Source organism: Podarcis raffonei, chromosome 17 (assembly GCF_027172205.1).
Source record: "Podarcis raffonei isolate rPodRaf1 chromosome 17, rPodRaf1.pri, whole genome shotgun sequence".
Lineage (NCBI taxonomy): Eukaryota > Metazoa > Chordata > Lepidosauria > Squamata > Lacertidae > Podarcis > Podarcis raffonei.
The window spans coordinates 12,556,156-12,628,244 of NC_070618.1; the positions used below are offsets into that span (position 1 = coordinate 12,556,156).

General features: G+C 44.2%; 1 protein-coding gene and 1 long non-coding RNA gene across 3 annotated transcripts; one reads left to right on the forward strand and one right to left on the reverse strand.

Moving 5' to 3' along the window:
• The first annotated feature begins 15,039 nt into the window (after positions 1 to 15,039).
• TMEM38B (transmembrane protein 38B) lies at positions 15,040 to 41,885 on the forward strand. Of its 2 annotated transcripts, XM_053370664.1 has the most exons (6): positions 15,042 to 15,395; positions 21,859 to 22,015; positions 28,310 to 28,494; positions 30,106 to 30,193; positions 36,879 to 36,996; positions 39,437 to 41,885. In XM_053370664.1, exons 1-6 carry the CDS (start codon positions 15,284 to 15,286, stop codon positions 39,650 to 39,652), a joined length of 876 nt encoding a protein of 291 aa, XP_053226639.1. In that variant the 5' UTR covers positions 15,042 to 15,283; the 3' UTR covers positions 39,653 to 41,885. The 2 variants fall into 2 exon arrangements, with proteins under 2 accessions (XP_053226640.1, XP_053226639.1); XM_053370665.1 differs by lacking the exon at positions 21,859 to 22,015 and having other exon boundaries at positions 15,040 to 15,395.
• LOC128404766 (uncharacterized) lies at positions 27,280 to 39,488 on the reverse strand. Its single transcript, XR_008328172.1, has 3 exons — positions 39,386 to 39,488; positions 34,378 to 34,460; positions 27,280 to 27,361 (listed from the first exon to the last, which is right to left on the reverse strand). It is a non-coding gene; the product is annotated as an uncharacterized LOC128404766 (long non-coding RNA).
• Positions 41,886 to 72,089: the final 30,204 nt, after the last annotated feature.

The window sequence follows — 72,089 nt, forward strand, 5'->3', positions numbered from 1 at the left end:
ATTTATTTATCTATTATCCAGGTTTATTTTTTATTGTGTTTTTTTTTTTAAACTGTTCATCTTAGGAAGATGCTCACCTTCTTAACAAACATTTGTAAAGTTTTAAAGCTTATTAGGGGAAAATAAATATTCATTCATTTGTTTCCAGTATTCATACACAGCATTTCAAGAGCAAAGCTCTCCTGAGGCGGCTTACAGAAACATTCGAAATCATAAAACTTAAAGCCCTTTCATTACAAAACTTTAAAGAAAAAGAAAAGCAGTTTAAAAACAGGATAACGGCTCAGCATGGCAATTCAGATCAGATTAGAATCAAAAACAGAAACAGTTTAAATGTAATGAAAGACTTTATATAATTAAAGACCAGTCTAATTGCTACGTGTTCCAAACACTTGCCCCTCAACAGGCAATTGCATTCTCTGTGTTGAAGTTTCCAAACCATTTCGAAAGACAGCCTCATATAGAATGCATTACAGTGGGCTGAATGATGGGAGTGGAGACGCTCCTTCGGGTATACTGGGCCAAGGCCATTTCGGGCTTTGAAGGTCAGCACTAACACTTTGAATTGTGCTCGGAAACATACTGAGAGCCAATGTAGGTCTTTCAGGACTGGTGTTATATGGTCTTGATAGGTGGAAAAGAAGGGCAGAGCTGGGTGGCATCTGCAAACCAGTGGCACTGTGGCCCAAAACCTCTACACGGCTTCTCCCAGCAAATGTTTCATGCAAATGTTAAAAAGCATGGGAGACAAGATGGAGTCCTGAGGTCATTGCTTTCCATTTGCCTGGGTTAAACGGCACTTGAAGTCTCTTGACTGAAATTCTGCTTTCTAAGTGAGCTTCAAGGAGCAGACCAATAAATATTGTACTTTGCTGCAACTGCAAAGTGGCGAAGCTGCTGCGCTTTGGACATCAAAGCCCCCATTTCGGCTCAGCCATTAAGTCATATTTGGCTTCCAGCAAAGGGCTCGTTTTAACCGATATCACAGGACTGCTGTGAGATTAAATTAAATGATAGCGCTGTGGTAATTATACTGCTTTAGGTCTGCCTCTTCCCCACTAGCTCCAAACGTTTTTAAATGGTACGTTTTAAATAATTGCAGGTGGGAATAAAATTATTAGAATTCAATAATTCAACAGTAGCAGTTACTTAAAAAAACAACCCCACACTTCTAGGGATCTGGACTGACAGAATTCTTTCATTGCATAATGACCACACAGTGGAAAGACTACAGACTAGGACATCTTAAGAAGCACTCGGCCACTCAGTTCTTGCAAGACCTTAGATAAGCTATGACATGATTCTGACTTGCCTGGGAACCAATTGATTGGCCCCTTTAAACAACGTACATATTTACGTGGAAGTAAGTCCCACTGGGCTTAGTGTTCCGGCTGCAGTATTCTGGCTGTGTCTGGGAAATTCCAGGCACCTGGCAACCCTAGCTTAGTGAGACACTAAGGCTGAAATCCTAACCATGTCTAGAAGTAAATTCAGTGGGACTTATTTCTGGGAAACGGGTGGTGAGAAATTCTGCTTAAGACCTTAATAACTGCTTAGGAACTAAGGGCTCAATCTTTGGGGATTGAAATGAGCCTGAAACATCTTTTGCATTATGGTAGAAAACAGTTGTGTACAATCTGCCGTAGCTTTTTAAGTATGAAGACTTTATGTATGAAAACGTACTATTATATTTGATAGTCTCGTTCTTTTTCAGGAAAGCCACTTAAAATGTGAAGAAGTGATGGAGTAGTTCTGATGCTACCTCATGATAAATCTACCCACATTCACGGCTTAAAATGATTTTTAATTAGATACCAAACTAACAATCTATGTTTTGTGCTGGGACTGTTCATTTTGGCAATTATTCCTAGCATGTATAAGCTTTCCCAAATACCCCAAACAAATGAAGATTTATTCATTTCTTGAGTAGAACATTGTGCTGATACAAAAGAAAAAGGCAGGCATTTAATTTTAGGGTGGTGAAAGTTTTCATGTAGTAATATTTCTAAAATGTCCTGCCTAATTTTATAGTAAAGGGGGAAAATAGTATCTACTATTGATGTACAATTTGCGTTTTTAACTAGACTTACCTACCAAAGATTTATTTTGTCAGCACTTTTTATGTTTTGTGATTTCCTTCTGTATAGCTATGAACAAATATGGTGTAACTGATACCTTTTCCTGTATACTATACTATTTAATGGCTAATATATTAAGAAATAAATTATTTACAAAAGTGGTCACTTTGTTTCTTCTATTAAAAATGAAATTGTTCCAACTAGAAATTTTTTGCCATTGTTTACATGAGGAAGTCACTGGTCTTACCGCTTCTCTTAGCAGTAGGAAGAAGCAGGTACAGCTCCATAGGCTCAGTTACTTTGCGAAGAAAGTGTACTGGAGATCACAGTAACTTTTGTAATAAATGATTCACAAATGTACAGGTTGAACAGATGGGGCATAGGAAGGGGGGCGGTGGGGTCGGAGCTCCCTGGGTGCCCTCACTGAGGGGTTGACATTTTGCGCGCCGCCTGCCCGCAACTCCCAAGCCTACCCCAAGCTGTTGGGATAAGGGGGGGAGCTGCGCCGCTTTGCTGGCAGCATTCCCCCCTTCCCCCTTCGTTTTGACAGCTTGGGGAAGGCTTGGGAGTCGCGGGCGGGCAGCACGCTGAAGGTCCGCTATGGACTGCGTGCTACGCCCCTGTGGGCGGCTCGCTCTGTCCCGGCTGCAGGGTGAGCGCGCCGCTCTGGGTACCCGAGAGACTATCCCACGCCTGGGAGGGCACCCTCCGTGCCTCCCTCGGGAGTGTGCCCGCCCTGGGCATATGCTCTGCCGCTTCACACAGCTAGTGCTGACCCGTGGGCAATCAGTCTTGTACCCAAATTTCCTAGGAATTGCTTCTGCCCACCAAAAACCTATAGCAACCTTTTCTCCAAACTCCAAAGTAGGTTTCCCAGAATACAGCCCAATTCAAGGCTCCAAAAAAAGAAGTCTGTTCACTTCCACCTAGGGAGGTGAGCATGCACTCAAAGTGAGTGGAAATAGCCACCAACCATCAAAATCCATTTGAGTGTCCACTCTGAGATCTCCGGGTATAGGGCGGTATATAAATTCAATAAACAACAACAACCACAACAACAACAGACCAGCTCTAGAGAGAGCCATTTTGCATAGTCAAAAAACGTGCTCATGACATATCTGGGTATCAGCACTAAAATTACTGTGTATAAAATATCGCTGTGCTTCCCAAGTTTGAGTAAAGCCATGGTCCACAGATAAAGATTTGGAGAACATTCGGGGATCTGAAATGCATGGGGAGCCTCCATTAATCTCAAAGGCTTTCTGCTGCAGAAGTTACCTTCCAGGTAGATAAAAAGAACAGTGACTGGGACTGTGAGATGAAGAGCACAATGATGTTAGGGCACAGGTAAGTTCTACCAGATCTAGGCATTATGGAAAGCAAGGTGGGTAGCTGTAATTTTCATTTAGTGTCCCATCTAGTCAACGTCTCTCATCTCGTCAAGTTTACAATGCCAAACCTGTTTAGATTAAGCATCCTGATTCCTTGGCCTGTTCTTTGAGCCAGTGATATGGGGTGTATAATCTAAGTTCTATTCTGAGCAGACTCACTGAAATTGATTAGCCTAATTAATGAGTTCATTAATCTCGGTGGGTGAGTATGACAAACATTGGATATAATCCTGTACACATCATTATATTTTACCGGATTAGAATTCTAAATCCTAGAAGGGGCCAAGCTAGAATTTAAACCAACAGTTCTAACCATGTGTGCACCTATATTACCTCTGATGGATTATGTCTGCTTCGGATGTTACTTTTAGCTACTTGCGCTTTGACAACGTGCAAAGAGAAAGTTCAGGAGAATACATTTCTTTGCTAATCAGCGCTATATTTCTAGAAAAAGAGGTGCCGGAACTTGCAATGAATGCTTCCCTTGTTCTTTTATGATGGCAATGGCACCCACCTGAGCTGAAAAAAGCTCTGATGTTAATAGTTAAGACTATCAGCTAAGATTTCCCTGCTGGCTTGGCCTTCTGTTATAACGCAATATTCAACACTACATGAGTCCCGAAAACACACGCCTTGCTGAGCACCCAAACAGATGCTATTGAAAAGCATTGGGTTTTTGAGGTAGCATTTATCTCAAGTTAGCATGTCATAGCAGTTTAGGCCTCAAGCCTTTGCTAGAGTTACAGGAAGAGGGAGGTATATGCATTGCATACATAATGTCTTCGGTTCACTTTCTGGCATTTCCGGATTAAAATGGGATCTCAGTTCAGAACCGATAAACACTTGGTGCCTCACAACATGAGATGTCACTGTCAGAGTATCTAGATAAACAAAGCATGTCTCTGAACATATGAAGCTGCCTTATATTTCCTATCAAAGTACATGTGAATCAGCTCCTGGTATTTCACTGTGCATGTATACCCTAAATATCCATAAAGAAAAGAGGGGTTGCATTGGAATTAACCATCTGTGGGGTTTTCTGCAATAGAAACCCAGCATTGTGAAATCGAGAGATCTATGCTAGTCAGTAATGTACCCAAGACTTGCTGTTCAAATACTGCAGTGGCATATCAACTCCACACACTTCACATTATTCTTTCACATTATTTTTATTTTACCCATAAGGGAATTGTCTGAGATGACCAAGTGAAGATACAGGGTAAACAGTTCACATCTGATGGGTTCTTTCATCCTTCAACCATAAAAGGAAAGTGAGAGAATGGCCAGCTTAACTGCTGACCTGTGAGGTCAGAGATCATCTAAAAGTCACATTGTTAAAACCAAAGGCCAGAGAGATAAAGTGATTTTAAATTCATCCTTTTTCCCCTTCCATAGCCATGATTGTACTTTTAAAACAGCAGGTGCCAAGAGGGAAACTAAAGGGACGGAGGAAGGTGAGTAAAAAAATAAAAGATTTAGGCTACAAACCTAACCCCACTTACCTGTGAGTAAGCCCTCTGAATTCCATATGGCTTACTTCTGGGTAGCTCTGTTGCTGTTGGACATGATCCTTTATTTCTGATGGAATGACCAAATGCAAAAGAGGATCCAGGGAAATGGATCTTTTTTCTCCGTTGCAGAAATACCTTCCATCCTGATTAAGGGTTCAAGAGCCCTGTTCTCCTTTTCATCTGGTCTCTCTCTCTCTCTCTCTCTCAGGTCCCTCTGCACAACTTGTGATTCAGCGCCACACTGCACAAAACCATGTAGCACAACCCACCAGAGAACTGATAAATCTGTTCTTGTTGTTGACCTGTGACTGCAAAACAAGGGGAGTTGTCTGGCAGCTCTTGATTCATGGCTTGTGGCCTCCATTCGTCATAGTGGGTCCCAAGTTGGGCAGATCTGTCCCAAATCTTGAGTAATAATAAGACCCTGACCAATGTACCACCGGTCCCTGCTAAAGGCCACTGCTATGCTTTAAGTCTGGCCTTGGGGAACTTCTGGCCCTTCAGGTGTCATTGGGCTCCAACTTTCACCAGCCCCAGACAGCATGGTCAACGGTCGAGAATTATGGGAGTTGTAGTCCATCAGCATCGGGCAGTCTATAGTACATTGGAACATAGGAAGCTGTCTTATAATGAATCAGACCAGCATATTGCCTACATGGACTGGCAGTGGCCCTCCAAGATGTCAGACAGGACCATTGGTTCATCTAGCTCAGGGTTTCCCAAACTTGGGTCTCCAGCTGTTGTTGGACTACAACTCCCATCATCCCTAGCTAGCCATCCCTGGTCGTGGTCAGGGATGATGGGGACTGTGGTCCAAAAACAGCTGGAGACCCAAGTTTGGGAAACCCTGATCTAGCTCCGTATTGTTTACTGTCAGCAACTCTCTGGGGTTTCCGAGTAGAATCTTTCCTAGCCCTGATTGGAGAGGCCAAGGATTGCACCAAATGTTCATAATATTTCAGTCTGTGTGGTTATTATTATTTGTGATGAATTTATGATGCATGCCTATTCATCGCAAGGCCTTCTGTCTTTATTTGCATCTGTCAACAACCTAATTTCCAAAGACAGGCTTTTGGCAGGAAGGACCTATAACAGATTGGGGCTTCAGCAACTCCCCAACCATACCAAGCTATTCTTGCCCCTCTCTCCAGCCCACATGATTAGCCTACTTCATCATATTGCAACAATCTGGAGTTCTTCTTCAGCACCTCTGCAGCTTTCCATGCCCAGTAAGCAAAACTGGCTTTTCATACAGAAATAGGTTGAGCTTGTCAGACTAGCCAATAAAGGATCTTGCAAAAGCTTGGCAGAAAATGTTTAAGGAACCCGAGCTTTTCCTCACAGAGGGCTGGTCTTAACATATTGTGTGCATCGCTCTGTAGAATCAACATGACAACAGCACCTTGTCCCAGTTGGACAGTGCTGGTAATCTTGGTGAGGAATTTCAGCACTAAGGCTTGTGAGAGCGCCTTCCCTCCCTCTCCCACTCTGTAACGGAACAAGAGGATGGGATTAATTAGCAACAAACCCCACTGCTAGTCATGCAAATCAGCTTTGCAGTAGCTAACGCTGGTAAATCTCAGCAGCAAATTAAACAAAGGCCTTAAATATACAGCCCCCAGCAAATGTTTTCTTATAAGGATTTGAATCCAAGGCAGTCATTTTACTATTTTATTTTATTTTATTTTATTAAGAGTAGTCCTTCCAAGCCACCATCTAACTAGTGATCTTCTTTAGAGGCAACCCACTTCACTTTGGGGCCTAAGGCTGAAAAACAAAATGAAGCATCCTGGGGAAAAAATATAAATATATCAAATTATTGGGAATGGTGCCTTTTTTCATGGTACCTTTAGGTTTCCTGCTTGAGGCAGACTGTGTCACCCTGCAGATTTGTCCTCCTCCTTTCCATCCTGTTTTTGTATTTTAAATTCACAAAAGAAAGAAGGACCGGGGAGGGGAGGGAGAGGCTACATATTTGGAAACGGAATAAATAATAAGAATAATGAAGAATTCCAGCAGGATTTGAAAGAAGAAGGGGAAAAGCAAAGCGCCAAACACAACTATAACCACCAATGTGGTTTTGGCATTTCTTATCACTCTCCTGCAGAGGCTCTAAAACTCTTATCTCGATAGACCAGATTACTTGGCTGATCTCTCCATGCTGAGTAGAAATCAAACGGCCTGTTTTACCACTGTCAGCAATTTGCACATTCCCTATCCCGATAAATCAATTAATGGGATGCAGGCTGATTCATTCCGTCCCTCTTTCATTCAGTGTGCCTTTCTTTCTCTGCCTTGCCCACCCTCTCTCCCTCCCACCCGTGTTTTAATACCATCTAAGAGTCCTTAGTTAGAAGAGGACTTGTTCGCATTGCAGGTGCAAAGCCTTCAGCTCCGCAGCCTAACACCAATAAACCCTTTCTGCCCTCCTCAGGGCTTCCCTTTGTCAAAATACTTTCTCCCTTTGTCATTTCCACCCCCTTCCCCTTGTCCTTTTCAGACGTACAGCACCATGCAGCTAATCTGATTATGCTAATTTGTACTTCATGATCCCAAACGCGGTAATGGGATCCAGGGAGGGTGCCCCACGCAGGGGCTGGTGGGACGACGGTGGCAGCAGCAGCAACAATGGAGGACAATGCGCCTGCGAGTCAGTTAACAATAAAACATCTTCTGTCTCGGAAGACAAAGCTCACTCTGGGAAGCCTGCGAAGCTCTTGAGAATTTAGAGTGGTCCAAGCAGGCCGCTGTTAAATTGGGTAGGAAAGGTGGAACCATCAGTTTGCAGTGTGGGGCACAGTGTTTGTTTCCTGTTGCAAGTTCTTTTTCTTACTTTAAACAATAATAGAAAAAGCAACTGTGCACAGCATTGCACAGCCAATAGCTGCTTCTACAGCAGACAGCATGTTATACTTCCCTAAGCATGTATCCAACACCATTCATTGGAAAAATGGGACCATCTTCTGACTGCTTATTTTCTTAATACAGTGCCTTCTCTCAGCATGTAACCCAAAGTGACTTACCTGTGGTTCCCAGGTAGTCACTCACCTGGAAAAGGCCCAGACCTGTTTAGGTTCTGCAATGTGGCATCCTCATGTGCCTGGGACTGTAAAATACACACATTGGGTTGTATCAATCGCTGTGTGTGAGTGGTCATGTTGTGCGGATGCCTGATTATCGTCTTCCAAAGCAACTACTCTACTCCGAACTTGAGAATGGTAAGCATAATGCTGGTAGTCAACAAAAGAGGTTCAAAGACTTTAAATCTTTAAAAATGCAGTATGAACACTGACAACTGGAAAACACTGGCCTGCGAGCGCTCCAATTGGAGAACAGCCTTTACCAAAAGTGTCATGGGCTTTGAAGACGCTCAAACTCAGGATGAAAGGGAGAAATGTGCTAAGAAGAAGGCACGCTTGGCAAACCCTCACCATGATCGACTCCTGCCCGGAAACATATGTCCCCAATGTGGAAGGATGTGTGGATCCAGAATTGGCCTCCACAGTCACTTATGGACTCACTTTTATGGAAGACAATCTTACTCGGCTATGAGTGATTGCCGATGAAGAAGAAGTGAGTGCACTACACTTGTGCAATGGGACTTCTTCTTCTTCCTAACCCCCCCAATTTTTTTTAGGATGTGCATGGGGGGGCTGCTGGAGAGAAGAAAGGGTTCCATTGCACAAGCAGAAGTCTGTTGCATGAACACAACGGCGGCATTGGATATATCCCACAAATTACAGGCAGGCAGCCAAAAGTGTGACCAGTTATTTCAAATGAAAAGGCAGACTTCAGCTTTCCTCCCTTTGCAGCTACATGGCCATTTGATGAATCTCTCTACATGTTACCAAAAAAAAAAGGGAGATAAAATGGAATTGGGAGTTCAAGATGAACAGTCAGACTGCATACCTTTAATAAGAAACAGGTGTTTTGAGCAAATGTAAGAGACAAAGGTTGTTACATAGATGATGTAACACAGATGATGAAGGGAGCGGGTGGCGTTGTGGTCTAAACCACTGAGCATCTTGGGCTTGCCGATCAGAAGGTTGGCCGTTCGAATCCCCACGACGGGGTGAGCTCCCGTTGCTCGGTCCCAGCTCTTGCCAACCTAGCAGTTCGAATGCACGCCAGTGCAAGTAGATAAATAGGTACCGCTGCGACAGGAAGGTAAACGGAGTTTCCATGTGCTCTGGCTTCCATCACAGTGTTCCGTTGTGCCAGAAGCAGTTTAGTCATGCTGGCCACATGACCCGGAAAGCTGTCTGTGGACAAATGCCAGCTCCCTCAGCCTGAAAGTGAGATGAGTGTTCACAACTCCATAGTCACCTTTGACTGGACTTAACCGTTCAGGGGTCATTTACCTTTACCTTTTACATAGATGATAGGGGATAGATGATGATTGATGAACTACAGGGCAGGTTAGTCAATTGGATGTGCACTACATGAATAAGAGTTATTTATTTATACGTTTGTATATATACACTCTGGTTGGACAGTGTTCTCAAAGCTACAAACATGAGCCTGACCAAACTGCGGGAGACAGTGGAAGACAGGAGTGCCTGGCGTGTTCTGGTCCATGGGGTCACGAAGAGTCGGACACGACTAAACGACTAAACAACAACAACAATATATACACTCACGTGCCTACAATCTAGGGGCTTTGGGATCCACCAACAGAAATCTCTTTTAACTATCACTAGAGGGAATGGTGCAGAACCTTGCAATCTGCTGTCAAGCGACAGCTCTGGAAAGGCTGTGATGTGCTTCCTAACTGGCTTGTCCCTCTGTACCATTGGAAATCTCCTTTTGATCATTTCTCTTTAACAATTTGTTTGAAAACAAAGCTGCACTTCCTCCACAATCCATTTCTCTCCAATCCTCTTTTAGACTGCAAGTCTGTGCTCTTCCACTGTGTCTTTTGTTATTAAAAACACGCACATACATACCCATAAGTAGATGACTGTAAGTACTATACAAAGAACAAACATGCCATAAATACACTTCTGCAAATCGGTTCAGCTCTCATTCCTGGGCTGGCTGCTTGCAATTCCATTGCCTTTGCTACAGAACTGCCTTTGTGCCTTTTCATATCTGCTCTGCTCAGCTTTTACTGACCTTGGCTCCTCACCATCCCTCCTCTATTGTCAGGCTACTGACAGTCTTTCTATCAGAAACCAGGTTCCCATTGAGCCGGCTTGACCATAATAATTGCTTTAAATATGTATCGATTGTAAAATGGGACACCCTAATCTGACCCAATCCAAACTTGGTATAGGGGTGTATTCTTTCCTGATGGGCTAAGCTTCTGGGACAATGTCAGCTTTGCCTTAAAAAAACAACAAAAAACAACAACAACCAATGTTTCTGAAATGTTTGCAAGGAAACATAAAGGCCCCTAAAGAAGGCATGTTTGGGCCTGAACAATCATGATGGATGTTGGCTAATATGGACCAAAAGTAATGAGAAGTTTGATGAGTTGTAGCTGAAACAGGAAGCAAGCTCATCAAAGAATGTAACTGTGAATATTCATATCAGCAAATAACAATTCAGATGTGTTTTCTAAATATGAAATGGGGGGCATGGAAACCACCCAAAAGAATTCCTGGGACCAGTTATTCTTTGTGGGTCAGGCATTGGTTCCAATTGCATCTCACATCCCTGAGCAGTAAATTGAGCTCACTGAACCATGCATACCTCTGGCACCTTCTATATGCCCAAGTATCTCATATCTGTCAGTTCTGACTCTGCTACTTTGGTTTGGTGCAAGGGGGAAAGGGATTTTTTCAGCTTTTATAAAATTAAAAATCCAAATGGGCCCCCTTCCAGCTGTGAAAAAAGTATGGGGGGAAAGATCCCATGTATAATTGAAGACAAAACATGGGACAAACTGTGGTCTAGCTACTTTGGGAAGACAGTTTCACCTAATATTGAAGAGACTGTCAGAAAAATCTTACATCGGTTGTACAGGATGCCAGTGCAATTGGCTTGCATGACTTCCACAATCAGTTTCACAAATCTGTGTCCAAGAAGAAAGCAACACCTGGAAACAGCTGGGATGAACAGCAATTTTACTTCTAAAAGACTGCAGCTAAGGAGAAAGTCACATTTATGAAAAAGGAGAATCTGGATAAGTTTGAAGACATCTTTGTAAGGCTTTTCCAACCTTCTTGGGGACTGAGAGAGTGTGCAGGAACATCTCTGATTACCTGGGGCAGCTGGAATCTCAGACAAAAAAAACCTCCTTCCTTTCTTCAGTTCTTCCTCCTGTCCATTCCATTCTTTTTACATATTTGTTAATTTAGTTAAGTGCTATGTGACTTGAGTATCTTGAGAAGGGTGGATAGACATCTGAAGAGTGTCTCAACTTTTATGAGAGTGTGTTGGATGGATTCGGAAAGGGAAAGGTTGTTATTTATATGGACCCATATTAATATTTCAAACACACAAACAACCTCCCCCCCTCCCTGTGAATTATCATAATACAAATCCCATTACTGTGGAAGCCAAAAAATATACTATTTGCAGCAGTGTATGTCTGCAGGTTTATGTTCTAGGAAACAGATATTTTCCATAGTTATTTTCCTTATGAGTAAAATTGTGAACAAACTGTTTACAGTAGCTTGAATCAACTTTGGTAGGATTAGCAAAGACCAGATATAATTTATTTGCCATCCAGACTGGGCCCTAGGTTGCCAGTGATCCACCTCCATCCTAAACTACCTGGTAACTCTTCCCTCTTCCCTGTACTTCCTCAATTTAGGAAATCAGGCAGAACTTTATTTATATTTCTTAGACATGAATGTGATGCCACTCAGTGGATAAAAAGCAGTATTGCAAAGAGTACAGTGATGTGCTTTCACGCTTCCCATATGAGTATGTCATATATTGTTATATATCTGACCTTGGTAAGCATTCTTAATATTAATTATGAATATTGTGGCACCATAAAGAGTAAATATAAATCATTGGAGCATAATAATTAGAATGGGCATTTCCCCTAAATTTTAGAACTCAGTTTCTATAGCTATTAACTATTGTAAAGATAAAGGTAAAGGACCCCTGGCAGTTAAATCCAGTCTTGAACGACTCTGGGGTTGCGGCGCTCATCTCGCTTTACTGGCTGAGGGAGCCGATGTTTGTCCACAGACAGTTTATCTGGGTCATGTGGCCAGCATGACTAAGGCGCTTCTGGCAAAACCAGAGCAGCGCACAGAAACACTGTTTACCTTCCTGCCGGAGCTGTACCTATTTATCTACTTGCACTTTGACGTGCTTTCGAACTGCTAGGTTGGCAGGAGCTGCATCTGAGCAACAGGAGCTCACCCTGTCACAGGGATTTGAACTGTCGACCTTCTGATCGGCAAGCCCTTAACCTTGATGGAAAACTCCAGTACTGGGGAGCAAGTCTGAAAATGCCTCCTGGGGTTACATGTAATAGTTCAGGTCTTCCATTTTTTCCTATCATTCTACAGGTATCTAGCTGGGTTCTCTCTCTCATTCTCTCTCCCCTGCCTTTTTGTCCTGTCAGGAGGGACATATTGCAGTGATGGGGGAAATTCTGTTTCTTCAACAAGTATTTACTACAGAAGGGGATGGGAAAGGGGCAATTCCTTGCGCTCCCTCCAATCTCCCACACAAATAAGGATGTGCGTATTTATCACCCCCAAAAGGTTTGCTGGGTCAAAGAAAGAAGTTTGTGGCCTACGAAATAGTCCTCTTCATGAAATCAATATTCATGTTAACATAATATGTGAGGAAGCATTATGGGGATGAGGGTGCCAACTTCCCTCCCCTCCTGTTCCACTCCAATTCCCCCTGAAAATCAGTTTTCTAAAAGGTACAGGAAGCCTCCATAAGTACAGGAAGCTCTCCACTTCAGAAGACCACCTTCCACCTGGTGGGAAAAGGCAGCAGTGATGGGTGGTGGTGTTTTTCACTACTCTTGTGTTAAGTTAAACACTAATGCTGAACACTTAAAGAGGGATAGTAATAGACTGATAGAAAAATGTAGCAAAGAGTGCAGTTCCAGAACAGCTACTGGAGGAACATAACCCCCATCTTGGACCTACCCCAAAGACTTTCAAGTTGCTCATCTTAATGTCAAGCTCCTCTTAAAGTCAAGCTGCTACTTGACAGCTCTGTAGCCTGCCAATTCCCCACACCCTATACTGTAAAAACCCAGCTTAATACTTGTAAACTTATCAACAAGTAGATGGCAAATGGTGATGTCACAATCATGTCAGTCAATTTTTTGGGAGGTAGGTGACTTAGTGTCTGCTGCCAGGAAACCTTTGAAGTACATTTTCTTGGAAACTATAATAGCTACAGCAACTATTCTTGTCCTTCTTCAATTGAGGATGTAATTATGGGACTGACAGTAATATCCCCATTCCATGAGAAATCCCCATGCATTGTTAAGATTGTGGTCTTTCAGGGCCAATTCACACAACTAGCTGGTTGGCGGAGTCTGTGAGCTGTATCAATCTAGGCTGAGTTCATATAGCAGCTGTGTAACCACTTCGCCACATGGACAATTTATAAAACATCCCCCATTTTCCATGCCACTGCAAACCTGCTGACCTTTGTGACAATGTGATAAATGTAATTTTAGGGGCATGCGTGTAGGTGAAGCTATTCCTTGATGTGAATCTAGACTTTTCTTTTTTGGAAGGAAGGTTCTTTAATTTATTTGCGAATACAAGAGTAAAAGATTTTCCTTGACTTTAGTGTGCATTCATATCACAGCACCCCAGAGAACTGTCTGATTTAACACCTGCTTTCAAGAACTATCCTATAGGACACTCAGTCAAGACTAGTTTACTAATATGAGCAAATCCTCAGTAAACCATGCTCATTGCCTTTGGTGCTCCTGATTAAACAACTTCCTTTAATACAATGCTTGCGACTTACGGCCATTGGAACTTAGAAATTTGCCGTTTGCATTAACCGTCAGTATGGCCTGATTTAAGATCCAAAGGTCAGATAAAATGCTAGAACATTCAGAAAACGGGAAGCCGCGGAAACCCCGTTGGACGTTCAGCTTCCAAAAGAATGTTCAAAAACCGGAACAACTTCTGGTTTTCGATCATTCGGGAGCTGGAACGTTCAACTCCCAAGGTGTTCAGGAGCCGAGGTACGGCTGCACAGGATTGTCCCATATTTCAATGTAAAATGCTACATCCTGTATTGATACAGTTTGTCCTGTATTTCAGGTCGTCTCTCCCCCCCAAGTTAGGGATCTTCTCCAAATGCGTGTGTTTAAAAGGGTCTGTGAAACATCATGTATTTAAGCTCTGGGTAGCCAAGCACAGACAGATTTACAAATTCTCATGTATGGACAAATTCCACAGGGGCCATCCTGTGAGGCTACAATAGATTGCAATAGAATGTTTTGAAGTTGCTTCATATATATATATATATATATATAAACATATATATATCACGTCTCTCTCTCATATATATATATATATATATATATATATATACACACAAGTAAATTTTGTTTTACAGTTTAAAGTACTCATTTTTACATCCTTAAAATATCAATGACTCCCCTTCTTCTCTTTCCATACATATAATAAATCCCTGCATATTTTACAAAAACTATACCGTTCAGTATTCCATCCATCAGAACTTATTTACACTTTTGAATTTATCTTACTGCTGCCAGTGTTTTCAGCTGTACACAGCTGTCACTTCAGCACCAGATGAAAAAAAAATATTTGCACCCAACGTCTTCATTATGTTCATTATGTCAGAACAAAGGTGGGAACCCTAGACTGAAGAGCTACATCAGGTACAGAGGGGGAGCAGAAATCAATAATTATCTGCATTAGGATTTGCCACCCCTGTTTCTTCTGCTGCCTGAGGCAGTTGCCTCACCATCCCCAATGGGGGGACCGGCCCTCACTGCCTCCCCCCCCCCCCCCGAGCGTCCCTGCCTGATCGCGCGGCCACCCTCCTGTCCCCGCCCACCGCGCGGCAGCCCGGCCAATCGCCTTTCATTCCAGCGCAACGTTAGTGGGGGGAGTGGGGGAGTGGGCGGGGCCAGCCTTTGCCCCGCCCCCGCGGCGCGAGCGCTCTTCCCGCCCGACGGCGGTTTGTACGGGACAAAAAACTATGCGCGGGATTCGACTGGGACCGTTCGCGCCCCTTTTTGGCCTGAGGCGATGAAGAGAGAGCGGGCGGAGGGGCCCTTCTAAGCCCCGCCCCTCGCTCGTTTGGCTCTTCTTGCCCTCCCCCGCCCCCCTCACGTTCCCTCTTTAAATCCGTCGCCGGCGCATGCGCGGCGGTGTCCGCCGCGATGGAGGAGCTCCTGGGGCAGGTGGCGCTTCGCTTCTCCCGCCTGCCCATGTTCCCTTTCTTCGACCTGGCGCATTACGCGGCCTCCGTCCTGTCGCTGAAGGAGCAGCCGGGTGAGTGAGGGGGAAGGCGGGCGGGCAGCGGGGATGGCGGCGCCGGAGGAGCCCGCCCTCACGGCTGGCCGTGCCTCCTGGGCATGTGCAGAGTGCCCTCCCTTGTGGACGAGCGCGATTAGCTACGAGGCGAGGGCTCGCTCAGCTCCACGCCGCTTTTCTCTCTTTTTTAAATTGTATGCTGCATGCCCGCACGTTTTCTAAAGAAACACAAACACCCCTTTTTTCAATTTTTTGGCGGAGAGGGAGAAAATTAAGCATTTTTTTTGGTTCATTTTTTTCTATATTATATTTTCTCTTTTACATTTTAGAATGTTCATTTAAATAATCTTAAAACATCAATGACTTCCCTTCTTCTCTTTCCATGGTTCATTTTGCATACCATAAATCCACACATATTTTACATAAACTAAACTATTCAGTATTCCATTATTACGCACATCAAAACTTGTTACTTTTGCCTGCTGCGTCGCTGTCCAGAGTGGCTGGGGAAACCCAGCCACATGGGCGAGGGATAAATAATAAAATTATTATTATTATTAGTTTATGAAATTTAAATCCATACGATTTGGTGACAGACGCATGCATGGTTCGTTGGATGGCTTTGACAGGTAGCCGGATTAGGTAAATTCATAGAGGCTATAAGTCTTATCATTGTATCCTGGAGTACTGCATCCAGTTCTGGGCACCACAGTTTAGAAGGGATGTTATGCAGAGGAAGGTGACTAAAGACATAGGAGCCGATTCCTAGGGGCAAAGAAGTCTTCAGTCCCCACATAAAATATTTGAGTTAATGGGCATTGCCATTCAAATGGTGTATGTGTGCAACACCATGTGATCAATTATCTGGGGTGGGGCTTACCTGGCTCACCCAATATTTCAATATTGGCACCCACTGGACCAAGATGATAGAGGGTCTGGAAACCAAGCCTTATGAGGAACGGTTCAGATAGCTGGGCATGTTTAGCCTGGTAAATAGGAGACATGATAGCCATCTCCAGATAAGCTAAAGGGCTGTCACATGGAGGATAGCGCAGGCTTGTATTCTCCAGCTCTGGAGGGTAAGACCTGAACCAATAGATTTAAGTGACAAGGAAGAAAATTCCGACTAAATATTAGGAAGAACTTTCTGACAGTAAGAGCTGTTTGACAGTGGAATAGTCTCCATTGGAAGTTGATGGACTTTCCTTCATTTGAGGTTTTTAAGCAGAGATTGGATGGCCATCTGTCTTGGATGCTTTAGCTGAAATTCCAGCACCACAGGGGGTTGGGCTAGATGACCCTTGGGTCCCTTCCAGCTCTACAATTCTATGATTCTGCCATTGACTTGTTTGTTGTATGGAAGTCCATACTCAAAGCTAATATACAACAATGCCACACAAAGAGCAACTGTTGCCTTCATCTCCTGCCTGTGCTCTTCCCATAGACGTCTGGTTGGACACTGTGAGAAAGAGGATGCTGGACCTGATAGGCCTTTGGTGTGATCCAGCAGGACATTTGTTCTAATTGGAAGTAACAACAGTGCTTCTGATCATGTGCAGAGTTGCTTTCCCCCCTTGCACCAAGGATGGAGAACCTGTGACAACTCCAGGTGTTGTTGGAAGTTGGGGCTCCCAGCTTCCGTCATCCGCAACTGTTGGTCATACCGGCTGGGGCTGATGGGAGTTGTAGTCAAAGCCCTGGAGGGCACCAGTTTGAGGAATGGTACCCTGCACTTTGAGACTAAAATCAGCTCATGTATCAAGAACAGCTGTTGCCAGAGGTTAAATTTGTGGCTAGGTTCAGACTGTCCTGAAAGCTTTTATTTATTCAGCATTAGCAGGTTCTCAGGGTGGCTTACAAAAGTTAAAAATAAAACCAATGGGAACAAGAACATTGAAATACCACAATTTAAAAGCAGCTGGCAGAATTAAAGCAAATGCCAAGCTGCACACACACACAAAAAACATTCGGGTTTTTTTTTAAAAGGCTGGCAAAAGCCTGTTGCTGAAATGACACAAATACGACTGGCTTGGTGCTTTGGCATAAAAGCAATATGCAGAGTGGATTTGGAGTGTGTATGGAGCAGATTTGACTAACATCACATATCAATGAATGGATTAAAGTGATGACTTATTTTGTTATGCTGTGCTTTCTTTAATGAAATTCCAGGTAGCACTTGTCGGGTGTCTGGTAATCTGTTCAGGTACTGACCTGTCCAGACCTGCTTGGCTTCAGCTAGGTTGTTGCTGCATCATGTGGCATTAGGGTCTGAACTGCTTCAGGGCACAAGTTGTGAAACTCTGTAGTGCAAGGATGGGGAATCTGTAGCTCTCCAGGTGCTGGGCTACAATTCCCACCATTTCTGGTTGGGGCTGATGGGAACTGGAGTCCCACAAGAACTGGAAGCCTGCAAGTTCTCCAACCATGCACTGTAGAGTCTCACAATGTCTGCCATGGACCATTTCAGAGCCTTTAAGAGGGTTTGAAATCTCTCTTCAGAAATTAAAAACTGGGTCTATACTGGGGATAGCTGAGCATGTCACCCCCCCCCCCGCAGTCTTCTCCTTGGCCCATAATAACCCTCATGATTATATACAATCATGGTTGTGTGCTTGTATACAAAAATATCCCTTTCTACGACACTCAGTGCTGTTTTCATCTTGGGCAACTGTTCACCATGGCCTTGACTCTCAACAAATACTATTGAGGCACCTCAGCCTCAAACAGGTGTGTTTAGGCAGACAAAAGGAAGTACTATGTGACTTTGCTTTGGTAGTGTTGAAAATGCACTGCATTTGCCTGCATTTTGCAGGAGTGGAGCTGCTATAGGCAAATTCTGAATGGGGGAAACAGTGAAAGGGATATTCTTCTACGGTATAGGCGCACTTACGTGCAGCTTCTCTGCTCAGAATCCTTCAGCTGCTTTCTCTCATTTTGAAAAAGACAGAGCTGTGTGTGACATGAAGTTGGCCCCTTAGCAACCTTATCTTCACCACTTGGCCGGAGCACACACTGCATGCCTTCATGGTGTCTCATCATTAGTGGGGTAAACCCAACTGACAAGACCATGTTCAGATGGATGATACAAAACACTAAATTTAGTTCATCGTTCTACCCACAATATAGCTATAAATGGCAACTTTAAATGGCAAGCCATTGAAGCAGCATAGCAGTATAGTAACAACATGCCCATGCTATAATCATTAACTTGAATTTTTGGACCCACAAATAATGTGCAGTGTTCCTTTCTTCTGAAGAAAAACAAATTGATGCCTTGGACTCCAGGGACATATTTGCAGCACAGTCTTACACTGGCTTTTACATGTTGCTGCTTCCTCAAAGAATCCTGGGGATCAAAGCTGGAGTGTAGGGCTGGCACCAGACTTCGGGGAGAGCTGGGAATGGTGCTAATGACATCCCTCCCCCCCCAAAAAAAAACACCGGGTCATGGCCCAGTCCTGCTTGTGGTGAAAATGGTATAGTGGCTTTTGCACCACCGCTGCTTTGGTGGCAGTGCTGCTCTCCACCGGGTGCCTGGACATGCTGCAGTGATGAATGGTGGTGGTGCTTTTGAATGGGAGCTAAGCTCAGTTCTCATCCATGGTGAACATCTGTCATCCTAAGTTACCCCAATGCAATGCTTGGCTCATAGATCTAGTTGGGCAAGGCTGGTATAAAGAAGGGACATACCATAAGAGGACACAGGTAGTGCCATGTGTTAAACCACAGAGCCTAGGACTTGCTGATCAGAAGGTTGGCAGTTCGAATCCCCGCGACGGGGTGAGCTCCCATTGCTTGGTCCCTGCTCCTGCCAACCTAGCAGTTCGAAAGCACATCAAAGTGCAAGTAGATAAATAGGTACCGCTCCGGCGGGAAGATAAACGGCGTTTCCGTGTGCTGCTCTGGTTCACCAGAAGCGGCTTAGTCTTGCTGGTCACATGACCCGGAAGCTGTACGCCGGCTCCCTTGGCTAATAAAGCGAGATGAGTGCCACAACTTCAGAGTCGGCCACGACTGGACCTAACTGTCAGGGGTCCCTTTACCTTTATCTACCATAAGAGGCATAGGGGGCCAGGGAGGAACACCAAAAGCTGAAGGGGAACGGAGACTCAGGCCAGCTCGGCAGGACTTCCCAGCTGAAAGTGGCAGACCAGAGGACCAGATGCAGAAGGAGCTGGAAGCACAGGTGGTGGTGGTTCTCGCTTGACCCCTTTGGAACAGGATAGCCTATGGCTTAATGATGCAGCAGCACCTCAACCATGAACTGAGTGTAGGAGGAGCAGCAGGGAAAAGTTATCATTCCTTGCACCTGTATAATTTTGGACATTAAGGCATTATTCTGGAAGTCTGAGTTTCCTGGTCTCTCTGGGAAGGTGAAGTCTTCACTTGTTGCTGTTCTTGCTTGGAGAGAAAACCTGCAACTAATCCACTAGCCCCTGTTCCTTTGAATCTGGAGCATCTTCCTGATATATTTCAAAACATCTTTCTCAATGCCTGATTTTATTTTATTTTTTGGGGGTAGTGGAAATTAGACTTATGGAATATGTGCCTGTCTTCTGACCTCACAAATCCTTGTAAATATATACTTGTGAATAGGGCATTTGGACTTAATATCTTGTGCTCCAGACTTGTAATTAAGTAAATCTGATAGTTCATCCAGATAATTATCTCCCTTGTCAAGCACACAATTAAGCTTAATTAACTGCAGCTTTAATGCTAGAAGGAATATTGATGGGTTCTCAGCACTAATATTCATTGCGACATGCAGTGCAGATATTAAAGCATGACAATTTATATTTGGATATTGCTGATACACACTATGTTTAATTCGGCTTAACAAAAGTAATTACAAAGAATTAAGTTGCATGTGCACCTACTAACTGGATCCTTAGTTTTTGGTATAAATTAAAGACAGTTTAAAGGAAAGGTCATTAGTGGCTACATCTAATTACTTGTGGATTACTGAAAGCAAATCACTTGATCATTTCTGTTTTCTCCCATTAAAATTTGCTTTTCCACATAATACCAGTTTCTTAACTTGCCTGCTTTCTTGTGCTCATACTATTGTAAAGAAAGCAAGTTTTTTTTAAATTGAAATAGTATTGCATTTGCAGTAGTAGAATGTTTTGTAGAGAGCTGGAGCTGGGTTGGTCCCCTTGAATGAAGCCTTGCACCTGTTCTGGTGCTATGATGGTTGCATTCAGTGCTGTTATTGCTTGGACCATTGTAAATGTATCTTCTTTTTTGACATTCACGTAGTAGCTGAATGTTGAGGAGTCTGTATGCTTTGCACAGTATTTCATCATGCTTGATAAGTACATATTGAATAGTTACAGGTAGGTAGCCATGTTGGTCTGCCGTAGTCAAAACAAAATAAAACAATTATTTAATATAAAAGAAGTGTGCATGCACACGAAAGCTCATACCAATAACAAACTTAGTTGGTCTCTAAGGTGCTACTGGAAGGATTTTTTTTATTTTACTTATTGAATGTGGACCATGCTTGGAACAACCTTGCAAACAAAGTTCATAACAGCTTTTTTTACTAGTTGACTGCAAAGACCCCCTGTATCGGTCATTTGTGGCCTAAAAGAAGGCAGGGGGTGGACAACCTTTTCTGCCTTGTGGTCTGCAGTTGGTCCTTGCCACAAACAAATCAAACAAAAGTCTTCTTATAAGGTTGGCTTAGAACCCAACAGGGAGGCCAGTTAAGGAGAAATCTTAAATGACATCAATGGGGTTGACAGTGCAATTTTAAGTATGTTTACTGAGAAGTAAGCTCTACGTTCAGTGGGATTTGCTCTCTCAAAGTGTTCTTGGGATTTTGACCATAGACAGTTTATTTTGTATGCTCTAGCTCTGGGTGGGCAATGGGTTTATTGGCTTGGGATCCAAAGGTGAATGGTCAGGCCCTTTTGCTTTTGCAAGGCATCCCCAACCAAATTCTTCTCATTTCCTTATCCTGTCCCAGAGACCCCTGTGTTCCAACTCTTGTTCTTTCAAGGAGTCACTTGATCCTTAGGGCCATCTTTAGGAAGTTTGGGGGGTGTTATATCAGGAAATACACAATGACGGGTCACACTCGTGATGCCATTTCAAATACTTTGGGCAGCACCCAACTTTATTCACTTTATTCAGTAATAAGAAACACACTGAACTAAATAAAAATCAATTTATTTCAATGGGTTTGCTCAGAGTATGGCTAACGTTGGAGATCATGCTTTATCAAGCATTATTTATGAAATATATATATTTCATAAATAATGCTTAAGCCTATTTTGGTATTTCCTGGGCGTGTGAAGCAAATTAATGAACTACATTGATAGGAACAGTGGTCCACAAACTTGCACCCCACTGGATGACCTGAAAATTGCTGAGGGTGGTGGTTGGTGCTGACCTGTGATCAGGTTTTTGCTCTTTCTGTAGAGATTAAAGGTGAGATGTTTGAACTACTTACACTTTGTCTTTTCTACTGTTCCAGGAGCAGTTGACGTATCATACCGCAGCCCAATTGCATGCTGGTTTAGCGCAATGCTTTACTGTTTTGGTGGCTCCATTTTATCTTCGCTGATGCTTGCAGAACCTCCAGTTGGATTTCTTGCCAACACCACAAATGTCTTACTTGCCTCGTCAGTCTGGTAAGCAGCTTTTATGATGAAGGATGTTGCCTAAAACTTAAATCTGTGCTCAAAGTCATGGAATGCAGCTTCAGAGTTTTAGAGCTGCCATCTGATTCAAAGAATCTAGGTCAGTTAATTGTGTGAGTTTTAATAGATCAAATCTGCATAGTTTTGCATATGAATGAATAAATAAAAATATTCAGGGCCCAAGAGAACTGGGTGTCTGCAATTGGCGGTTTTTAAGTATGCTTTTTAATGCAAGCTGTTGTCTGGGCACCTCGTTGAAAAAAGTTTTTATTCAATTTAATCAATTAGTTAACACAGTGTTGCACCTGTAATTAGAAACTGTTCAAATGCTAAAAACTGGGTGTTTATATAGACATGCATAAAAAGGGCACTTGCCACAATATGTACATATAGTTATTTTGGTTCATGGTGTAGCTTGGGGAAGGTGAATAATCTGCAGGTTTTCCTATAGGGTGTGCTGTTCACGGTCCTGACTGGCTGATCCCTATGAAGTCAAGAACCCTCTTCTCTTGTGTGTGTCCCCGCCCCCATACTGTTTTACATGGTTTTTATTTTTAACCAAAGAGCACTGGGTGTATGTTAGATTGACTAAAATAAAACGCTGCACTAAAGAAAAGAAAAAACTTTTAAAGGCAATAATACATCCTGTCTCAATTATGGGGTTAGACCTGTTACTTCAGAACACTGGCAGGTACGTCTGTCTTTCAAGTGAAAATGGGGCTTGCCCTTCTTAGAGTAAAAGCGAGCAGTTACTGTTTTCAGGTTCATTTTGAATGCCGTCATCGATGCCTTTCTCACAAAGGCTGCAGTCTTAGTTACTTACCTGAAACTTGGCGGGCCTCGGCTTCTAGTAAGTACAGTGGTACCTCAGGTTACATACGCTTCAGGTTACATACGCTCCAGGTTACAGACTCCGCTAACCCAGAAATAGTGCTTCAGGTTAAGAACTTTGTTTCAGGATGAGAACAGAAATTTTGTGGCAGCAGCGTGGCGGCAGCGGGAGGCCCCATTAGCTAAAGTGGTACCTTAGGTTAAGAACAGTTTCAGGTTAAGAATGGACCTCCGGAACGAATTAAGTACTTAACCCGAGGTACCACCGTATAGATCAGATTGGGCTGCTTACCTTGGTGTCTTGTGGCGTAAATGGAAGCCAGTCATTCAATTTACCGCATTAAGATTTGCATTTTCGTGACGATTAGAGCCACCTTTCCTCCAGGGAACTCAAGGTGACATATATGGTTCTCCCCCTGCTCCTTTTATCCTCGTGACGACCCTGTGAAGTAGTTTCAGCTGAGGATTTGAGCGCTGGTCTTTCAAGTCCTAGTCCAGTACTCTGAACACTACACTTCTAGTCTTTCCGAGCATTGGAGTTAGGAGAAAGACAGAAAATTGGTACGTGCAAATTAGTAATTACTGTGAGCTAGATTTGTCCTCCATGTGAATTTCCAACTAGCTGAGAGGCCCAGTAATAGGACTTAGCAGTGTTCATAACTGGCAGAGAACAATATCTTTTTATGTGTGCATAAAGTACATGTTGTTCCTTTTCGGACTTTTTCCTAATTAGTGAAGCTCATTAACAGTTTTGAGTTTGGGTTGAATTTATGAATCTCAGCCCTTCTTTAGCTGCCGTGACACGAGCTGTGGAATGGATGCAGCTCTCTTCCACTGTCTCTTAACCCACATTTGGGTGGGGTGGGGTGAATGCTTGTGGGGTCTTTTTTTTGGGGGGGGGAGTGTTTTTCCTTCACTATAGTAGTTTCTCAGTTTAAGCAGTACTAACATCATCTTATTAGAAGTTCATCGGTATGAGAATGTGCTTTGATTTAGGTCGCCATTAATCAGAATAATTGGGTCTCGTGGCCTGAAAAACAAAGCATGCATTTTCTGGCTCAGATCCTAACTTTTCTTCCATAAACAGAACAGAGTTTGTGTTCATAGAATGGGCTTTCGCTTCACTCTGCAGCCTGCTGCACCCTCCCCCCAAACCCCTGTCCCTATAAGTTGGGGGGTCCTGTTGATGAATCAGGTAGTTGGGTGACAAGGTAACCCCTCCTCAGGATTCAAGTCCATGTGTTTACCATCATCCTATACTCGTCCTAGAATCCAAAAATCTCATTATGAGATGCCGTTCTGAGCCGTATCCATTGCTTGACATGGAAAGAAGCTATAGGGAGGTACAGTCGAAGCTGGTTTTCAATATGCAGAGACTTAAATGGTGTCTTATTAAAATTAACTGATTGATTGATAAAACACTCCAGTTATTCAGGCAAATTAAGGCCAAGGAAAAAATAACTTCATTGCCTTGTTTCTTGCTATCATACTTAAAGGATGCCACCATCTTTAATAGGATAGCTTGAATGTATATTCATGCACCATCATCTCTACTTTAAGGTGCATCTATTAGGATAAGAATCAGTTTTCCTAAAGCGTTTAGGGAAGCTGGGTCGTTCCCCCCAGCAAAAAAACCCCTACCTGCCTTGCTGGTGTATTTGGGATGTACAACATACTGATTTTGTGCTATATACATCATGAGGAACTCCTGTTTTTTCTTACATATAGATTGTACCCATGCAGAAAAACAGTGGGGTTTGTGGCCCCCCAGCAGTTGTTTCTGGGGCCCCATCAGGACCCCAAGCTGAGTGCTAGCCACCTCTGGTGCAAGGGATTCTATATGACCTTGGTTAATAACACTGCTATCATTATTAAAAGTAAGCATGGCAAATGCACTATGAGGGTCCTGTTTTCTGCAGTTGAATCTTTTAATATATCTGAGAAGTAGGTATTTAAACCTTTCCCCTCTCATCCTCTGAAAATGCTGCACAAGGAATTGGATTGGAGAAGGTGCAGCCCCTTGATGTGTGAAGTGTGTGGATGCTTCCCTCGAAATAGAAGGAAAGTTCTGAAGATTGCTGTCAGATGCATCACAGAACAAACCAAGAACCCGTGACAAGTGTGAAATGCTTTGTTTTCACTCAAGCCTTGTTTACATTTACACCTTGAAATATGAGCCCTATCAACTTCAGCAGCTGACCATTTAGGAATGTTGTTATTGCATATAAAAAATACAGCCGACTTTGTGTAGAATGCTGCCTCTGTACTGCATAAAATCTGAAATGAAACTTTTCCCCTTCACTGGGAGAAAAAATTCCATCACTAAGAGAGTGGCAAATAAAATTTTGTGAATATATAGTTCTGGCAAGACTTACTGCAGCGATAAAGAGGACAATCAGATCAAAAACTGATAGAAGAGTGGGATTGTGTAAAGGAGTACATGAAAAAGCATTGTTCTGGCATAAACATATTAATATGCAATGAATGAAGTTTACAGGGTAAAGACAAGGAGAAGTTGGGTATAATAATAATAATAATAATAATAATAATAATAATAATAATAATTATTAATAATATTTATTTATACTCTTTACTTATATAAGAGGTATAAAGGCAAAATATTATTGATAACACAACAATTAAGATAAAAGAGAAAGAAGGAAGTCATACACAGGTGGAGGGAAGCCAAGATTTGTGTACTTTTGTTTGGGTTTTTTTTGTATTTTAGGCTGATAACATTTTTCGTTTGCTGTTTCTCTTATTTTTTATGTTACTTTGATGTTGCCTATTCTGTTTGTTCTGTGTTTTTTGTTATTGTAACTAGCAATAAAAAATAAAAATAAAAAACTTTTTCCCTTCACTGAACAAGCCAAGCTAATAGAGATTCTGTTATGGCTGTCAACTAGTGACATCTACTGGCATCTATTGGAAAGATCTCTCTGCATTCTACAAGAGCCATTCTTATTTATTATAAATGCCTGATTTGAATACTATATACTATTTCCTCCTCTGACTAGGACATAACGAGGAATCTGCTGTTCTTCTTATACAGCAGAGGCAATTATCCACATGCATTGCTATGACTTTGCATGAAAGGAATGTGCCTCTAGAGTTGTGAAGGCCCAGAAGAAAACTGGAAAAGCAAAAGCTGGCTGTTCCACTCCAATTCTTCTTCTTGTGTCCCCTCTACCTTGAAAAAAAAAGGGGGGATTTCACAGGTGTACGGTAATGAGCAAATATTGTGTAATACCACTTCTCTAACGAGATCAAAATCACCACTGAGCAGTCCCCTAATTTATTATAGATCCCTGGCCAGCGACTAGTTTTACAGGCAAATTTGAGAGAGGATGGAGAGCGGCAGTTCAGACTACCCTGTGTGGTTCGCCAGACTGTGTTGTCAAACAGACCCACAGAGAAACCACTTCTTCCACCTCCTGCTATCCGAGTTAAACACTCAGATATTTGAGCCTAGGTGCCAAATGGCTCCTTAAATGTCAAGTTGCCATTTTTCAATACAGCTTTTTGGTTCCTGAAATCCGTTCTGATTGTGCATTCTGATTGGACAAAATTCTGCAGGATGTGTTGCTTGTGTGTAGAAACAGGCAAGATCCAAGGATCTTCAGGCATGCACCTCCAGGTGGTGGAGACATCAGGCGCCATCCTGGCGCCCGGGCATCTTCACCTGGTTACAAATGGCTAATAGTCAGGTGCAAAGTGCAGAATTTCAAACAGTGGCTCCTATTGCTTCTAGGTGGGCAGCTGGATCCACTGGTGTTTCCTAGGTGGGTAGGTCTGGCATTGCAAATTCCTATTGAAGACTTTTGCACTAGGGTGCTAGGGAAAGATCTGCTTCATAAGCAAAGATAATTTGACATGTCTGAAAAAAATATCCATCTTGTGCAATGTTTCCAAATGTAAGTTTATTTTAAAAAAGATTTTCACCCAATGCACCTGCTGGAGGTTTGTTGTTGTTTAGTCGTGTCCGACTCTTCGTGACCCCATGGACCAGAGCACGCCAGGCACCTCTGTCCTCCACTACCTCCCGCAGTTTGGTCAAATTTGCTGGAGGTTAGGGAGATTCTATTGTGTTAAGACAACTCACATGCCAAATTGAAGCCCTGCGTATTATTATTATTAAATATAGATGTCAAGAAACGTATGCGGATTCTGAGAAGGGAAAAAGCAAGGTCCATATAGCGAAGTCACAACTGTTGGCTTGCAATAATAAAGCATATCTTTGCGGATTGAAGAAGGCAGAGATGCTTGGCCCTCTGAGCTTCCATTGGCACACGGGCAGGCATCTGAGGAAGGCTTATTCCTTTGGCACGCCGATGGAGAGAGATGGGAGAAGGCTGGTGAAACCTGATGAAGAGATCTCCTCTGATCCTGACAGTAAACCAGCAGCATCTCTGTTCACTCTGTGTCAGCCGACGTGCTTGATTTTCAATCAAATTTGGCAGTGGGAGGGAGATGGTAATGAAAATGATGTCTCTTTGTTAAATGAGCCTGTAGAGGCAGAGGCAAAAGGGGAGAGCAATAGATGATTAGGAGGAAGCGAGTAAAATGCTGCCTACCAGGCCTTTATTTATAATTGTTCAACCTTTGTGCTGGGGTGGAACAGTGAGGGAATATATATATCTTTCAATAAGTGAATGGGAAGGAAAGATTGTTCAGAGCTAGACAAAATGCTCATGTAATTGCCCCTGCTCCTATAGGTATGTGGAGAGAGTTACTCATGCAATTGCAGCATTGGTGAACGCATGTTTGGGGCTCCTAGCCTATTTTCCCCAAATTTGGGGGCTTTAGGAAAATGCTGTATTTGTACATTAGAAGTGTAATATTAAGGGGATACATGTGGACTAGACACAATGGATGTGACTTTTTTTAATGCTATATACTTCTTTAAAATGCCAGATCCTAATACAGTGGTACCTCGGGTTAAATACGCTTCAGGTTACAGACTCTGCTAACCCACAAATAGTTCTTCAGGTTAAGAACTTTGCTTCAGGATGAGAACAGAAATCGTGCTCCGGCAGCACGGCAGCAGCAGGAGGCCCCATTAGCTAAAGTGGTGCTTCAGGTTAAAAACAGTTTCAGGTTAAGTACGGACCTCTGGAACTAATTAAGTACTTAACCTGAGGTACCACTGTAAACCACAAAGAATGAGGTGTTGGGTTTTTTTTACAGCAATTGTGTGTGTTTGTTTTTAACCAAAGAGGAGGGAAGGGGCCACATGCCCACAATTTCAGCAGCCCGCTGCATGCTCACATTTAAACCACAGTTTAGTTTAACTATGGTTTAAAGTGACTGATAGCCGTAATACTACAGCGATGACTTCTTAACATCTAGCTTTTTTTAAAAAAGCCTTTATCAGTTTGTTTCATTTTGTCAGCATGCTTCCATTGCAAACATTGTGAAGTAGCTAAGGTTCAAACTTTTTCCCCAATTCTTTAGGTATCTTGTATTTTATTGTCCGCGTGATCTAGCCTACCGCTGTTTCTGTTTTCTACCTATACGACTGCTGCTTGCAGGGATGAAGGAAGTGACTAGAACGTGGAAAATAACTGGCGGGATTGCACATGCACATCAGCACTACAAAAATGTCTGGTTAATCATGATAGTAGTTGGCTGGGCCAGAGGTAATGTATAAAAAATAATATCTATATATATTAAAAAACATTTCAAATTTTAAGGGGGAATCTCAAGGACGGTGGTTGCTAATCTTTTGGGGAGCCATGGGCTGCACTGACACATAGTGAACCCTCTGTAAAAAAATCAGTATGGCCAATTATTATTTTTTTAAAGGACACTGGGGCAGCTCACAAAAAATCATGGGCATTTCGGGGGCACAAAAATGGGTGTGTGCGGACTGTACATGGCTTGTGTGGATTAGGCACCACTATGAAATGGTATTGCATCCGGGGCCACTCTTAGAAGAAAAACCAATTTAAATCCATCCTGTTAATGTGTTCTTCCCCCTCTCTCCCTCCCTGTCACCACTACCATCCCCTTCTTGGCTGCCCCTTAGAGCCATGAAGCTCAATCCTGCTCAAGTTTAGTTCCATCCTCCTGAGGAAAAGAACTTGTGCCTAAGGTTTCAGCCTTCGTCACATGTTGCTGTTTATGTGGCCTCTGAATAAGATGTCCCTAGTTTCAGTTTTACTGGCAAATGCTGTTCTTGGATGAGAGCCGCTTATAGGTGCTCTCATTTTATTACGGAATTCCACCTCTGCCAGGTATATCACTAGCAGGGGCATTTATATTTCTACGTCAGCTCTGACAGGTTTGTTTAAAGCTCAAATTATAAGACAGCAATCCATAGGTAGGAGATGGGGAGGTCAGCACAGTGGACGTGAGGGCAGGGGAGTGTTTTTGTGCTTTTGCATCCTTTTTAAAAAATGTAAACATTGGAATTGGTGGAAAGGGAATATACTACAGTAGCTCCAGTTTGGTTTAGTTGCATATAGCTAAACTGCTAGCTTTCACATCCTCTTCCATATGTGTGCTGCAAAAGGCTCATTTGGTGAGAGCTGACAAGTGATGGGTGTTTCAAAAAAGGTTCAAGAGTTGCAGTCATGGTGTTTAAAAACGGAACACTGGTTTGTCCCTCCTCTGCCAGGTCCCAGTAGGCTAGTCAAATGTTTTTTTGTAGACTAATAACTTTTGTGAGACTTTTATAGGGCTGGACTACTACTTCCATGAGTTTGGTGTCTTTCTGCTGGAGTAGTCACAGGGAAGAGTGGAAGTCATTCTATGAGCCCTTAATGGGTGCATAATCTCTGTCTTGCTATTGCTTTGTAAGCAAGAAGAGTTTTTGTGCTTAACTTCAGTAAAATATAGGAATCTCTCTCTCTTGAAGCTTTTTTTTACTAAATGGACAATCACAAATTCTAAGCTCCAGCGTACCAGGCAATGTTGGCTGCTGCCTCCATTATTATTATTATTATTATTTATTATTATTAAGCTTTGACAAAATTTAAGATCCTTGTTGAATTAATCCCCCCCTGAAATATTAGGTGCTTGCCCCTGACAATAGGATGTTTTCAAATGAGTCTCAAATTGAGGATCCAATTTCAAAAACTGTGAAGTAGGTCATTCCATTTGTGCCTATAACTTGAGGGCCATATCCTGCTCCTTTTAGAAAGGGACATGAGCAGCTTTGCAGTTGTCCTGGCTGGAAGCAGAATTGAGTGTCGTCAGATCTTCTGGAACCAATTTTATGCATGTAATAATTTCTTGTTGAATTGCAGGAGCTGGGGGCGGCCTAATATCTAACTTTGAGCAGTTAGTGAGAGGTGTGTGGAAGCCAGAAACTAATGAACTGCTGAAGATGTCCTAGTAAGTCAATGAAAAGCACGTAACAATTGGCACAGTCCTGGGAATGTTCTTTCTTTGTATTGAAAGTAGCACTGTATGAGTAGCTCTTCAGTAACATGACTCTTCTATAATAAATTAGTGTGCTTCAAACTTTCTGCCTGGAGGGAGAACTGTCCGTGCCAGTTTGCTGCTGAGGAACCCCGAAATATCTGCTACGAAACTGTCGCATGTTGTAGTATTGGTTTCTAGAAAACCTATTAGTTTTGCTCTATATGAATTGGGTAAAAAGATAAAGGTAAAGAGGACCGCTGACAGTTAAGTCCAGTCGCGAACGACTCTGGGGTTGCAGTGCTCATCTCGCTTTATTGGCTGAGGGAGCTGGCGTTTAGCTTCCGGGTCATGTGGCCAGCATGACTAAGCCGCTTCTGGCAAACCAGAGCAGCACACGGAAACGCTGTTTAGCTTCCCGCTGGAGCAGTACCTATTTATCTACTTGCACTTTGACGTGCTTTCGAGCTGCTAGGTTGGCAGGAGCTGGGACCGAACAACGTGAGCACACCCCGTTGCGGGGATTCAAACCGCCGACCTTCCAATCAGCAAGCCCTGGGCTCAGTGGTTTAGGCCACAGCGCCACCTGCGTCCCTGGGTAGGACTGGGCATATACAGAGTGCTAGAGGGCTCTGTATTCCTGTGGTTTATCACATGAGAAAGTGAGCAAAGCAGTGCACATATAACCACATAAAGATGATGAAGAGTCTATGGCTGCAAGCCACAGCTCCTCAGAAGTAAGTACTATTGACTTCCTATGGAGTTCATCTTAAATTACCTGTCTGCACTACTGCCCACAGGGAAGGGGAGCTGAGGAACAAGGCAGCAGAGAGCTTCATTGAAGAGCCCTATGGGGCCTCTCAAGTAAAGACGCTGGCAGCGACTTCCACTGGGGATCACTGTGGCTGTTGACTTGTCCTGCGATCTGCTGCGTTTTATGCCCCGTTCCTCTTAGCATTTAAAATGAAGCTGCTAAAAGCACTCATTCAGAGTTTGGAAGTATACTGACGACACCCAGCTGAGTCATATGATCATAGAATTGTAGAGCTGGAAGGGACCACGAGGGTCATTTTGTCCAATCCCCTGCAATGCAGGATTTTTTTTGCCCAACCCATGACCCTAAGATTAAGAATCTCATGCTCTACTGACTGAGCTATCCCAGACTTCTTTCCCCTTCTTCCATTCCCAGCGAGGTGATGAAACCCTTGAACGGTTGCCTGGAAGAGGTGATGGGTTGCATGCAGGCTAATAAATAGAAGCTCAACCTATTCTCTCCCTCCCCCCCAATTTATGGTTTCATATCCTGCTTAGTAAACTGAGATTGACAGCTCAGTCATAGCCTACTTGGGGAATGAAGTCAATATAACTTATTCCTAGGTGAGGAAGTATAGCATTGCAGCCTTAAACCACAGTTTCTGAATTCAGATGTACCTGGAAAACCAGGGTTGTAACAAACCATGACTGAAACTCCAAAGCTGCCATCTTGAGTGCAGGATGGGGGCAACAGCATGGGTCTAACTCTCATTCTGTGCTTTGAAAACCAAGACAGATGAAGCAAATATAGCTTCATCAGAACTGGTCCTTTCAGAACCAAACTGTAAAGAATATAGTGCAGGGTTTTCCAAACTTAGCTGTTTTTGGACTACAATTCCCATCATCCCTAGCTAGCAGGACCAGTGGTCAGGGATAATGGGTATTGTAGTCCAAAAACAGCTGGAGATCCCAATTTGGGAAACTCTGGTCTAGCGTTAGGCAGATCAAGTGGGGTATAAATAAAAAATAGTCTTTCTTTGACTTTCATTGGCAAGTGTGTTGGCAGCAGGAGTCTGGGGAATAGCTACAGTTGCAATCGAAATTATTCAGCTCCCATTGCAAATCAGGTTTATTATCAAACTTTACAGACATTCAGCTGTTTGCAACGAGGGGGGTTGAATAATAGTGAGACTGGAGAAGTGAGCATAAGTTGCAATTTCAGCTGAATTGGGGGAACTACTCGAAGCATCCGTTTGTGTTCAGCTATTTCAATTGCTTTTGTTTGATTTGCTCGTTGCAAACAGCTGAAAGTCTGTAAATTTATATTATAAACCTGATTTGCAATGGGGGGGGGGGTTTGAATCATTTTGATTGCAACTGTAAATCCTTTTCCTGTCCCACCTACTGATGCAAGGGATTACCGGGTGTGTGGGAATAGGGCAGGCAAACTGAACCTTAGCAGCAGGGATAACCTCGTGTGATTTGTTAGGTAAGGGAAATAGTATCAGCCACTCATCTGGTTGCAAAATAAAAGTTAAAACTCTGCTCTTAAGTACTAAACTCTGCCGAGAGCTAAACCTGTTTACCACCCCAATCCTGACACTGAATTGTCTACATCACGGGTAGGGAACATGTGACCCTTGTTGGACTTTAGTCTCCCACCAGCATCACTCAGCATGGCTGGGATGATGGGAGTCGTAGCTGTACACCACCCGGATTTGCGCATTCCTTATCCCTAGTCATGCGCAGGAGGGAAATCTTGCCAGGGGTCCTTGCAATGTGTGCCACCAGCCCTGCCTTTTGCTGAACGCATCCCCAAAGCACCCTGCCAGTCATAGTGACGGGCGCTTCACCAGTGTCTGACAAAACGTCAGCTTCAAAGCAGTAACTGAAATTAATCGGGAACGAAAAGTTCAGGTTTTGTGGGGATGCGAGAGCCTGCTCTGAAGGCGAGCCGCATTAGTATGCTGTTCAGAGCGTGCCTCTGGCGCACGGGGGAATACTGCTTGAGTTACAGCTTTCAGCTCAGGTTTGCAGAAGCTAAATTGGGAATGTTAAATCACTCCCAATTTAACTTCTGCCGTGGGAAGTACAAAAAGAGCTGGAGCAGGCTGTCAGGCCCCAGCCGCTCCTCCAGAGGGGGAAACGAGCTCATGGTGGGCATTTTAAAGTCCCCTTGCCCTTCCTCTCTGACTTCCTGGCAGGGTTTCCTTTGCGGAAGTGATTATTTTGAAAAGACTGCTGCCACTGCCAGTGTGATAAAAGCAGCAGGAGTGCCAAAGCACTTAGGCATCCTGCTTCCAGCCACTATCCTAGGTAATAAAGAATGACAGGAGAGAAACACAGCAACGCAAGCAGAGCTGTTGCCAAAAGTCGGCGTTCTCTCTTCTCCCTCTTGACCCCCCCCCCCCGCTTAGCTTTGTGTGTGTGTGTGTTTGTGGTATGAGCTGCCTTTTGTTGTTATTGGGCGTGTGTAGGTGATCTAAATGCTTCAGCTGTGAAGAGAAATGCAATTTTTGTCAGTTTAACATGCCACAGATGTATTTTTTCCTCTCTTAAAGCTATATGCTGGTCAATGCAAGGCAGAGCATTGCATGTTTTTAAGAGGGGAAACTTGAAGCTCATGAAAGGAGAAATGTTTCTCAGGAGCTCCTCTTGCGACAATATCACTGAGTTGAGAACTTTAGGATTTTAAAAGGGGCTATACATAGATTGATATTTTCTATTACTGCACAGTGCAATTTAGTTCTGGAGTATACATTGCTCCTAAGGTCCCAAACTACTGCCCACCTAGCAGTTCAAAAGCACGTCAAGTGCAAGTAGATAAATAGGTACTGCTCTGGTAGGAAGGTAAATGGCGTTTCCGTGCGCTGCTCTGGTTCGCCAGAAGCGGCTTAGTCATACTGGCCACATGACCCGGAAGCTGTTTGCGGACAAGCTCCGGCTTCCTTGGCCTTTAGAGAGAGATCAGCGCGCAACCCCAGAGTCGTCCGCGACTGGACCTAACGGTCAGGGGTACCTTTAAGGTTCCTAAGGTGGGGAACTTGTTTTTCAGCCAGAGGGTGGCATTCCTTCATGCGAAACCTCCCCGGCGGACTGCCTGCAAATGCTGAGCAGGGCCAGAGGCAAATATGGCTAGACTAGAGCAACAGATGTGCCTCTTTTGTATGTTTCGGCCACCCAAAAGCCAGAGGTTTGGCACACACCTCCCACTCCATCCAGGTGAGAAAGAGGCAGTGCCAAAGTTCAGAGACACCTTCCAGCTAGGTAAAGCACTTGAGGGCATGGAGGACAAGCAGTGCAGGGTGTGTCCTGGGAAGAAGAGGCCAGGGAGACCGTAGAAAGGACTAGATAAGATGGGTCGGGGGGATTTCTGCCCCACCCCCCGGCATGAGGTTACCCACCCCTGCTCTAAGCCACAGTTTTGGGAATTTTCGAAGTGCCTTTAACAAGGGGCCTGGTTCATAGGGTGCTGGCAGAGATCTCCCTGGTGAACCAAGGGGAAGACAAATGCATGTTAAACAATTACTGTATTTTTTGCTCCGTAAAACGCACCTGACCATAAGAGGCACCTAGTTTTTAGAGGAGGAAAGCAAGAAAAAAAATACTCTGCGCAGAGCATGTAAGCGGCTCTCGCTTTTCTTGCTTTAAACCCTTCCGTCCCTCCTCCCGCTTCGCTGAGAAGCCAGCAGAGCAAGAGCGATAGCTGTGCAGTGCCTCTTCTGCTGACTTCCCAGCAAAGCGGGTGGAGGGACAAAAGGGAGCCCTTACAAGGGAGCGCTGAGCAGAGCCTGTATGCATCCCAGACGTGAATGCAGGCAGGAGACTCTGCTCAGCGCTCCCTTTAAAGCTCTTGCTGGCTTTTCCCCGAGGAGGGAGAAGGGCAGCTCGTCAGTCCCTTCTCCCACCTTGTGGAAAAGACCCCACAAGCCACACACACACTCCACATGGCTCTTTAAAGGGAGCGCTGAGCAGAGCCTCCCACCTGCATTTGCTCCATAAGACGCACAGACATTTCCCCTTACTTTTTAGGAGGGAAAAAGTGCGCCTTATGGAGCGAAAAATATGATAGCCCCTTTTATGTTCAGCAGAGGGCAGGAGCTTTGTTCTTTTACAATCTCCAGCCATCAACTAACTGGTTGACTTGGGCAAGTTTTTATTCAGTAAGTTTGTCAACATGGCATGCCTGTCTGCAATGTTGCCATGCTACTTTACAGAGATGGTGTCAGGATTAGCGGGACGAATGTTTGTGAAGTGTTTTGAGCAAAGCGCTCTTAGAAAATGTCAAGTGGAAGTAGTGGTAAAGTTTTGAGAAAGACAGGTGCATCGTGGTAGAAAACGGAGGAATTCTCATTTCTGTTGTATAAAATCCAGATCTATTTCTTAGCAAGACTAGCAAACTGTTCCCAATGTTGTTGCAGCTCTTTCAACCGATTATGGATTTTTGGCTGGTTAATCATTTGCCCTTTTTCTGCTCAACAAGTCTCATTGAGCTGTGTTACATGTTAAATAAACCTGTGGGTGGAATCCAACATTGCATTATCTGCTTATAAAGACCTTTGAATTCTGGGTCTTGGGATTCTTATCAAGTGCTTCCTCCCATATGAAGCTCTCTGAGGCTTAAGAGCTGTTTTCAAGCCCTGATTTCAAATTCTTGCATGCTTTCAAGCCAGGCTTTCATAAGAAGCAGAAGCTGCCTTTCTGTTACTGCTCCAGAGGTTTGGATCACCTGCTTGCAGTCTATTCTAGAAACCAGGAAGCTTAGCTGGGTCAGAATTGAATGTACACTTCCAGAGTTAATGATAAATACATGACGGCTGGTAAATAAGCCACCATAGCCATTAGAGGGCCATGATAAATTGTGTTCTGGGCTTTTTAGACTCTTCTACCCATGTACAGTACTATCTGGAACCAAAGAGGCACATTGGTTGCCCGATGTTGAAATTATTTTTAACTTTCCTATCCCACTAAGACAACTAGGTTTTGTTGTCTTTTGGGGAGTTTGCCATTATTTTTCTGCTGCTTGGTTTTCCAGGTTTATTTTAATTGTTATGTTTGATTTTACATACATTACTTGATGAGAGGGATAGAAATCACACCAGTAATGTATATATACCACCTAAACAGGTGATTATAAAAAAGTTACTGAGTTAAAAAGTTAAAACAACAACTTAATAAAGGGAGTTTACCACACGTTCTGAGAAGGGATGGTCATCTTTAATATTTTCCTCTTGTTCTTCATTCACCAAAGCCAAAAGAGCCTTGGAGATTGAACACCCGTGCCCCTAACTTCCAGCCAGTCAATGGACGTTTCTCTTCGCCTGCCAGCCAGCTAAAGCTTCAGCTGTTTCGTTTACTGATTAGAAGTTTTGCAGCCCTATTGGAGAACCCAAATGCCTCTGGGCCGGGGATGGTGGGAGATCTTGACAAATTAATGAAAACTAACAGCACTGTTGGGACGCGGGTGGCGCTGTGGGTAAAAGCCTCAGCACCTAGGACTTGCCGATCGAAAGGTCGGCGGTTCGAATCCCCGCGGCGGGGTGAGCTCCCGTTGTTCGGTCCCAGCTCCTGCCAACCTAGCAGCTCGAAAGCATCCCCGGGTGCAAGTAGATAAATAGGGACCGCTTACTAGTGGGAAGGTAAACGGCGTTCCGTGTGCTGCGCTGGCTCGCCAGATGCAGCTTGTCACGCTGGCCATGTGACCCGGAAGTGCCTTCGGACAGCGCTGGCCCCCGGCCTATAGAGTGAGATGGGCGCACAACCCTAGAGTCTGTCAAGACTGGCCCGTACGGGCAGGGGTACCTTTACCTTTAACAGCAGTGTTGATAGATTTACAAACTCTTCTTTGAGGGTGGAGAGGGGCTTGAGAAATGATGCCTGACATGTTTTGTGTCTTTCCCCCCAGCCCTGTGAAAATAAGCTTGATAGGTGCCGTACTCTTCACAATGCAGCACATCTCTTTTCTTCCAGTAGCAAAGCCCAACCTCATGCTGTATTACACCTCCTTCTTGGTAATCACAAAGGTAAGAATTTTGGGGCTTCTTGGTGCTTCTTGTTGTGCTGACATGAGTAACTACAGGCACTGTAAAGAAACGTGCATGTTTTTGTATACTGATGGTTCTAGTAATGCATCTAATGCTTCATATATTAGATTTAATTTCTTTATAGTTACATAAAATCGGCACTGCGATCTTAGTCTTTTTTTTAAAGGCCATTCCTGCATCAACTCTTCTTTCTCCAATAACTAGAAGTTTGAATACCAAATTGTGTGGTAACAGTTAAAACAGGGGTGGTGAACTACTGGCTTGTGAGTCTGGTCCAGCTCCCCCCCCCCAATGCTTGTTTGTGACCTCAAGAACCCATAATTTTTGTCAGGGGCAGTGGCGAAAGGCAGCATGTGATGAATGTAGGAACTGCCTTCAGGAAAGAGAGAGAGAAAGCGCCACTGTGAACCAAAGAGGCAGTATCAGCAAAACTGCCAGGACAGATCCAAACAGGAAGGAGCTTTCTGATCTGCTGTGGTGTTTCCTGGGCACTCGGGAAACTCTGGAGCAGATCAGAGTGCTCTTTCTGTATCCAGTGTGGTCTGATCTGCTCCAGTTTCTCTTCTCCAGCAGTTCACTTACTTTCCCTTCCTAGAAAGCAGTTCTCGGATTGAGAGCTGCACTAGCACCAAGAAGACTGTTTGGAGCACTGCTTTCCCTCCTGCCTAAGCTATGTTTGGTAGTGGCGGTATTGAGTCCCATGTGGAGGGATTGCAGCAGGGCACCTCGCAGTAGGCGGGAGAGGGTAGGGAGGCAACAAATCAGGGGTGAGCAAACAGGCACGCGATGTGTGAGGGTCCTTGCATGCCGTGCTTGCATTGTGGTCTGTGTGGGGTAGCCACACCCACTTTTGCCTTGGCCACACCTTTTGATGGTTGACCAAGAGGAAACGTGTCCCTTGGGCTGTAGAAGGATAACCACCCCCTCCTGTTTAAAGCATTTGGGGGGAAAAATCAGTGGTGAAAATTTTGGATGGTGGCGGTAACTAATTAGTTGTACCTTGGTTGCCAAACGCTCTTGGAACTTGTACATTTCGGCTCCCAAACGACCCTAAACCGGAAGTGAGTGTTCCAGTTTTTTCTTTTCGGAAGCCAAACGTCCGGCACAGCTTCCGCGGAAGCCGCGTCTTGGTATTTGAACAGTTCTGGAAGTCGAACGGACTCTCGAACACATTCTGTTCGAGAACCAAGGTATGACTGTAATTTGCATCTGTCCTCTAGAAAGGCCAGAAGAACAGAAAGGAGCCCTCTGGGAATGTTTGGGGGAACTTCACTTTTGAAAACCTGATGAGATACGTACTTAATTTCAAAGACCAGTTCACATGACTACTGCTACCCTCTGCCAACCCTGGCTGTGGTTTCTCATGTCTAGGTGTGCTATTTACTAGCCATCTTAGGATTCCAGTGGCAGGGTCTACTGACGATTCACTTAAGCTCACGATATTTAGAAATATGCTAGTTTTTCCTATGCCTTCAAAAGCTGCTCTTGGGGGTTACAGGACGCCCAGGTAGATTTTGGAAGCACACAGAAGGCTGGAAGAGGGAGAAGAGAACCTGAAAGTCGCACCACACAAGCGGGTAGGCATCCCTCAGATGCCACCCTGGGGTTGTATTTATCATTCTGCATTTGTTTGTTTGTTTTTAACTAATGCAAACTACCTTGAGCCTGCCAGGTAAAGCAGCAATTTTAAACTTGCAAATGGTCACATTAATTGTTCTGTGTACAGAAGATATCTACCTAGTTTTAGTTCCATAGAATCATAGAACTGTAGAGTTGGACCCCAAGGGGCATCTAGACCAACCCCCTGCAATTCAGGAATATGCAGGTTGCCCATATGGGGATTGAACCCATGACCTTCTGTCTGTGAAATCAGTAGGAACTTTGCCTTCACTTCAGCCATGTCAGAATTGCATGCTAGGTGGTTCTGAGAGAGAGAGAGAGAGAGAGAGAGAGAGAGAGAGAGAGTATTTACTAGTGAAGATATGAATTGAATTACAGTATTAATGTCAGTTTTAAAAAGTATAACTGTGCAATTTTAAGAAGTAGTGTTTGCTTGCTTGTATGATCTAGGGAGAAATACGTATTGTGTTTGATATTCTTCCCTTAACTTGGGTCCTGGTTTGTATCTAAAAATGGAAGAATCATTGGGGAATTGGATTAATTCTTATTTATGGGTTGTTGCTCATGGCATCGTGATATAACGTGACATAACGTATATAAATGCAAGGAATAGCACATCAGATAGCCCATAACCATTCCTTCTAATTGCGAGCTTGGGTTATCACATGATGGTCTGTTTGGAAGCAAAGCAGGACCACCCAAAAGTAAGCGAGTGGTTTCTACCTGGGTATTCCCTAGGTACACACACCTGTAAATCTTGTTGGAGAGCTGATGCCCCTTGCTGTGCTTCTTGTTTCAGGTAATCATGATGCTGACGGATAATGCTTTCACTCCCTTGGCCCCGTTTGAGAAGGTGCTGGTTGGCCTCCTCTTTGGTCTTCACCCGCCTTGCCCTGAAGCTTGTAACAGCGAGGCCAAAGTCCCTTACAATGGCACCTCCTCAGACTACGACCGCACGACAGCTGGAGAGACGAGCGACAGTGTCAAGAGAAGACATGCCAAGAAAACAGAATAAAAAGCTTAGAATGTGATGTGGGGTGGCCAAACGTTGCTTCTTTGTACATGCCCATAAAAACACGCCATGTTTTTCTTTTTCCTAATAATGTGAAAGGACAATTGTGTATAAGGAAATTCACGTAGCAAATGGCTTCCAGAAGCATAGTGCAAAGTTTCCTGTGCAAACCCCCATTTCAGTGAAGCTCACTCAGGCTACATTGCCCATGAACTTTCTGCACTATTGACAACTACTGCCACATGGCTCTATGTAGCCTCTAAAAATGTATTTTTTTTGTAAGCTAGAATTCATACTTGGACAAGATGCATCATGTTGGGTTTCTTTCTATCTAATGTGACTTGATAAAAGAAGAGATTATATTGTGATTTTACTCGTATGAAGAATTTTTATTGTGGTCTTAAAATAGTTTTTCTACTTCAGGAAACAAAATACTAACTTTTGAAAAGCTTGATGAAATATTTTCTGGCACCAGTGAAATGTGATTGTCAGAACTGACTATTTATGTTGATTGTAACTTATTCGGGAGATGATCCAGCAGACCTGAGCACCTTGAAATCTGATGGGTGAGCTTTAAGCATGAGCATTAGGACTTGAAAGTGCTTAATTTTTTGGCTGAATTGTGTCCTGGTGTTTTCATTCTTTAATACCGGGGGTTACTCTCCCAATATTTTAATACATGATTTTAATCTAGTTGAGAAATGTGAACATATTTGTGAAAATGTAATATATTCAGTGACTGAAAGAAGCAGTAATTTCAGTGATCAAATTTAAACCAGTTTAATATTCTAACGATTTTATATATATAACAGTGCTTGAGGGCCAATTTTGTAAGTTTTCACACTTGGCTTGAGTCACAAGCAATCTTGTAGCTTTTTTCACAAAATTTTCATACAGGGTTTTCAAATCTTTGTACGTTTACTCACTGGAACCACTTAGATATTAAATTATTTGTAAGCATGAGCTTCCTTCTTCCTTGCTGGGTTTATGAAACAAAGAAACTCAAGTGTTGTGGATTTTCGTTTTGGATTTTTCAAACAATTCCACTTAATGAGTCAGAGACTCAGTGTGGTAAGAACAGACCCCTCTTCAATACACACATTTATTTATTGAAACAGATATTGTATACTAGGCAGGTTTTCCCTATATAATTTGGTATCTCAGCCTATCTAATGCTAGCTAGCTGTAGACACAAACTTGCACATTGAACCATGTTTGCCTGGTACCAAAACACCCGTGTGGTGTTGCCAATCACCTGGCAGGAGATAAAAATAGAAAGGGGCTAACTTCTGAGAGGTCTCCATCCTTTTCCCCAAATCACCTGCCCGGCCAGAATACATGGTTTATGGTCTGTATTTGCCTTCATAGGCCAGAAGCTGTATCGCCCTGTTGTAGGATTTAACCTCTACTGGATGATAGCCAACTAGGGGCAAATCCACAATATACTTTTAAAGCATATTCAGCACACATTTAAAACACTTTCCCCAAAGGCTCATGGGAACTGTAGTTCCCCCCAATAGAGCTACCATTTCCAGCATCCTTGACAAACTACGGTTCCCAGGATTCTTTGGGGGAAGCCATGTGCTTTAAATGTGTATTGGATGTGCAATAAAGTTATCATGTGGATCTGCCTCAGGTCATAGAGTAGGCCTAAATAAATCAATGGACTTCAGTAACTTTAGGGAAATATTTCATGACATAAACATACAGTTTTACAAGTAACTTTACATTGAAAAATAAATTCAGGAAGGCTTTTTTTAAAGCTTTAATTTCCCCGCCCTTTAAAAATGTAAAGCTAAATTTCTCTCTTAAAGTGGTTTTGTTCTGGGAGAGTGTAATTCATTGCCATATAAAGAATGGGTACTGTTGTCTCAAGTACCCATCTACCATTATACTGAAATTCATTAGAGGGTAGGGCAGCTGAAAAGCACTTGAGACAAACACCAGCAGGCAAGTGCGCTTCCAACCTTTTTGTGCCAGTAAAATCTCTGAAATGTTTTGTATTACTGGGCTGAGCAAGTCTCTCTTTGCTACTAGATCTTTGTGGTGCTGTTGATGACGACAATGACCTCACCGTGGTAATTTCACTGTAGTTCTTTTACACAAACGAATGTGAAAATGTATTTGAAATTACTGTTAAGATATTTACAGTTGTTAGCCAGAAAATGGTCTGCTTTGTGTTTGGGTGCAGTGTGCATTTTAAATCCCTGTTATTAAAACGAAATGGAAAAAGAAACCGTTTGTCTCGGCGCCTTTAGCAGTGTGATGGGCAAATAGTGAGCTGCACAAATATGTTTTCTTGCTCCATGGGGCGTGTTCCTGTCATTAATGTACTTAAAATTGTTCTGCAATTTTGTCTTATAAATTGCCTTGCGACGTGATTCTGCTAGTCCGGGCTATGAGGTCTGGGGTGGTCCAGGCCATGACGTTTGCCGCCCTGGGAAGGTGGGATATAAATCGAATGAAGAATAACATAAATAGTGTGATTGAATCCGTTCCGTTCTCTGATGAATGCATTCAACCCTGAGTGAATGGTAAAAATGCCACTGCTACTGTTCCACACAGAATTAAGCTTTTTTTAAACAGAAAACTGGGTTTGGTTATGGGTCATAACATCTGTTTGAGGGGATTTCTAAATATTGAGATTTTAAGCATAGCCCTCTCCTAGTCAAAAGCATTGTAGTAGTAGTCTGATAACAAAGGTCAAACAGACTCCAGGTGCACTTGACTTCCCGTTTAATGTCAGAATATGTGTCGTATTACAAAACAGTAAGTTTCATGTTACCTGGAGTCTCCAAGGCCTCCATTGAGAATTCTGAGGAAAATACAATCTTTGAACAATCTACCCAACAATACTATACTAGCCACTATGGATGTGGGATTCCTGTACACCAACATCCCATACAATGATGGTTTACAAGCTATAAGGAACACCATTTCAGATAAAATCACAGTGGACTTTGCTACCAAACTCTGCCATTTTGTCCTCACTCACAACCACTTCAAATTTGGAGATGACCTGTTCCTCCAGATCAGTGGCACAGCTATGACACCCGCATGGCCCCACAGTATGCCAGCATCTTCATGGCAGATTTGGAACAACGCTTCCTAAACTCCTACCCACTCAAACCTCTCTTGTACCTGCAATACATTGACTATATTCTTATTATCTGGACACATGGTCAGCAGACCCTAGACACCTTGCACCAGACATTCAGTGACTTTCACCCTGCCACCAACCTAACAATGAACCAATCTATGCAAGAGATACATTTTCTGGACACCACTATAAAAATACAGGATGGGCACATAGACACCACCTTATACCGAAAACCAACTGACCGGCAAACATCTACATGCTTCCAGCTACCATCCCAAACCTACCAATCAATTGTATATAGCCAGGCTCTATGTTACAGCTGCGTCTGTTCCAACTCTACAGAAAGGGATTCTCACCTAAGAGATCTACAGCAAACCTTTTTGGAACTAAATATCTGATGAAGTTATCTGATGAAGATCTGATGAAGTTAAACAACAGATCAACAAAGCCAGACTGATACCCAGCGAGAACTTGCTGCAAGACAGACCCAAAAGAGAAAATAACAGAACACCACTATTAATACACATACAGCTCCTAAGTTAAAACAGTTCAGCACATCATCAGAGATTTACAACCTCTCCTAGACAATGACAGTTCTCTTTCTCAAGCTCTGGGAGGAAGACCTTTCATCGCCTACAGACAGCCACCCAATCTTAACTCCTCACCCACAATAATAAAACAACCAGACATAACATGGACACTGGTACCAGAGCCTGCAATAAAACCCAGATGCCAACTTTGCTGCCACATCCAGACAACACCATCACTGGCCCCAACAACATCAAAGGTACCATCTCAGGGCTATTTAATTGCTCATCTTCTAACATGGTGTATGCCATCAAATGCCAGCAGTGCCCTTCAGCAAAGATGTTTGTCTCTTAGCTGGGGCTATATGCTCTGACACCATAGCCTGTATTGGGCTTCATCTTTTAGCAGTATTTGTCCTTTCTATGCTACTGCAGGACAGTGTCAGAAACTCAGGTATATAAGCTAGGTGCCAGATGGCTCCTTAAACCAGGGTTACAGCCGCCAAAACGGAATGCCTAGTTGCCATTTGGGGGCCAGACAGCTCAAAAGTCGTATTTTTCAATACGTTTTGGTTCCTGAAATTGGTTCTGACTGTGCAGACAAAACATAGTGGACAAATGCTACAGAATATGTTGCTAGTGTGTGAATACAAGTCACGATCCAAGGATCCCCAGGTGTGGACCTCCAGATGGTGGAGATGTCAGGGGCATCCTGGCCCCTGGACATCTTCACTTGGCCGTAAGTGGCCAAGTGCAAAATGTGCCTGGCACCTGGCAAATTTTGAATGCTGCTGTAGGATGGATGCTCGTCAGTCAATGTTTTTGATGTATTTTAAATGTTTGCATTATGTGCTGCTTTTATCACTGTAAGCCTCTTTGAGACATTTTCTATAGTAAGCCCATGTTAGGTGGTCCGTCCCTTCCTTCCGCAGGGCCTGTAAGACAGAGCTATTCTGCCTGGCTTTCCATTTGAACTTAGCCTGATCTTTTATTCCCCTTCCTTCCCTTCTCCTCCCCTTTTTATGAAGATTACTCGCTCTGGGATCCCACAGCTAATTCTCCCCTGGTCTCCTCGCTGGCCCAAATAGGACTAATTTAGCCAGCTAGCCCTGGTGATCATCTAATGTTTGTTGGATGGATTTCCCCCCTAAATTGATTTTTGAATTCTGATTTTATTGTTATTCACGTTTTATACTGTATTTTATGCTGTTTTTTGTTGCATCAAATTAGTGTTTTAAATTTGTTGTTAGCCGCCCTGAGCCCGGTTTTCTGAACCGGGAAGGGCGGGGTATAAATAATTTTTTTTAATATTTATTTATTTTCTGTCTCCCTGCCCAGGGGCAGGGATGGAGGAAGGGGGGTGCAGTGGGTGTGGTCCGCCCCGGGTGTCACCACTGAAGGGGGTGACAAATGCTGGGTGACACCGCGGGGCCTGCAGCGCGCCCGAGCCATGCATCTCTCCTAGGAGAGATGCAGTGGCTTGGGCACACGCAGGCTCTGCGCTGCCCAAAAGGTCTACCTGCTCCCTCCCCCCCCCCAGCTATAGGGCGGCTGAGTGGGAGGAGGAAGGCAGACTCCAGAGGCCCCGTGGTGTGCCCTGCCCCTATGGGCAGCTTGCCACGCCCCTGGGCATGCTGCCCCAGGCGCCCAAGCAGCTTCCTCCGCCGTTGCCCAGGGGTGGGGTAGCTCTCTCACCAGAGAAATGAGCAGGCGGCATTTGAAATTGGGGTCAGGGTCCCCCCATCATTTACCTTTTAAAAACGTTTGTGGGGCAGTTTTGCCACGAGTGTGCTGTGCAAAACCCTCTGAGAGAAAACAACCGGACTGAGGAAGGCTGCTCAAGCCATTCATTTCTTGTCTGAAAAGGCCTTGCGTTCGACTTAAAGCCTGGCTGTTTTCGACAGCATTGCCCCCTCGCCCTTGCAGTGCGTTCCTGCTTGGAGGCTATTGCATTTTTCCCCCTCCAGTGAATCGCAGCTGGTACGAGAGACCGTGTTCCTGGGAGTGAGAAGTGGTTGCTTTGATTGGTGGAGCCAATCTCATGGAGAGCTTTGAACATCAGGGCAGAACCTTTGAGCTTGCGCTCTTGTGTTCTGAGCCGAGTGGAAAAGAGAAGAATTCTGAAGGGTTACGTTCATGCCGGCCTGTCACACTGAGCAGCCGAGTTGCTGTGTTTTTGTACTTGAGCTGTTTCAGGCTTCGCTCCTAGTAGCAGTATATTTTAAAGCTGCCTTCTTCAGTTCTATCCGGCGATGGCGCAGCCACAACTTTGGAACTGAAGCTCACACGTTCTGCCCACCTAATGATCCCTTGCTCTTTTTAGACCACCCGCCAGCATTCCACCGCTCTGAAGGTGTTTTCAGCGAGCGACGTGGAAGATGCTTTTTATAGTTTTACTGCTGAACGTTAAGAGGATACAGAAAGCAGAAAAGAACCATGTTCAAAGATGGGAGTGTGCAGTCCGAGATCAGCCAGCCTCACTCTTTTCATTAACATGTAGGCCCAAACCTTGCCCTGAGGACAGACCCTGCAAAGTGTCCCTATTTTCCAGGGACAGTCCTGGATTTACTCTCAGCTCACCCGAGAAAGTCTCACAATGAGAAGAATTCTAGGAAATGGTACCCTAGTTTCTCGCTCTGCTTTGTATGGGCAGGCACAAGATGGATGGCCCTTCTTCTGGCTGCCCACAGCTGTGTCCCGTTCACCTGCGATCTCCACACCCTGTTCCATGTGCAGCAGGTTTGTTGAGTTTCCCTGGGAGTCCAAAGAATGGGAAAACGTCAAACCTGGGTTTTGATGTCGCTTGCGAAAATGCCCGTAGTTTAAGAAGAGTCGTAGCTAAAGCAGAGATATATCAAAACTAAATGAAACTGTTATGTACTGAGTTGAATAGGACCCAAAATGCAGCAGTCTGATTGGTCCTAGAACAATAGGATCCAAAATGCAGCAGTCTGATTGGTCCTAGAACAATAGGATTCAGAATGCAGCAGTCTGATTGGTCCTAGAACAATGCAGCAGCATGATTGGTCTGTAGGAGCCACCCAATCCAGCTCCAGGTGGAAGTGAATCCACAACCTGATTGGCCTACAGGTTCCGGAATTAGCCAATCACGTGCAGCCCATTGTGCAAATAATGAATATAAAGCAGATACTTTGGGGGAACTTTCATTCCTCCTCACCAATATTAGCTGAATAAAGAGCATGAAATCCACTCTCAACTCCGAGTATATTTCAGAAATGAATGCACCAGGTCTTAGAAACACTGTGCACGACAAAGGGAAACATCTAATGACTTACATATATGTACATAACTTGAAACTGACCCTTTTGTTTGAACACTTGTACAGCTGCTGCATGACTAGAAATGATACCAGTTGTTCAGTTGGATAACCTTTCCTCCCTCTGCCTCACCTCATGTATCCCGTGGCTTAGCACTAAGTGGATGAGCAGGAAGATGCCATAAGCCTGAGGTCTGCCTTCTCTCCTGGCATCAGCAGAGAGTAGCTGATGCAAGCCTTGGGCTCACACCCTCTCCTGCTCCCCTGCAGCAGAGAGGAAGTCTTCAGCAGCATTTAGTTTCGCTTTCCATAAAACCTGGCTTGCCGCTAAAGGTAGCCGATGGGTCTCAAACCCTCAGGGACTTCCCCTGCATGCAAAGACAGTCTCCAGAAGATAGAATCATAGAATCATAGAGTTGGAAGAGACCACAAGGGCCATCGAGTCCAACCCCCTGCCAAGCAGGAAACACCATCAGAGCACTCCTGGCATATGGTTGTCAAGCCTCTGCTTAAAGACCTCCAAAGAAGGAGACTCCACCACACTCCTTGGCAGATTGAGCAGACGAGACCAATAGTTGGTCCCAGAGGCACTGGGTAGCCTCTTTAGGGGTGGAAGAAGGGCATGGAACAGCCCCCTTGTGTTAAAATGGCTTCAACAGGGATGGGGTTTAAACTTGGGTGGGTGCTGATTTATTGGGGGAGGGGGGTTGCTTTAAATTGTTTTTAAATGTTGTATGTTAATTTGGATTTTTGGATTTTATTTTGACATCCAATGCCCTTTAAAAATTTGTTAGGGAAGGGGGGTTCTTGGGTTGTTTTTTAGTTTTCTTATGTATTTTGTGTTTTTGTGATTTTATGTTGTAGCCACCCTGAGACCTGCAGGGTTGGCGTGTTGTTTAGAGTCTTTGCTGGGGAGTGTACTTTTTATTAGTGTGGATACATTTTTATTCTTATTTCTTTTACTTATTTTTGTTACGTATTTCATGCTTTTCCTATTGCAACTTTCTGTTGTGGGCTGCCCCCCGACCTTACGGGTATAGGGTGGTATGCAAATTCAATAATTTAATAATAACAACAACAACCTTGCCCTGTTTAAACAGATTTGAGGTTTGCCACGATGGTTAATTGCACCTGCATTCCCAGCCAGGTAGGCATGAAGTGGCGCTGGCACCGAAAAGGAGATGAGTACGCACACACTATTCAGTTTTCCAACTGAGCTGAGACCAGCCTCTTATGTAAGCCCCATCGTGCTCAGACAGAAACAATGGCTGCTTGGGAGGGGTGAGTGTTCTGGAGCTGCCAGACTGATTTGGAATCTTTTTCTTAGCCGTTCCGACACAAACGAGGACTGGGCACCCAAATCCCTTTGGCAACCCTCTTGGGCTGGAGGCCAGAGAAGGAAACCTGAGAGTTCCCCACACAACCACCACCACTGGCTCCCACCCCAAGTCACGCCTCCGAGATGATGAGCCTGGTGCTAATCTGCTGCACCCACCCCCTTGCTGATAGCTGCGAGGGCTTGGCAATTCCCAGAGCTGGGCTCTGCCATTTGTCAGCAAGCCTGGCTCTAAAAGGTGAGGGGGGGGGTGAGGGGAGGATAGGGGCCAGCCTGCGAATTCCTTTACAGCCCATTGTGTACAAATGCAGGTCTTAAGGCCTTTCATTTCCCCGTTCACCAGGCTGCCTTTGAGCTCTTGTGTTTAGTCTCATAAGCAAACTGTTTAGAGCTTTTTTCCAGCATGTATTTATAAGCCCATATGGGCATGCTGAGGATCCAGCTGGAGGGATGGCCTTGCCTGCTGGAGTGGCTCCTGGCTCGTTCCTGCACTCGATTATCTCGCTGGGAAGCCTTTTGGAGCAGCAGAAGAATTTGGGTGGCGGGGATTTTTTGAGCGAATTCTCCCAGGCTTGAACGCGCTTCCCAAAAAACCAAGCTGTGTGTCGAATTTATACGCTCCCTAATGTCATTTGCTTAGGCTGCTGCTGGATTTAGGGTTTAAGCAAGCAAGCAAGCAAACAAATGTCCTGGTTCGTGGGCAATATTGAGCATCAGTATGTTTTATAGCAGGGACGAGGGTGGCACTGTGGGTTAAACCACAGAGCCTAGGGCTTGCCGATCAGAAGGTCGGCGGTTCGAATCCCTGCATCAAGAGGTGTGGGATATAGCTATTAATGATAAATTAACATGTGCCGTTAAGGTAAGACAGGGAATATGCAGGAGATATGATTTTGAGGAGATATGGAAGGTGTTTATAGAATTTGTACTGTTAAAACGGAAAGGGGTCAAACTATCGCAAGAGGTGTTAGAATTTTGGGAGGTTGGATAGTTACAATGGAATGGTCTCAGTGGCGGGGTACACATATTTTATTCTTATGTATGATTATTACTTTGCCAATATAAAATAATAAAATAATAATAATAAAATAAAATAATAATAATAAAATAATAATAATAATAATAATAATAATAATAATAATAATAAGAATAAGAATAAGAATAAGAATATCCACAGTAAGAAAGGAGGGGAGGAAAGTCATTATATTGGTTTCATAGTTTTTGACAGGGCAATATATCACAAATTAAGATGTTTGTGTGTGTGTTTGCAAAAATCACAATGTGGGGAAAACCATGAAGCCAGCCAATCCCTCTACATACTACTACTACTACTACTAATTTATTATTTATACCCCACCCATCTGGCTGGGTTTCCCCAGGCACTCTGGGCGGCTTCCAAAAAAATATTAAAATACTGTAATACATCAAACATTAAAAGCCTCTATAAACAGAGCTGCCTTCATAGCTCCTTCCTTATTTCAGACATTGTGATATATCAGCATATCACAATGTTTAGCTGGGGATATATCACAAAGCTGAAAACCAGGCAAGCGCCTTGCCCAAACTAGTCACAATGACCAAAAGACATGATTTTGGCCCATAGTAGCTGGAGGGTGGGTGGTTTTGCTCCAGATTTCTTTGGGGGGGGGGAGAAGAAGGAAGAAGGGAAGCTAGCCCTTCCCCTCCCATGCTATTTTCCTGATGTATATCCTTTCGCCACCAGCCTACAGTTTGCAATGCCATGGAGAAAACAAAGAAACATACACACGGACACATAAATGCAATGTTCTGCCCAACCCTCTCTTGCTGTCCACAATGGGGAGAAAAAATATTAAAACACCCTTTGCCTGGTTCATGTGATGGCATATGGGAGGTGGAATAGGCAGCTATGTTAGGGTGGTGGTGGTGGTGATACAGAAAGCCCCAGCACAACAAAAGGAGCTCTCTTCCACCAGTTGCCCCGGAGTATTAAATGTCGTAAGGGGGCTAGGTAACACAGCACAGTGCAAAAGTGTTTGGCTTGACTGCAGAAATGGATCAACGAACTCAGGCAGAGACATATTAGAGCAGGCACCCCCAAACTTGGCCCTCCAGATGTTTTGGGACTACAACTCCCATCATCCCTAGCTAACAGGACCAGTGGTCAGGGATGATGGGAGTTGTAGTCCCAAAACCTCTGCAGGGCCGGGTTGGGGATGCCTGTATTAGAGCATGGAATGAAGGCTTAGAATGCCTTGATTGCCCTGTCAGAACTTTGTTGCCTAAGGAATACAAACACACATAACAAAGACAAACAATTGGTTTGGGATTTTCTTTTTTTTCTCTCTCCCCTCCCCGCCTGTGTTCTAGTGGGGTTTATCTAGAGTATAAAGGGCTCCTGTCAGATGGAAATCTCATTTCAGCGGCAACTTGGCCAGCTCTGTGTGGGCATTAAAACAGCAAACTGCATACTTACCGGCTCTTCTTATTTAGGAGAAACACATTATTATTTCTACAGCGATATATTGCAGTATTTCCTCGCCTCCCATGTGGTGCTGCCAAGAAGTTTTCCTTTCCAGGTTTCCCAAACTGGGTCTCTTGCTAGTTTTGGACTACAACTCCCATCCTCCCTATCTAGCAGGACGTGACCAGGGATGATGGGAATTGTAGTCCAAAAACAGCTGGAGACCCAAGTTTGGGAAACCCTGGTGTACACCAAGGGTAGCCTAATGTTGTACCCTCCAGATGTTGGTGGACTACAACTCCCATTGTCCATGACTGCTGGCCAAGCAGAGTCCTAACACCTTTTGTGCAAATGAGCTACAGCCCTTTCTATTTTGAAGTGAGTGAGTTAACACATGTCACCATCTAAAGTGTGTTGGGTTGAGGTCTACATTCAGAGCCTAAAACGGCTTTGCAACCTCAACTGGCTCAGATGCAAGTTATATACAAAATTTAGCAGTGGGCAGCGGAGAGTTGAGCAAGATCTGGAGAAGAGATTTTTGTGTGTGTGGTGGTCTCTCTCTCTCTTTTTTTAAAAAAATATTTTTATTAAACAATTTCAACAAAACAAATTATCAATCCAAATAGTCGATTACCTCTCCCTCGACTTCCCTCTGCTCCCTTCTCCCATTTGTTTACGCTTGTTATTCTCTGCATATTAAAAATGGTACATATCGTTACCTTATCTGTCATATATTCTATTAATAAATTTGTGGATGTTTATTCAAAACCTGCCAAGGAGTCCAAGTCATTTTGTTTTTTTAAAAAATAATTTGTAAAAAGTTCCCATGATTGTCCTCCTCACATAGTTTATGTGTCAATTTGGCCAATTCTGCATAGCTCAACAGTTTTTCTTGCCACTGTTCTTTCGTTGGGGTTTCCTTGTTTTTCCATCCTTGTGCTAACAAGACTCTTGCCGCTTTTGTAGCATACATAAATAAATTCTTTGTTTTTCTTGGCAGGTCTTGTTGTGTGTGGTGGTCTCTTAACTTTAATCCTGACAATGGAACCAGGTACAGTGGTACCTCGGGTTAAGAACTTAATTCGTTCCGGAGGTCTGTTCTTAACCTGAAACTGTTCTTAACCTGAAGCACCACTTTAGCTAATGGGGCCTCTTGCTGCTGCTGCGCCGCTGCTGCGCAATTTCTGTTCTCATCCTGAAGCAAAGTTCTTAACCCAAGGTATTATTTCTGGGTTAGCGGAATCTGTAACCTGAAGCATCTGTAACCAGAAGCGTATGTAACCCGAGGTACCACTGTACTTAGTAATCGGAAGTTCTTTCCCCAAATGCTTGTAAGCATTTTCTGCCACTCACTGCTGATTCTTTGCCACCTTCAGATTCATTTGATTACATTCCCCCAATATTTTAAAATCAAAACTCAGCTGGTTAGAGTGTGGTGCTGATAATGACAAGGTTGCAGGTTCGACTCCTGCATTGCAGGGGTTGGACTAGATGATCCTCAGGGTCCCTTCCAACTCTACAGTTCTATGAAAATATCATTGGTCAGAAAGACAATGCATACTTTAAAAAAATAAAAATAAAACAGAAATATGCCTCTCTTTCAAAACTCTTTAGTCATGGTTAATAATTTCTAGCTTCCCTGGTGTAAAATCAGTCTTGAAACTTGAAACTCATCATTTCTGCGTCAACTGTCACTCCCTCTCAATCTGTTCCTTCATTTACGCTTTTATTCCATCTCTTCCAGGCCCACCCATTCCTCTCCCAAATCAGATCCATCTGTATCTAATCTACTTTGAAAAAACTCCAGGCTTCTATAAAGTTGAGCTTCCAAGTTGCCCGGCCAGCAACCCCTGCTCCCTGAATACGAAGTTATCCCTCTTTTAAAGAGACAGGGAGTTGTTGTTGTTTAGTCGTGTAGCTTCGAGAACACTATCCAACCATCTCGTCCTCTGTCGTTCCCTTCTCCTTGTGCCCTCCATCTTTCCCAACATCCTTGCCGTGGCGAAGGGGCTTGAATAACTCAGAGAAGCTATGAACTATGCCGAGCAGGGCACCCAAGACGGACAGGTCATAGTGGAGAGTTTTGACCAAATGTGATCCACCTGGAGCAGGAACCGGCAAGCCACTCCAGTATCTCTGCCAAGAAAACTCCATGGACAAAGACAACAGACAGGGAGTTACTCCTAAGTAAAGCATGCAGAGCAGAGCAAAGCAGGAACTGCAGATTGTTTGTACCCCTTGGCGGGCTGATGCAATGGCCCAGGTGGTGACTTGGGAAAAATAGTAGGAACAGAACGTTTGTCTGTCGTATTAACCCTTAGCACTGGGCCCCAGACATGCTCTTTTGCAACTGCAAGCAAATTCTCCAGGAATTGCATTGTTTTTTTGTTTTGTTTTTAAGAAACCCCTGGTCAGGCAAAGACCTAAATGGCTGCCACATGGGGGATGGAGCAAACTTATTTCCTCCCGCTCCAGAGGGTCGGACCTGATCCAATGCATTCAAGCGACGAGAAAGGAGAAACACTACTCAACCTCAAGAAGAACTTTCCGACAGTGGGAGCAGTTCCACAGTAAAACGGACTTCACGGGGGTAGCCGGGGTGTATGTGTGTGCAGCTGCCCCCCCCCTAAATCAAGTGAATGAATGAAAATACTTAAATAAAACTAGAAACTGCAGAAAGATTCCGACAGTTTCTCCTGAGCACTTGGGGTCCAAAGAAAGAATTTTAAAACAACGGTTGAGACATTTCATTCAGAATCCGCTACAGAGGAGAATGACAGGTGGGTGTCCCCACGCCCCCCCAGTGCAACATAAATCCATAATGCCCATAAACAGACTTCTTCCAAGAGGGGATCCCGTTCCTTCCTTAGAGGTTTCCAAGTAGAGGAGGTGCCGATGGCCACCTGTCACGAGATTCCCGCATTGCAAAAGGGGACAGGGCCTAATTGACCAGGAAATCCACAAAAAAAGATGTAAATTTATTCATGTACGCCACAACGGCAGCAAGAATCCTCCTGGCCCAAAGATGCAAGCAGCAAGAACTCCCCACCCTGGATGACTGGCAGATAAAGATGGTAGAATTTGTGGAGTTGGCGAAGTTGATGGGGAAAATTAAGAATCGACCCGATGAAGGACTGGAGCAAATTTACATATTATTTGAAAGAAAACTGTAAACACCTGAAAACGTTGATAGCTTTAACGTGGAATGTTTGGTAATGAGGAAAGAAGGAGCTAATTTACAAATGAGAGGGTGATTTTTAAATGATCATATAAGGTAAGGAAGTGATTATAGAAATGTGATAAATATGTTAATGTTATAGGAAAGTCTCCCACTGCCTCCCGCAGTTTGGTCAGACTCATGTTTGTTCTCGAAGCTACAAACATGAGTTTGACCAAACTGCGGGAGGCAGTGGAAGACAGGAGTGCCTGGCGTGCTCTGGTCCATGGGGTCACGAAGAGTCGGACATGACTAAACGACTAAACAACAACAATAGGAAAGTCAGAAAAGAGGGAGGGAAGGAGGTCGTTGCTCTTTTTGAGTAAAAATGTAAGCTTTGGATATGTATTATGAAATGAAATGGAATATGGAAAACTCAATAAAAATCATGATTAAAAAAAATTAAAAAAGCAAAAGGGGATGGGGCTAGAAACTGGGGGTTCCTTCCAACTTCTGCGATTCTACGAACTAACCCTTCTCACCCCTGGGGGACGGGAAGGAACGTGCGCACAGCAGCAGCGCCGCGATCGCCAGGCAACTCGCTCCAGCTTTTGCAGCCCGGAGCGCGCTTGGGGCGCCTCCTCCGCCGGCGCCACGTGGTGCTGGGGGTCTTCCCCTTTCCCCGCGGGGGTGGAGGGGGTCCCGCCTCCCCCGCGAGCAACTTCCAGCTCCCTCTTGCCAGCAGGTGGCTCCTGCCGACCGCCTCTCCTACACCAGACCCGGAGCGCGCGCGCGCGCGCTTCAGCTGCAAATGCAAACGACTCCGCTACTTGCATTCTTATTTTATTTTATTTTTTTAAAAATTTTTTAAAGCAAGTCTGTAAATATGCCATGCAATCGAGAGCAACCCCCACCCCCCGGCTGCTTTTTTGCTTTTGCAAACCGGTTTGGCTACGGCGGAAAGCGCTCCTCCGGGAGTCCCTGGGCTCGTTTTTTGCTCCCTTCGTGGCGGCGGCGGCGGCGGCAGCAGTTGCAGCTCAGCCGGGTTGCAACAGGCGACGACCCCTTTGTTCTCCCCCTTGCTGCCCTCTTGCGCCGAAGTGTCCCCGGCGCAGCAGCAGCAGCAGCAGCGCCCTCTGCAGGAACTTGGGAGACGCTGAGCGGAGCGGGGATGCCTTGCAATGCTTCTTTGCGCACGCTGGGAAAAACCGTGTCGCTGCCTTGGAGGAATTTGTTGCAAGACCGGGAGCTGCCAGCTAACACGTTGCAGCAGCGGAAGCAAACGGAGTAGGGCGGGGAGGGGGGCAGGCAGCTGAATAACCCCCAAAACAGCAGGGCTAGCTTGCCACATGGTGCAAAAAAATGAAGGAAGGCATGCGCGGGACTGGCTATGTCAATGTTTTCATTCAAATGAATTCCCAAGCGGCTTACAAATAATAAATGACAGTAAAGTGGTGGAACCTAATTAGAACATCACAAATATAGCACGAATAATTAAATATTTGATTCGATTTTCCGTAGTTGCACCCGCCCTGTGTAATGCCCTCCTGGCAGGTGTAAAAATAAAATAAAAAATACACATATTCGTAGGCATATGAAGGCAGCCCTGTTTCAGGAAGTTTTTAATGCTTGATTTATTTTTGATGGGGAGTGCCCAGAGTGACTGGGGCAACCCAGTCAGTTTGGCAGGGTATACAAAATTATGTTGTGGAACATAATGAACACAGATACAGAAAAAATCATATAGGATAATAAAATATTTGATTTGATATATTTCTTTGCCGCTTTTCATTTAAATAAATCCCCAAACGACTTACAAACAATAAATAACAATAACAGGATGGAATATAATAGAACATCAGAAATAAAGCATGAAACATACAGAATAATTAAACCATCAGCGAAACAATTGCGACCTTCTAACACACTGTTAACAAAGCAACAACTAAAAAAATAAGCTAAGCATCACGAAGCAAAAGACATATCACATGATTCACAAATTAATACAGCAGCTTGATAAAGGGTGGCGTATAAATCATATTATCACCATCGCCATCATCTAGAAAACAACATTAACAAAATAGCCACCAAAAGATAAACTAAGCGCTGCTAAGATTGTAAAAATTATCTCCACACCCCCATGACACATACAGTGGTACCTTGGGTTACATATGCTTCAGGTTACAGACACTTCAGGTTACGGACTCCACTAACCCAGAAATAGTACCTTGCTTCAGGATGAGAACAGAAATCGTGCTCCGGCGGCGTGGCGGAAGCGAGAGGCCCCATTAGCTAAAGTGGTGCTTCAGGTTAAGAACAGTTTCAGGTTAAGAACAGACCTCCGGAACGAATTAAGTACGTAACCAGAGGTACCACTGTACTGGTAATCTTTCACTCTGTTCAGTTTATTAACATACACAGAATGTCATCAGGGAAGAACTTTGCATCTAGAGGTTAAAAGTTGCCTAACTTCTCCCATAGTTTAAAAGCTAACAAAATTATGATGGTCCGTAAAAGTTATTACAGTCCACGAAGACGTATGCCTTTATAAATATGCTAATCTTTTTGCAGATCTGGCATCCCACTCCCCACCGCACCCCCAATGATTCTGGTCTCCATCATCCCTGACCACTGGCTTTGCTGGCTGGAGCTGTCGGGACTCCGACAAGGTCTGGAGTGCTCTCCCCCTCTTCATTTTGTGTGTGTGTGTTTGCAATATATACAATATATATATTCCTAAAGTTCCTAAAGTCATGGTTTGCGAATGGCTCCTAGGCTTGCAGGCTGGACAGTGATTCTGATGTCTTTTTAACACCAAAGGAAGTCATTTTTAATTCTCCCAGGCATTTTAACTGTGGGGTTTTTATCTCTAGTGATGTGCTTTTAAGCTGCTCTGCCATCTGCTGTTGTTGCTTGTTTTGTTTGTTTTTAAACTAGACTGCTTTTCGTTTTTAAAACCATCGCACAGCGGTTTACAACAGCAGGTTTACATAATTGTGGCAAAACTTACCAAGACACTAAAACACCACCAAGACGGTAACAACTGGGCAAAAATACAAAATTTGGATAAACAGTGGGAAAAGACCCCTGTTGTTGCCTGTTGTATGACTGTGCACATGGGCATGTACCACAAAATACCGGTACGTGCCACTGCAGAGAATTCTTCACCGGTGCAATTTCACAGGTTGTGGCAACAAGCACCCTCCAAATATCAGAGTGATCTAACAAGCCTGCATGGGGAAGGTGTTCTTCCAGGTAACTGTGCCCTGAAGTTGTTTAGGGCTTTATATCTTGATAACAGCACCTTAAACCTGGCAAATTAGCAGCCCTTTCTGCGCAGGTGTTATGTGTGAATGGCCAGATGTTTCTCTTAGCAGCCTCGCTGAGTGTTCTGCACCAGTTTGCGGTTTTATTGCTGTTTTTATTTTTTAAATTAGGGATGCAAGACTGTGTTCCTGCAGCGCTCTGACGCTTAAATACCGATGGCGGCAGAAATGGTAAAATTGTAAGTCATAGAGGGCAAAATGTACAGCGTGATGTTAAAGTACATACAGAGGTTTGGGGGATGAGTTGGGAGAGCGATTGCGGATGGCCCTGTCCATTCCTTAATCCAGGATGAGGAATTGCAGCGCTCCAGATGTTCCAGATGTTGCAGAACTACAGTTCCCATCGCACCTGGTTGTTGACGTCGTTGAAATTCTACTCAACATTGATCCAGAGTAGATTCCAATGTATAGTTAACAGAGTAAAAACTTAAACATGTTGCAGGTGTTGGGATACTGCCAGGGAGATAAAGTCCATCTGAGCCCCCAAGCTCGGTGCCGGACGATCCATCGACCTCCCGTAGTCACGCAGTACCAGCAATTTAGCGACACTAAGCCTCAGGCTTAGTGCACACTCTAACAGCAGAATTCACACAGCAAAAAGTTGCACAAGCATGAGAGCAGAACATGCATATTTACAGTTTATTTGGCGTTGGTCAGAACAAAGAAAACATGACCGTCTGCTCCGACTGCTCAGGCAAAACAGCAGAAAACGAAAGGAACTTACAACATAAACATCCTGTGAGACAGGAAATTACGCAGGCTGTTATACAAACATCCTGCTCCCTTCTAAGGTGGAACGGAAATATCCTAACATCCTCCCCCTTTCCGTGTAACCTGTAGTACCTGTGGTTCAACCCAATTGCAACCTTTGTGCGTAAACCTTAAGTTGTTCTCTGTTAACAACCTTAGACAACAGATCAGCAGGAATTTCATTTCCTGGCATGTAGGACACCTGAATGAGTCCTTTCTGAATACACTCTCTTGCACGATGTAGCTTAATCTGCAAGTACTTGGTCCTTTGCTTGCAACTCTCCGAGTTCAGCAAAGCCAAACAAGATCTATTGTCTTGATACACTTGTATAGGACATTTCACAGAAACCCCAATGTCCTTAAACAGTTGCATCAACCATTCACAATCCATGAGTGAAAATGACAGAGCATTGAGTTCTGCTTCACAGGAACTTAGGCTAACTGTTGTCTGCTTTTTGCACAACCAGTCAAACAGGCAGTGGTTGTACATGTAGCATACTCCAGAAGTGCTTGTACCATCCGTGGTGTCACTTCCAAAACTCGCATCTGCAAAGATTTCAAGACCTCCAGTCTTCTGACTGGTGAACCTCAGCCTGTAGTGCATAGTCCCTTTCAAATACCGGGCTATGCGCTTCAGAGCTTTCCAATCCCGAACAGTAGGATTGTTAGCATGTCTGCTAAGCAGGTTAGTGCTTACAGCTATGTCAGGTCTTGAACATCTAGCAATGAAATTCAACTTGCCTAGAATGCATCTGTACAGCGTTGTGTCAGAAAACGCTTCAGCAGTACTATCTACCTGGTAACCTGTCACCATCGGTGTGTCTGCTGGGTTTGCATCAACCAAATTCAACCTGGTTAATACATCAGTAATTTTCTGTGTTTGGTGTATCAGAAAATTACCTGCTTGGTCCCTCTCCACCTGCAGAGAAAGATAGTTGGATACCTCACCAAGATCCTTCATGTCAAAGTGCTCCTTCAGCTGAGCTAGGGTGCTTTGGTAAAAAGCCTGATTCTTCCAAAACATCAGAAGATCATCAACAAAACATAAACAATACAGTTTGTTTTGCCCCTCCTCCTTGACAAACACACATGGATCAGCTTTGCCCTGGTGAAAACCTAGAGAGAGCAATGTCTCAGTGAGTTTTGTGTTCCAACACCTGGCACTCTGCTTGAGACCATACAAGGATTTCCGCAGTTTACAGACCATTCCCTTCTGTATCTGCATCCCGTCAGGTGGAAGCATGTACAGCTGCTCGTTCAAAATCCCGTACAAAAAAACTGTATTTATGTCATGATGGGAAACATGCAGTTTCTCCTCCGCAGCGATCTTGAGCATCAGCTGAATGCTCTCATATTTGATCGTGGGTGAGTAGGTCTCGTGGTAATCCTGCCCTGGTACCTGTGAAAAACCTCTGGCAACCAATCTGGCTTTGTGTCTGACAACCTTGCCATTTTGGTCTGTCTTGGCCTTGAAGACCCATTTGCTGCCAACCTGTCTCATCCCTGGGACTACCGGTACCAGCTCCCAAGTTTGGTTCCTGTTCAAGGAATCAACTTCAGCCTTCATGGCATTAAGCCAAGGCTCAGCATCTTTAGAGGTTAACTCCTGGACCTCTTTGAAGCTTGAAGGTTCCCACACCTTCTCTGAGCTACTAAGAACAGCAGTTGCCGTCTTAGCAAACTCATCAGCAAATCTCTTTGGAGGTTTGCCTTTGGTCGCCCTTTCAGACCTGCGAACCAGGCGCAAGTCTTCTGGACTCATCTCCTCCTTCTTAGGAGAAAAACGACCAATGGTGAACAGTGGTTCTTCCAGTTCATTGTCAGACTCATCAGATGGTCTGACTGAGGCCTTTGCGCTCTTGTAGTCTGCTGTGTCATCACTGTCACTGACAGCAGCAGCAGCGCCGCCCACTGAACTGGAATCCGAACTCTGATCATCATCATCATCATCATCATCATCCTCAGTTTCCTCAGCTTTCTCAGCATGATCTGCTTTCTTCACATCACCTTCATCCTCCTCTGGGTAACTCTGGAAAATTCCCACATTTCCCCCCCACTTAGGATTGTACTCAACACTCCTTGTGAACTTTATGGATTTAGAGTTAGTCATCCATACCCTGTATGCACCTTTTTCGTACCCCATGAACAAACCATGTGCCCCACGCTTCCCAAGCTTGTTGCTTTGTGGGGTGTGCACCCACATGTCAGAACCGAAGATTCTCAAGTGCTTGACATTAGGTTGCTTACCAAACATTTTCTCATAGGGAGTGCAGCCAATAGGTGATGACAGTCTGCGATTAAAAGTGTAAACAAAATTCGAGAGAGCCTCCCCCCAAAACTTCTCAGGGAGGTTGGCATCATGCAACAAGGTTTTTATCCCTTGCAGCAATGTTTGATTTGCTCTCTCCGCAAGCCCATTCATCCATGGCGATCTAGGCGTTGACAAATCATGCTGGATTCCCTTCTCAGTCAGGAAAGCTTCAAACTGCTGAGAAGTGAATTCCCCGCCTCGATCAGTAAACAGACAACCAATACGTTTACCGTGAGCATTCTCCAACCAAGCACAGAATGCTTTGAACCTAGGAAATGCTTGCGATTTCTGCTCGAGCATAAACACATGAATGTACCTGGAAAAAGAATCAATTAGAACCATGAAGTACCTTGCTCCTCCCAAAGAGGGCGCTAGAGGACCAACCAGGTCTGCGTGAACTAGCTGGTAGGGTTTGGAAGCCTGCCTGCTAGACTCCTTGCCTTTTGGAGCAACCTTCACCTTGTTCTCTGCACAAGATACACATTTCATGTGAAATTTACAAGGTTTGATGTCCAAACCTTCAACCAACTCAGGCATCTTGGCTAGCGTTTGCCAAGATAAGTGACAAAATCTTCTATGTGCATCATGAATACATCCTGCATGAAGAACCTTGTTAGTTTGTGCAACACAACAAGTATCAGCATTAGATATAACAGCATTGTCATCATAAGCTAGACAGAACAAACCATCCATCAACTTTGCATGCAAAATGTCCTCTTTGCCTTTTCTGATGACACAGACAGTCCTCTTGAAGGAAACCTCAAAACCACGCCCATTCAGCTGTGGGACACTTAGCAAATTGTCCGCAGCTCCTGGAACAAAAAGTACATTTCTGATGGTAGTATGCAGACTTGCAAGTTTCACAGTCCCAACTCCTGCAGCTTGCAAAGTCCTTCTATCAGCCAGGTGGACCTCTCCATCTTGAGGTGTGAAGGATATGAACAGATGGCGGTCTTTGGTGAGATGGCGCGTGCATCCTGAGTCAATAACAAACCTGGCCTTGGCCTTGTTTCCCACCGGCATGGGCTTTTGCAGCTTGCCTTTAGCCTTTGGTGAAGCTGCGCCAGCAAACATAGCCTTGTTTTCCACTGGCGAGGGCTTTTGCAACTTGCCCCCCTGCTCCTGGCCATCAGACGTGCCTTTAGCCTTTGGTGAAGCTGTGCCAGCGAACAAAGCTTTGTTTTTCCCTGGCCTTCCACTCCCCTTCTGCTTCGGGCCATCTGCAGGCTTTTTCCTTTGTTTATTTCCAGTCTTTCGACAAAACTTCTGAGTATGACCTTGGTTCCCACAGTTCCAGCACTTCACAGCTGCCAACGCTTTGGCTCCCCCTGGAGGCTGGAATGCTGTCCCACATTGCTCCCCCTGAAGCGCACAAGCCGATTCAGCTGCATTTCTCCTGTCGTATTCGTTTTGCAAAGTCGCCAAGACCTTTGTAGCAGTGAGGTCTTGCGCAGGGAGGGTCGCCAGCTGACTTGACACGGCATGATAGCTTTCATCCAGGGAGTCCAGGATGAGAATTGCAAACAGTGACTCAGGCATATTGAAACCTCTCTGAGTCAATTCCTGTCGGAGATGCTGCAAATGTAAAACGTGGGCTCTAAGGTCTTCCCCTGGCTCCAAACGCTTCCTGTGCAGCTTTCTGAAATAAAGCAACACAGACCCAGCCTCTTGTCGGAGATGACAGGCTCTAAGCCCGTCCCACATCGCACGGGCACTGGCCTTGCCAGCCAGGGTGATTAACTCTTCAGGAGCTACTGAGAGCAAAATTATCCCCATGGCTCTCGAGTCCTGTGCCTTCCATTCATCTGTCACAGGATCCCCCCCAAAAAATAGACCAGAGGTAATTGTATTTCATCCAACAGAGCCATAGCTGTCAACTTACAGATTTGAAAATAAGGGACCAGCAGCCAAAATAAGGGATTTTAGTCAACCAGCAGCCAAAGGAAGCCTCCAGCGGTGGTTCCCACAGCGCAGCAACCCGGCAAAGGGGATGCAGCAAGTAAAACCACAGTCATCTCTCCGCTGGGAAGCACTGAGCAAAGGCGAGTCCCCAGGCAACGAGGCTGATTTGATCGGCAGAAAGCATGCAAGCTCCACCCTCCAGTCGTTCTTAGACTCCTTATTGGGTGAGCAATGCAGCCAAGCAACACAGTTGGAGCCTCCCTCCTCCCTGGCTGGCAGGGAGGGAGGGAGAGGAGCTGCTTCCTTTGAAACCCGGGGAAATTTAAGGGACATCATCAGTAAGGGACAGCAGCGGGACACGGCACTGGGATAAGGGACTTTCTCGCCAAATAAGGGATGGTTGACAGCTATGAACAGAGCTTTACTGCTACTGAGGGCAAATGAGCGTAATAATCACAAATCCAATACATTCAGGACTGGCACTGTCCATAAGAAATCCAGGTGCAGTAGACTTAACCTAAACTTACAATAACTTATAAGACCAAACCTTAAGCATACTATGTACAGAAAACCACACCAGAAGGAAAAGAGATAGAAAATGAAGGCTCCTTCTGGCCCTACTTTCATAGTCAGCATGACCTTGATAGAAAGAGAGAAGAGAACCAGTTTAAACCAGTTGTACTCAGCTTCTCTGAAGGAATAACCCAAACATCATGAACCTTCAGCTTGTTTCTTTCACACAGAGAAGCTTCCAGAACCCTCTTGAATTAAGTAGAATAGGAAAGATCTCTACACATCAGATCAATACTTTCTGCACCAAGAAATGCAAACTGACAGTTGACCATACTGACTGGGACAATTTGGAGAGGCAACATTTGCTATGAAGCTGCAATTTCCTTTATCTCTACTTTTAATGATACTGGAGAGCCAAAGAAGCTTTTACTTCAGAGTTATAGGTCATGTTGTCACACTTTCGAGGATGTAGCCCTCACTTACTTACCTGGGAGTAAGCCCCATTGAATTCAATAGGAGTTCCTTCTGAGTAGATATGCTTCGGATCGCACTGTTAGAATCCTCTTACTGGTTATACTACTGTTGCTGCCTATTTTTTAAAAATCATTTTTGCTCTCATTGTTGTATTTCTGTTTTTATTATAAATCCATCCTAGGGAAGTTTATTTGAAAGGTGGGGGGTATAAATACCTAAAACAAACATACAGGTATACAGAATAAACCATGCACGGTTGTCAGCCAACCACGAAAAAAAGCCTTGTCTGTTCTTGTGGCTTGATGTTCAGAATTTGGCAGGCAAAACTTTTCATGGCGTGGAAATAAATCATTTAACGCCTACTCATTAAGAAATTTGCGGAGAGCTGTGCTCATCGTTCCTACAGATCAAGCCGCTGTTAAACACACAGCTGCCACAACTGGTTAAAACGTTGGCAGCCCTAACTTTGCATGGCCCGATAACCAAATTTCCAGTTGTTGCACCAGTTCTTTTCCAACATGAGAGCATCAAAGCCTGTCTCGTGATCAGATTCCCATCCCTCTCTCCAAATGACTAAGAAGGCTCAGTGATATTGCCAGCTGGCTGAATAACCATGGTCTGGCCTGCTCCATCCTGTGTTATGCAGGAATCTTACCTGCTACTGTCTGCAAACCCAGCAGCTGTTGGGCGCAGGAACCAGGACAGCAAAAATAACCTTTAAGAAGAGGAGACTTAAGGGACATAAAGTTGAATTTTTGGATAATGCCCTCCTTTTCCTGGATGAACTAATGTCAATACTCAGCCCCCACCAAACTAAAATTCCAAAGATATTTTTACCAATGGTAATTAAACGGATACAAAGACAATATCAGTTAATACTCTTCAAAGTTCTGTATTCCAGAAAGCACAGCACTACTTAGCAGAGCAATCAAGTGCCGCTTCAGAAGGAAAAAACTCAAACTGGAATCAAGCTGCTACTGGTGAACTACAAAGTAAGCTGTTGTGTATTAATTGATTTTAGATACCTGCTTGTTGATTATGTGTAAAGCTTGATTATTTCGTTTGAGTGGGCAAGGCTGGGAGTTGGGGCAAGAGAAACAGGAAGTCTTTCATTGCTGCGCTAATGATCTGCCGTACGATATTTTCTCAACTGTAGAGGCTCATTAATTTGTTTCTGGTAAGGAAATATTTTCTCCTTTTCGCTGCCGCGATAAAAATGTTTTGGTTGCGCACACTTTGCAACAGAGCTTTAAACGAACCACCGGCGTCCACTAATGTATGGATTACGTGGCTTAGTTAGGTAGGAGAAAGCTGACGTTGCAAGAGGAAGAGTTCAGAAGGAGAACAAAGTCAGGACCAGGCTGCCATCCAGATGTGCGATGGAGATTTCATGCAAGCGAATATCTAATATTTAACTTTGCTCTACATTATGATAAACCATTTAATCCCTTGGCTTGGTCTGCGCTGGACAAGGTCAGAATTTCAGTCTTGTCGTATCCTCTAGGTGTGTATATCTTATTCTTTCTGCCTGTAGCATGCCCCAGTGCGCTGCCTCCGTTCCTCTGCACTGCAGATGGAACTTGTCATGGGGTCAAGGAGCACAAATGTAGCAAGAGAGGTGTTTTCCTAGCCTACCTGCACTCTGCCGCATCATTCCTACTCCAGAAGGGATGATTTCTTCAGCACTTTTATTTCAAGAGGACCCTCTTATTTTTTTGCAGCTTTATGGACACTAGCAAAACAACAACAAACCTATGGTTACATAAAACATACTCAATAAAAACACAAGACGTAACCGGCTGCACTTTTGAATAAGTAAGGTATACTATTCATTGTATCAAATTGTAGATTTCAACGGAAGTCTCTTAAAGTTCAACGAAAAAGCAGAAGACCCAGTGGGTCAGTTTATTCACTAGTCAGTTCATACATATGGTCCATACATGTATGTGTCTATTCCACCTGTCTGTCCATAGAGTCCAATAATCCACATGAAAGGTTGCTACGGTTCCACAGAATCCTTTCACAGAGTCTAAAACAAGGATTTCCAGAATATTAGCCTTGTTTCGCCATCCTAGGCTTCATCAGTACGATGAATGGTATACCTTATTTATTCAAAAGTACAGCCGGTTACGTCTTGTGTGTTTATTGCTTTATGGACACAGCACACAGCTCAGCTCATCACTGTTGTTGTTAAATAAACGGGGCAAAACAACCTGTAATCTTCTATCCGTGCACCTGCACTTTAAGTGTATAAATCTTAATTTTTTGATAAGTGCACATGCAAAGGACCCTAAAAATTGCAAAGATGTATAGAGGTTGTTGGGTGAAGTTGTTGCAGAGGTGTTCAGCAGCACTGGGACAATGTACAATGAGGTTCACAAGGGCATTCATTTCCAGTATGCCTTTAAGGACCAAAACTCCTCCATGAACTTTCTTAATCTTTTAAAGCTATCCAAGTTGCTGGCTATCACTCTTGTTACTGAACTACAACTCTCGGCATCCCTTGCCATTGACCATGTTTGCTGGGGATGATGGGAGATGTAGTCCTGGATAGCTCCGTTGGCTAGAGTGCGGGGCTGATAGTGCTAAGGTTGCGGGTTAGATCCCCATATGAGACAACTGCATATTTCTGCATTGCAGGGGGTTGGACTGGATGATCTCAGGGTCCCTTCCAACTCTACAATTCTATGAGATCCCATGAACATCTGGAGGCCCAAAGTTTCCCCCATCTGTCCTACAGCAACAAATTCCATGGTTTAATGCTGCTCAGTGTGAAGAAATAGTTTATTTTCTCTGTCCTGAATGTTCCATCATCCAGCTTCATTGTATTATGAGGGGGGGGGGCAACTTTTCCCCATCCAATTTATTCACCCCATGCATTGTCTCATGCACCTGTATCATGTGTCCCCTTCTCACCTTTGTTTCTAAGCTAAAAAGCCTAAGAACTCTTCACATTTCCTCCTAGGGAAGTTGCTCTACCCCGCTCGATCATTTTGGTTGCAAGTGCAGACACACCATAGATTTGTATAATTATATTGATGTGTTATATTTCCAATCCGCTTCCTAATGACCCCTTAGCATGGAATCTGCCCTTTTCACAATGCAAATGTACTGGTTTGGGTCCACAACCTCATCAAGCTCTATCCACTATGACCCCAAGGTCTCATTCCTGGTCATTCGCTGCCAGCTCAGACTCGTGTGTGTGTGTGTGTGTGTGTGTGTGTGTGTGTGTATATATATATATATATATATATATATATATATATATATATATATAGTTGTTTAGTCGTGTCCGACTCTTCGTGACCCCATGGACCAGAGAACGCCAGGCACCTCTGTCCTCCACTGCCTCCCGCAGTTTGGTCAAACTCATGCTGGTAACCTCGAAAACACTATCCAACCATCTCGCCCTCTGTCGCCCCCTTCTCCTTGTGCCCTCCATCTTTCCCAACATCAGGTTCTTTTCCAGGGAGACTTCTCTTCTCATGAGGTGGCCAAAGTACTGGAGCCTCAGCTTCACAATCTGTCTTTCCAGTGAGCACTCAGGGCTGATTTCCTTCAGAATGAAGAGGTTTGATCTTCTTGCAGTCCATGGGACTCTCAAGAGTCTCCTCCAGCACCATAATTCAAAAGCATTATATATATATATATATATATATATATATATATATATATATATATATGAAATTAAGAAATTATTTCTCCATCTCAGTGTGCACCTAGCATTATATGGACAGCAGTAGGGACATATTTATCCCTTAACGGCACCCATTTAGTCATTCATTGAAGGCATTTCGACTCCTGGAAAGACTTCCAGATCAATAATGAGCAAGAGAAAAGATATAACACACAAGGAATAGGGATGAGGAGGGATGAGGAAAGCAAGGAAACTCAGGTGCTGGTTGCAAAGTTGTTATTAAGTTTGATCCCCGTATGGGACAGCTGCATATTCCTGCACTGCAGAGGTTTGGACTAGATGATCCCCAGGCTCCCTTCCAACTCTACAATTCTGTAATCCAGCTAAGATTCTGTGATTCTGCGATTCTAAGGATCAGCTGAGAAGGAAACTGTTTGGAGGGTGCAGTTGCCGAATGGAAATGTTCTCTCAGCAGAGCTGATTGGATCAGCCCAACTTCCTGTCTCTCTTTTGGCTGCCGCTAGCTGACAGCTGGGGCAGCAGAAGAGCCCAAGGCAGCTGGTAAATCACGATCTGGGCATGGCAACTCCAGCATGCTGCTCTAGCCTCACTGCCACCTGTCTCCTCTGCTAAGATATGCCCTCCAGCAACAGCGAGGGTCCCTTTCTGCTCCTTGTTCACCACTCAGCAGCTCTGGCTGAGCAGTGCGATCAACATCATGGCTCCTATACTTCCTGCCACTGTTCCAGGTTCTTAATACCCACTGATGAATTGTAGGAACGCAACTGACAATTGCAAAGTGGGTGATAGCAGAATGGAACGTTTCCAGCCTTGCAATGCATTCCCAAAGCGTTCTCCTCTACCAGTACCTCTCCTTCTCTCTCTCTCTCTCTCTCTCTCTCTCTCTCCCCATTTTCTCTGAGCATCAGGGAGAGAGCATAGTAGGAACGCAAGCCTAATGCCTTTTTGCACATAGACGTTCGCAAATGTTACAGCCATCCTTGACACCGGTGACCCACTCTTACCTTAGCTGAACCGCTTGAAAAGCCTGTAAGTAATATTTGGAAAGCCTCATTTGATGTAGTTGCTTGTAATGGCCGTCCGGCAAAGTCGGCCTTGAAACAAAAGCTGCCGGCATCCTCATGCCAAGCCAAGTCTCAGGAACAGGTTTCTGGGTAAATGAAAGTTGCATTGCCTTCCATTAGAGGCGACTTGAAAGTAAAGTGCTTTGACTGTAATACTGCAGATGTCTGCAGGAAACCTGGGGTGGGGGTGGGGGGGGGGGAGAGAGAGCGAGAGCCTTGAACACTGTAGTTAGATAGCTGTGCAAAAAAGTACACGAAGGGAAGAGCTAATGTGCAGGACTTCTATTTAAGATAGGGGGGAAGGAAATAGAAATTGTGATAGCATGCTATTTCAGGTAATAATAGAAAGTACTTGATGTTTACATGGTGAATGGATCGATACTAATTCTGTAGTCAGGGCACATATACAGTAGTTTGGATTATACAAGTGATAGATGCGCTCTGTACAGCAGAAATTTCCACCCGACAACATTTTATTTCTCGCTGAGTGCCGAGATGGAATTTTTTCCACCCAACTATCTGGGAAGGATTTGCATAAGAATGGCGATAGAGCAGTATTCTTTAATGATGTGCTTTTCTTTGTTAAACTTCAAAAAAATAAAAAATGTCTACGGTGCATGATGAAGTTCGGATGAATTGCCGAGCTAATGCTTTTATATTTTCTTCTAAAGAGCTTATCTTCCTGGTGTTGTGGAAGTTGCTTTATACTGTTGTCATAAAGGTTCAGGCAGCAACGCTGACCTGGTTGCAGCCTCTGAGGGTGTCCCCATCTCCTTACATACTTCCAGGGCCTCTTGAGGAGATGGAAGAGGAAACCCTTAAATTACTAGGGATAGGAGACTTGACAGATCTCCAGAGTAGATTTGTTGGTTATGCAGCTGAGCTGCATTTTCTTGAACCAAGGCACAGGCAACATACTTTTAAAACCCCCTCTCCTCACACATAATCATGGAGTTGGAAGAAACTCCGAGTATCGTCTAGATTCCAACCGCCCTTGCAATGAAGAAATATGCAGCTGTACCTTACGGGGATCAAACCTGCAACCTTGGCATTCTCAGCTCCATGCTCTAACCAACTTAGCTATCTACTTAGCATGAAAAGCAACAGAGCCTCTGCCAGATTTCTCCTCCTTATCCACCCTAAGTGGACTCTGACAAATAGAACTGAGCAGCTGTGGTGTAGATGATGACAATGATGATAATTAATAATAATTTATTATTTATACCCCGGGATGCGGGTGGTGCTGTGGTCTAAACCACAGAGCCTAGGGCTTGCCGATCAGAAGATTGGTGGTTCGAATCCCCGTGACGGGGTGAGCTCCCGTTGTTCGGTCCCTGCTCCTGCCAACCTAGCAGTTCGAAAGCACAAAGTGCAAGTAGATAAATAGATACCGCTCCGGTGGGAAGGTAAACGGCGTTTCTGTGCACTGCTCTGTTTTGCCAGAAGTGGCTTAGTCATGCTGGCCACATGACCCGGAAGCTGTATGCCGGCTCCCTCGACCAGTAAAGCGAGATGAGCGCCACAACCCCAGAGTCATCCGCGACTGGACCTAACGGTCAGGGGTCCCTTTACCTTTACCTATTTATACCCCGCCCATCTGTCTGGGCCTCCCCAGCCACTCTGGGAATGAATTAAATCCGTATCCAGAGGGTCCACTGTAGTTTTTTATTTCCTTGACATTTGGTGGGAGGGTGTTCCACAGGGCGGGACCCACTACCGAGAAGGCCCTCTGCCTGGGGAGACACCTGCAAAAACCTCTGTTGCCGGGCACTTTGGGGAGGTTTGGGCAGATTAATGACCCCTTGGCACACACCTCAGCTTGCACTAGCACCAGTGAGCAGAGGTGGCATTGCCGATCTTTGAGTTCTAGTACAATTCACAATATTGCCTCTTTTTGAAAAACGAAAAGCTCTTATTAAGTGGGACCTGTCTTGCTCTGCTGTTTGGCCATCCTTGCAGCTTTCATTACCGACTCATTATTATACAAGGTTATCTATTTTTTATTTTTTTACATTTATACAGCAGTGACCTCTTATGGTATTTTAACCCAAATCGTTACAGGATATGGTAACGTCTTTCCCCCCCTCTGAAAGTGGGTCAGATTCACATTCTTTGCAGAATGACATTCTTGAATTAAGAGAGAAGCAAAGGATTAGGCTGAATTTGAAATGATCCTGGCTGGCTAAAGTTATTGGAAAGATGGTTATGAAATTTTAGAGGAGCATCAGGAGCCCACAGATTTTGGCAGGCTTTGATGGTGCAGCCAAAACTACTGGACTCCAGGACCCCACCAGTCCCATTTGGTATGCTTTTGTACACTCCCTTCCCTAACTTCCAAGTTGGTTCCTGGCAGTGCCGGATTTACATATAAGCTAAACAAGCTATAGCTTAGGGCCCCAATCTCTTGGGGGCCCCCCAAAAAATTAAAGGAAAAAAAATACCCTACATACAGCAACAGTGGTTTGTGTTGTATAGGCTCCTATGATGTAAGTAATGGGCCCCGCCTGCTAGCCTGCTCCCTAAAATATCACTGGTTTACTCATTTCTATATATAGGGTGCCTACATTCTGCATGGACTGCTTACATGGCAACATGTAGCACAGGCATAGGCAAACTCAGCCCTCCAGATGTTTTGGGACTACAACTCCCATCATCCCTGACCACTGGTCCTGTTAGCATTGTAGTTGCAGAGTGCAGTGCAGCACAGTTGAATGTAGGTCAAGCTGTTGTAAAGGTAAAGGGACCCCTGACCATTCGGTCCAGTCGTGGCCGACTCTGGGGTTGCGGTACTCATCTCGCTTTATTGGCCGAGGGAGCCGGCGTACAGCTTCCGGGTCATGTGGCCAGCATGACTAAGCTGCTTCTGGCAAACCAGAGCAGCACATGGAAACGTCATTTATCTTCCCGCCGAAGTGGTACCTATTTATCTACTTGCACTTTGACGTGCTTTCAAACTGCTAGGTTGGCAGGAGCAGGGACCGAGCAACGGGAGCTCACCCCGTTGTGGGGATTCGAACCGCCGACCTTCTGATCGACAAGTCCTAGGCTCTGTGGTTTAACCCACAGTGCCACCCGCGTCCCCAAGCTGTTGTACCTGTTATCTAATATTAAAGAGTGCTTTTAGGCTGATGATCAGGCAGCATAGACTAACAGTCTGAGTCTTATGCCTACTGATTGATTTCATATATTCAACACAAAAAACAGCGACAATTTGTTGTTGACAAAGGATAGCTGGACATATAAAGGCTCCATTACCTTCAGTAGCTTAGGGCCTCATCAAACCTAAATCCAGCCCTGGTTTCTGGAAAGGAGCTGTGAATTTTCCTTGTGGTTGGACAAGCCCAGTGCAAGTGCAAGAAAAATCCTTGCATAGACAACAGTTTTTTCATGGAGCTGAACAAAGATTTAAATAGGTTTCCTCTTTACAGTTTGTGCCCTCTTCTCCCATTTGCCGCTAGTAACCAATTTTTACCCAACTGAGTTTGACCAAACTGCGGGAGGCAGTGGAAGACAGAAGTGCCTGGCGTGCTGTGGTCCATGGGGTCATGAAGAGTCGGACACAACTAAACGACTAAACAACAACAACAAGTGTTGTTTCAAAAAAATGCATGGCTGGAGTTGACAATAGGGATGGGATAAGTCTGCCTGCTTGTGGTCTGTGCCACTTTGAGGGTTTTTTTGTTAAAAATATTCATAATTCCATTACTTTCCTGCATTAAACTGGAATTTTAAAAAAAGATCCTCTTAAACTATGTATTTAAATGCGGATTGTGTCTCAGAACATGCATTTCAATGCGTTTTCCACTATGCTTGGAGTAGGGCAAAATCTCTTGGATAATTAAGTTCTGATCTGCACATTACTCCAAGTGGTGAAGTTCGGGACATTTTGTATTGGAATTTGCAAATACTGAGTTCCCTGTGCAGTTGAGAGTGGGGCAACAGAATTGTACATGCACCATGGAAAGCCATGCTTCTTTTAAGCATGCCTGCCTGTCTATCAAGCCTAAGTCGGCGAAAAGCATCTGTACGTAGCCTTATTCACATTTTAATTTAGTGCCTCGCTCCAGCCTCTGTTGCTATGATTCAACAAGACTGTAATAACCACCCAGCCAGATGGGTAGGAGAGAAGGAACTCACTTTCTTCGCAGGCCAAGGATGTGAATTACAGCAAATATTTGAAAACTATATATTTAAAAAGTTATTATTCCAATGTGCTTTCCCCACCACAATCAATTTCTCTCACTAAATTTCAAGCTTTTTGTTCTGGGTTGCTTTAGTAAATGTCGAGTAATTTTCATGTGGCACATTTGCTATTGAGTTTTCCCTCCAGCACTATGAAGGTGTAAAGAGTCATTTTTCAAAAAGCTGATTATCACCCGCCCTTTTAAAAAATGCAACTAAATAGTTGATTGTATTTTGTATTGCAGAAGTCTCAACACACACACACACACACACGAGCTGCTGAATGGAGTGTAGGATAACTTACAATTTAAAAAACAAGATACCAACCATGGTTCAAAGGGAACATTTGTGTGTGTGTGTGTGTGTGTGTGTGTGTGTGTGTGTGTCCCTGTCTCCCTAGTCCCTCTTATAGTAACACAG

Excerpts from the sequence above, each read along its gene's own strand:
- TMEM38B (XM_053370664.1), top strand. The coding sequence starts at position 15,284 with ATGGAGGAGCTCCTGGGGCAGGTGGCGCTTCGCTTCTCCCGCCTGCCC. Across the intron at positions 28,495-30,105 it reads AGTAGTTGGCTGGGCCAGAG|GAGCTGGGGGCGGCCTAATA; the intron begins GTAATGTATAAA and ends GTTGAATTGCAG. Across the intron at positions 36,997-39,436 it reads CCTTCTTGGTAATCACAAAG|GTAATCATGATGCTGACGGA; the intron begins GTAAGAATTTTG and ends TTCTTGTTTCAG.